Here is a 72089-nt window from a genome sequence, read left to right on the forward strand (position 1 = left end):
GCTTTTATAGGACTTTATATGGATTTATATAGTGGTGTTTGAATCCTGGCATTTCATAATTTGGTTTTGGTTCAGGCTTCGGACATTAAAAGCTCCATGTGTGTTTTTCTCCCCGTTGTGAGTGTACAGTTTGAGCATTCGCTTGGTCTCGTGTGAGCATCTAGTTTTACTTGGGCAGTATACACTGTTTTGTCCATGTGTTTAGGGTGGTTTGTTTAGCATGCGGCTTGTGCTCATCATTAGCCATGGCGTGTACTTTCATGTTTTGTTCTGTGTAGCATGTAACGGTTACCCTGGTACATGGGTGACATTTTTCATCCTGTCCTCTAGAGGGCAACAAATGGAGGAAGTGGTTTTAAGGTTACGAGTAGCATAGAGGAGAGGCATGGCAATGGAGCATGGGTGAAAATGCCTGGAATCACATTGTGTTTGAGAGTTAAGTGAATTGTACATTCTAATGCTTTACAATCTTGTTCAAATGCACATTTTTATGTACCCATAAAAATGTTAATTCATAGTGTTTGGAAGTTTGCAGAGAAGCTCGCAGAGGACTCTGTTATGGGGCTTGAGTGCACTGATACCTACTTCTTACCTGTGTTGGATTGATTGTATATCTTCATTGCCTGCTGGGACTGGGACTTCTACAACACTCATATAAGAGACTTGCATTGCAGACTATATATCCTTTTCCCTCTACGGCATTTTGAATTGTTTGGTACTGTTTTTTGTTTGTGTATCACTAGTATTTTGGGTTTGGAATTGATTTACTGTTTATTTGTTTACTTATAGTGTTGAGCTTTGATATTCACAATGCTGTCTTGAATTTCCATCCATGTGCTAATTGTTACTATGTTATCTCATTCAGTGATAGATATGATTTATTTTCACATTGAGAATCTTACAGTTAGTTTGAAAACAAACTATTGGCAAAAGTGAATTCCCGTTTTTTTTCTGAGGATTTCTTGTTGTATAAAAAACTAAGGCGAGCCAGTTACAAGCATGAAGGGGTTTGTTTGTTTCGGTTGTTTATTTTTGAAGTCTAATAAAAAGCCCATTAACCTCTGCACCCTTGAGTCATTCATCTCTTGCCTCACCTGACAATAAGTAACATTATAAATATTTTATATTTTAAATGTCATTTGTTTTATACATAGTATAGATTTTAAGACTCTACGGCATTTGACAGTGATAATGATTTGTCACATATATAATTTAAACATATATAATATGTGGACTAAATATATATGTCAATATATGGAATTTCTGATGCTGTGCATATATGTGCATTTATGTTTTTACTGTATATGAGCATATTAGGATATTTAATATATGAGACCTATATGTCAAAATATGTATTATACATACATAAACATGTATAATATATGGGATACATTTATATGTCAATATATGGAATTGTTCCAATTTCTAATATGTTTCATATATGTTTTTACTTTATATATCACATATATCGCATTTATTGATATTTCATATATAGACATATATTACATTTCCGTATGGGCTGCCAATTTGAGACTGCCTCTGCAGTGCTTTGCTTGATGCCTCTGCATTACCCCACCATGTTAAGACTGCCGCTGCAGTGCCCCGTCATTTTGATACTGCTGTTGCAGTGCTTTGCTTGATGCTGCTGCAGTGCCCCACCAGTTTGAGAATGCTGCTGCAGTGCCCCGCTCAATGCCAGACTGCTGCTGCACCACCTCACCTGTTTCATAAACTGCCTCGGCAGGTACCTACCTCAATGCTGCTGCAGTGCCATCTTCCATTCAGTCTATTTTACAATTTTGGGGGGGTCTTCTAGAATAATTATGCAGTCTCCTCAAGTAATCATGAGCTGTTCAAATTCCCATAATTCTGGCTTGCAGTCTATTTCTGCATTGTTTTTGGCGGGCAATCGGAGCTCGGTAGAATATCCTCTCCGAGACCCTCTATAGCAGACAGCAAGCCAAATCTGTTTACCACTTTCACTAAGATTATATGGGCACACAAACTCGTAAAGTTAAGTTATTAAACGTAATTTCGGGAGGAGTACGCTCATCTAATCTTTCAATTGATACCAAGGTATAAAACCAGCAGCTTACCTCTTCACCATTTTAGTTCCTGCAGCATCACTCCTCCTCCCCTGCTCCTCCTTTTGTACAATTTTGTACACCACACTGGTGGTGGTGGAGGAGAGATCCCTGACACGAGTGAAAAGTGCTTTGGGTGTACAGTAGTGCATATGAAAGGGCTGTATTAATGACTCATTCATTCATTCATTCAATTTTGCCTGTTATAGGGGGGCAATCGGAGCTCGGCTAGAATATCCTCCCGAGCCCCTCTATAGCAGACCGCAAGCCAAATCTGTTTACCACTTTCACTAAGATTATATGGGCACACAAACTCGTGAAGATATAACTGCAAAGGAAATACATGTATTTTAACAAGCTACTGTAATATAGGAAACCGTTTGGCACGCCCCCTAGCGTTCTGCTCGCCCATTTCTCCAAGCGGCAGCTACCCCTGCCTCACATTTGGCTGCAGACATAGGGCGTAAAAAACATTTGGTTGCAGCAAAGCAAACAAAGCTCATCGAAACCTAGATGTGGGAATCGCGTCAAATATTGATTCAGGCATTTTTTTCAGTATATGGCAATCGTGGGATAAGTGGCAAACCTAAATGCTCGAGCTTGCTTGCTTGTGCGTGTGTGTGTGTGGGCATGTTTTTGTGACATATGAGGACACAAATGTGTATAATGACAGAGGATTAAAACAGTATTACAAGGAGAGGGTGAAATATAAGGACACTGGCCATGTCCCCACTTTTCAAAATGCTTATAAATCATACAGGATGAGTTTTTTTAGTAAGTAAAAATGCAGAATGTTTCATGTGATGGGTAGGTTTAGGGTGAGTGAGTGTGAGAGAAAAAAAGATAGAAAGAAAGAAACCAAAGATGCCAATATCCAAAATCCTTTTTGGGACCTTGCCCCAATAAGAAAGTGAAGCCCTTGTCAGCTCAGGAAGTTAGACTCTTTCTGAAGAAGTTAGACTCTTTGTCCGATTCTCGATCTGAGACCTATAAACCGAGCCCTTCACAAGCATGCGTTCAGGATGACAATGTTGATGCAGTTCCTGGCGCAAATCCACCCCGGAGACTGGTTTCATCTGTGGTCTTAAAGGACATTGACTTCACGTTATAGGCGCCTCCTGAGGTCCGCGTTCGAAGGAGAAGCAGACCAATACGCAGTTCTCTCGCTTAGCTTGGCTTTAACACTCTCAGTCTTGCTGGGGTTAGACCTAGCTTTGCTATGCCGCTGCTGGCAGCAAATGTCGAGGACAGTATACAGCCGTCTTTTTTTCTCGATGCGTGGAGAGCCATTTCTGCACATCGCACTGGTATCTAATTTATTCCAAAAATATTCTCTTCGGTTCAGACGCAGACCATCCCATTTTAATGGTGCGGTCCCGTCACTAACGTTATCCAAAACACCCTGATTCTCAGGAAGTTTAGCATGCTCACTAAAGAAACGATAGAACACATCCTTCTGAGCGAGCAGGAAAGGGGGTTTTACAGTCGCTATTTTGTTGTGCTAAAGAAAGACTCCTGTCCATTTCTCGTTGTCTCTACTGATGCTTCCATCGTGGTAGTGTTGGGTCTGCGTTGGCTCACTGCCATAAGATCTCTCTAGCCCTCTCTAGTCCGCTGGAGCAGCAGCATGTTCTGATTTGCATGCGTACATAAATCGCCAAGGCGGCGTACGTCAGGCTGCACACCTCCTTTTGTGGGGGGATCGACATCTCCCCATCAGGGCGAATTCCATCACTTGCTGTCTAAACTGTGGAGTGGATTTGCTTTCAGGGAACGAATCTCCTCAGGGAGAGTGGAGACTTCACCCCAGATTTGGTAGGGCGGAGGTGGATCTATTTGTGACGAGCAGAACATGCATTGCAGAACATGCATTGCAGAACATGCATTGCCCACATGCATTGCACTGTCATTCTCACTGTCCCACTCCCTGCTGTATGGGGGATGCTCTGACGTCGAGCTGGCTGAGAGTCAAACTCTATGTGTTCCCTCCGTTTACATTTTGCCTATGGTACTATGCAAACTAAGAGAGGAGAGAGCATCTGTGATTCTTGTCGCTCCCAACTAGCCATGGTTTACGGATCCCAGGGAAATGCTGACAGCTTTTCTATGGTAAGTTCCCCTCAGAAGGCACATTCTGTCACAAGCGAACGATGTGAAATGGCACACCAGACCGGAGCTGTGGAAACCTCAAGTGGGGATGCTTTAGGTGCAAGTGCTTTGCCTTAGAATGTCCTCGCTACCCTCACAAAGTCCCGCGCATCAGCCCCCAGGCGCTTTATGCTGTAAAATAGGGAATATTTGAGAAATGGTGCTGTGAGCATGCTATCGACCCATTTAGCTGCTACGTGTTTTACAACTTAGAATGTATAATGACAGTCTGCCTTCCATTTGAAGGTTTATATAGCTGCTATTGCTTCTTTTTGCTCCCCGGTATCCAGGCAGTCGATCAGTAAGTGTGATTTGATGGTCAGATTTCTTAAAGCAACGAGGAGGTTACATCCTCCATGACACCTTCTGTGCTGCCGTGGGACCTGACTTTGATCCTAAAAGCCCTCTCTACCTCCGTTCAACCCTTTAGAATCTATAGCAGTAAAGGGCTTTCTCTTTAACCGCTCTTCTCCTGGCCCTTGCTTCTGCTACGCGTTGGGGATTTACAGGCTTTCCCTGTGAATGGTATTGTATGTGTTTCGGTCCCGGTGATTGTAATGTCACTCTCTGACATGACTAAGTGTCAAAATCACTATCAACACCCCTTTTAAGCACGTCGTCTATGCATCAGTCTTATCACTTAAACCGGCGACCTCGTGTGATGCTTTTCCGCTGAGTGCTGTTTGCCTGGTAGGGTGCTTAAGAGGCTGTCCCACTGGATAGTGAATGCTATCGCATTGGCACATACTGGTCTGGGCCAGGACTGCCCTTAAAAAAAATTGGACACATTCTACAAGAGCCATTGCATCTTTGTGGGCTTGGTCTAAAGGTACATTCATTCAAGAAATATGCTTGGCTGCTAGCTCAGTTGCCAGATTTTACAAGCTGGACATGCCAAATCTGTATCTACACAAATGCTCTCTGTGAGTCAAGTCTTCACGTGTTTTACACTGCACTGTGAGATTCACATGTTTTACACTGCACAGTTATTACCTTTTCTGTTGATGCTGTGTATGCCTGTGCTTGTGTTTTCACTCGCTGTTGTCATTTTTACTGCTCTTATCAGTGCAGCAGGCATTTTTATTCTATCCACTTTCAAGTGTTTGTTTTGAAACACAGTTCGTTACCGCTGTTGACACTGTGTTCACTCATATTATCACTGTATCACTACATTATTGGGCAAGTTCTGTCCTTATCAGTGCAGTCTGCATTTTTCTGTCTCAATATGCAAATTTGAATATGCTTTAGCACATTCTTTGTCTTTCATAGTCTTTCATTTGCCGGTCTTCACCTATCATAAAGGCTTCTGGCAACTCTGGCCCTTGGCAGTTTTATTGTCTTTGTCCCTTGGCAGCATTTTCAATGCAGTGTTGAAGTGACCGCTCTTGAAAGGGAACGTCTCCGGTTACTATCATAACCCCGGTTCCCTGAGAGGCGGGAATGAGACACCATGTTGGTCGCCGCTCTCCCCGCTCTCTCAGTTTCATGTTCAGTCGTGATTCTGAGGTAATTGCCACGCTTCTTGCCTTTTATACTGCTAGGTTACGCCTATAGTATTAGCATGTGATTTGCATGTCACTCGGCAGTTGCCCAGTTTTTCTAACTGGTGTTAAGCCTATAAGATTTCAGGAAATTACAAAAGAGAATAACATATATATACAATGGCAGCCCCTAGTTACGGATGTAGGGTTTATTAAAGTTGTACATTAAAAACCAAATTGTTTATTCAAGTAAGCCAAGGTATTGCTCTAACGTTATTTATCCACAAATGTTATGCATTATCAGCAGCTTTTTTTGTGTTAGCTAGTTTTCAGTCCACTGAGTGCAAGAGTAAATTAATACCAAATACATTTTCAGATATACAATACAAATAATGTAAAATAAAAGGTATAACAGCTTCTCTTGCCTTATGTACTGTTTTTCTCCTCCGTTTCCCCTCAAATAAGCAAGGAGTAATGCTGCCTTTTTGTGCTCTCCGACAAGTTTAACATTGGTAATCATTGCACATGATTGCGTCACATTTTAAAATTTTAATGCAATGAGCACGTAATCACAACTTCAGAAGGGAATTATCAATTCCGAACCTTTGGGATATAAACGTTTGTAAATGAGCATAAGCCCTGTATGGTCCGCAATGCTTTGTTTTCATCTAGCTACAATTCCTTGCAATCAGGCAGTTTGGCGTGACTTCGCCTGGAACGCTACAACGTAGTGAGTCATGGTTTGAAGTCGTAAATTACGGACTCAAAAAACTGCCTGGAACAAAGCATTAGTAGACTAAAAACATGGTATAGAATAACAATGGCCTTATAAGACTTAACAGTATTGCTGTGTGTCAGGACAAACTGGACAATATTGATGTGAACCAAATATAGGCCGACCAACAGTTCAGTTCTGTTAAGGACAGACACAGACATGTGTTTGGCTTCTTCAAATAGCAAGGACTGTAAAAACTTTGACATTGACTACACTGCAAAAAAGCTTTTCTTATTTAGTAGCCTTACCTGACCACCCGAAAACATCAATATCAAGAAAACAACAATATCTTGTGTAAATTTACTTATCTTAAAATCATCTTGATTTAAGAATGTTTAGATATTTGGGCTGGAAACAAGACAAATATTAAGTAAGACATTATTTATTTATTTTTTTGCAGTGTATTGCATTGCACTATATGAATGGAGTAAAGTTAAATCTCTGTTAAACTACTTCCTTGTCTTTATTAGTTATCTGTAACATTACAGAATTCATTTATTAACATATTGTTAAGGTCAATATAAACTAAAAACCTTAAAACATCCTATTCATTTCCTGAATCCTCAGCTTCTGGGGATGTCCCCACCAATATCAAAATCAAACCTTAACGTAGAGGCAAATTAATAGTTATTACACTTTTAATTAATCATTAAACAAAAAACAAAAAAAATACTTGATCTGTGAGTTTAATTACTACTACCAAAGTCCCTAAAATCTTTGTTAGTATTCTTATTAAAGGCATACATCACTGATGTTGTATTATCAAAATAGCCTAATTAAGATTTAAAAATGTGTTGCAGTCTTGAGATCCCCCAAAGCAGAGAGACAGTGAACTTCAATGGTGCTTTAAATAGTTCCTTACAAGCACCAATGGCATCTGTTGATCTCTGCACATGCTTTTTTCCTGTATATGGCTGTGTCAGTCTCAAGTGAGAAAGTAATAAAAAGTAATAAAAAAGCCAGGTATAGCTTAATAGATCAGATCAAAGACAGATATGGCATGACACTGATATCCCTTATCCAATCAAATTTATTGTTGCTAATAAATTGGATGTAATTTAAACTATGTTTCTTTTCTACAAAAATATCCTAAATGTGAAAAAGCCATCTAAAGTATCTGTAATTAAATTTTTTTTATTATTTTAGATGTCAACAATAGAGCCTAACTCATATAGAAATAGCACGGTCAGTCTTTGAGAATATTCTAAGATTCTAACATTTCTAACATTTTTAAATTAACAAAACATTACGGTTGTTTAAACCAATGAGCTTTGTCGTCATGAACTCCTTTACGATAGTAAAGTAAATAGTGGGTGGAGGTGAAGCAGTGACGGAGCGAGGAGGGATGGAGGGTCAGGAGCGGACATTGGAAGGGATTTGAGCCCTGGGTGGAACAGGCTGGTCAGGTGGCTTAGGTGTTGGGCTGACTTGTGCTAACTGCAGAGTGCTGGGTTGGGATACAGTCTTGACCGGAGTCCTCTCTGGGCTCTGTGCAGGGAATGGCACACTCTCTGGGCTCAGTGCAGGGAATGGAGCCCTCTCTGGGCCTGGTGTATGGGCCATAGCCCAGCCCCCGATGCTGGAGCCATCTCTGGACACTGGTCAGTGGCTGGAGCCATCTCTGGATGCTGGTCAGTGGCTGGAGCCATCTCTGGATTTTATTCAGTGGCTGGAGCAATCTCTGGACACTAGTCAGTGGCTGGAGCCATCTCTGGACACTGGTCAGTGGCTGGAGCCATCTCTGGACATTGGTTAGTAGCTGGAGCCATCTCTGGATTCTATCCAGTGGCTGAAGCAATCTCTGGACACCGGTCAGTGACTGGAGCTTTCTCTGGACACTGGTCAGTGGCTGGAGCTGTCACTGGACACTGGTCAGTGGCTGGAGCCATCTCTGGACACTGGTCAGTGGCTGGAGCCATCTCTGGATGCTGGTCAGTGACTGCAGCCACCTCTGGACACTGGTCAGTGGCTGGAGCCATCTCTGGATGCTGGTCAGTGGCTGGAGAAATCTCTGGACACTGTTCAGTGGCTGGAGCTGTCACTGGACACTGGTCATTGGCTAGAGCCATCACTGGACACTGGCCAGTGACTGGAGCCACCTCTGGACACTGGTCAGTGGCTGGAGCCATCTCTGGATGCTGGTCAGTGGCTGGAGCCACCTCTGGACACTGGTCAGTGGCTAGAGCCATCTCCGGACGCTGGCCAGTGGCTGGAGCCATCTCCGGATGCTGGTCAGTGGCTGGAGCAATCTCTGGACACTGGTCAGTAGCTGTAGCTGTCACTGGCTTCTATTCACTGGCTGGAGCAATCTCTGGACACTAGTCAGTGGCTGGATCTGTCACTGAGCTCTGGACAGAGACAGGGGATATTTAATATTCCACTGTCCGGTAAGGGTTCCATAGCAACATGTGCAAAGAGATTGGCTCTGATAATCCCCCCTGAAGGAAGATCATCAGGCATACTTTGTCTATCTTAGTAAATCGAGCCAACCTGATATATTCCCAAACATAGTCAAGGCAAGGCAAGGCAAGGCAAGTTTATTTGTATAGCACATTTCATACCCAATGGCAATTCAAAGTAGCCTGGTTTTACCAGACTCTCGTACATTTCATTTGTACATAGAGTCTGGCCACTCTCCATTGACAAGGGTTTATTTCCGCGAAGGCGGGCACCCTGTTGAGGTTTAAAACTATTGGATCTGCCCTGAGCCACTCTGGATCTGCCATAACCAATCGCTAACGTTTGGTCGTGACGTATGTCATGCGCCCTTCGCCTGTTTCACTCATGCCTGGAAATCCGACAAAATAAAAGTGCACATGTGCAGGCCACCTCAGTAATACAACTATAGGATAAAACCTAAAACTTGTGCATTCGGATTGTGATTTATTCACGTCACGGTGGAGAGGAGAGTTCTGTGACCGGGAACGCGGCGCTCACGCGGTCCGTAACATCATTGTATGCTGTAAATAAAATGTCATATGCTCGGTATGATAATAAATGCTGCTATAAATAACGGACCAATTCAAATGTTTAAGTGCTTTTATTTTAATTTGTTTTAGCAGTGATGAAATATATTGCTCTTCTAAATACTTGCCAGCATTTTAAGGAAATACAAGTCTAGAAATGCATCCTAATAACAGCAAAGCAATCGTATGGTGTTTTGCAGTGGTCAAAAATGATTACAAACAGTGAATTTTGAAGTGATATATTGTTGAAAATTGGATTCAACAATATGGATTCGGACAGCTGTTACATCAACACGACCTTGCGTTTGTCAAAAGCAGTCGGTAACCCGGCCGGGGATTTTTACACGGGTGGTGAGAGACGGACGGCAGTAAAATAACTGACCAGTCCCTGTAACTTAAATGATGGCAATACCGACCCCACGAGAAACAGTTACCGTCCGAATAGCTTCAGCCAACTCCTTCATCACTAACGAAGCGATCTGGAAAATCAAACTTTTCCCGAATTTACCCTGTTGGAGGGCCACAACATCATGGCCACCAACAAACCCCAGCAAAGACTGTTATTGCTCCAGCTTTAACTTCTGGATATTCGACAATGCAATGAATGGTTTAGTTTGCATCTTTCTCTGCCACCATTACTGAACTAAAGTTACATCTCAAACTAGCGCTCGACATCAACGTCATCGTTCTCAGCCACTCCCTCTGTTCGCTGATTGGACCGGTAAAAATTTGTTTGGTGAAAACCTTAAGACTACACAGCTGTCCCAGACGTAGTACTGAAGGAAAATGAAAATTGAGCGGAAGTACGTAGGAGGGCAGAGCCAAGCTAAATTCAAAGTGCTTTACATAGAAATTAATTAAAACAGTGATAACAAATGCATTAGAAAAAAAGAATACCATGTGGATGAATAAAAAATTAAAAGCAAGCATAGTTAAAACAGTTGTATAGATAATAATAATAAAATAAAAAATAAAAATGATAATATAAAAATAAAATAAAATAAAATGGTCAGATCCACAATAATGGTCTGCTATAAAAATAAAAATTCTTCAGTTTACAGCCTACATACATGTACCATCTTTATTAGAACACCTCTCCTTCATTTCTTTCTCAAACACATTCATAACATCCATTTTAATCACTATTCCCTGATTTTTACTCAGGAACCTTCTTGTTAAACCCATTCTCACTCATCATACCCTCCACAGATTTTACACATACTCAAACCTTATTGTCAAACTTACTATTTCCATCAAACCCAGTTTTCACTCATGATATTTAACTCAAATGAACATATAAAATAACAATAACCAAAGATAAGAACAAAGGTAAACTAAAACAATTAGAAAAAGAATAAATAAGATAAGATAGGGTGCAATCAGTCGGTCATACAGTGGCTCAGAGCTCATTCAGTAAATGCACAGCTAAACAGATGTGTTTGAGTCTGGATTTGAATGTGGCTACTGTTGGAGCACATCTGATCTGTTCAGGAAGCTGGTTCCAAATGCGGCTGGCATAATAGCTAAAAGCAGACTCTCCTTGCTTTGAGTGAACTCTTGGTATTTCTAACTGACTTGATCCTGCTGATCTGAGTGATCTTTTGGGTTTGTATTTAATCAGCATATCGGCAATGTATTGAGGTCCTAGTTCATTGAGTGATTTATAAACAAGTAGTAGTACTTTAAAATCGATCCTAGATGTAACTGGAAGCCAGTGTAAAGACCTGAGGACTGGTGTGATATGGTCATATTTTCTGGTTCTGCTCACAATCCTGGCAGCAGCGTTCTGTATGAGCTGCAGCTGTCTAATGGTATTTTTGGGAAGGCCAGTGAAAAGGGGCCATTACAATAGTCCACCCTACTGGTGATGAAAGCATGAACGAGTTTCTCTAAGTCTTGCCTGGAGACAAAACATCTAATTCTTGCAATATTTTTCAGATAATAGTAGGCTGATTTAGTTATTGCTTTGACATGACTACAGAAACTCAGGTCTGACTCCAAAATCACTCCAAGATTCCTGACTTGATTTTTTGTTATCAGGCCTTTAGCCTCAAGATATGCGTTCACCTTGAGAATTTCATCTTTGTTTCCAAATGTAGTGATTTCGGTTATGTCTTTGTTTAACTGAAGATAGTTTTGGCACATCCAGTTGTAAACTTCATCAATGCATTTGCACAGGGAGTCAATGGGGCTGTAGTCATTAGGTGACAGTGCTAAGTAGAGCTGGGTATCGTCAGCATAGCTGTGGTAAGCAATATTGTTCTTTTTCATTATTTGGCTCAGTGGCAGCATATACAGGTTAAACAGGAGTGGTGCAAGAATTGACCCTTGTGGGACTCCGCATGTAATGGATGTCCACTCAGACTTATGGTCTCCTATACTCACATAATAACCTCTCCCTTCTAAGTATGACCTGAACCATTTGAGGACCATCCCAGAAAGCCCAACCCAGTTTTTCAGCCTGTCTAGAAGTATGTTGTGTTCAACAGTGTTCAACAATGCAGCACTGAGGTCCAGTTGTACCAGAATTGATGTTTTGCTTGTATCAGTATTTAAGCGAATATCATTAATATAATCTTAATGAACGCTGTCTCTGTGCTGTGATGCGGACGGAAACCAGATTGAAAATTGTCAAAGTATCCATTCAAGCTTAAGAATTTGTTCAGCTGATTGAAAACAACTTTTTCAATGATTTTGCCTATGAAGGGGAGATTTGATATTGGTCTGTAGTTGCTCAGTATGGAGTTATCCAGATTTCTCTTTTTCAGAAGAGGCTTAACTATTGCAGTTTTAAGGGCGTTTGGAAAAGTCCCATAGATAAGTGAGGAGTTCACCACTTCTAGGAGATCTGCTTTCAAACAGTTAAACACACTTTTGAAAAAAGAAGTGGGGAGTGTGTCAAAGGCACAGGTTGATGTTTTAAGATGCTATACCGTTTCTTCTAAAATTTTGCCGTCAATTGCTTTGAAATCTGACATGGTAATTTTCCGAGGGTTTGGTCTGATCTGACTGACCCCAGAGCAACTAGAGGATGGGCTGATCGCCTTGCTGATATTATTGATTTTCTCTGAGAAGTAGGAAGCAAACTCACTGCATTTACTGTCTGAGAGCATTTCACTAGGAGTGTGACTCAGGGGGTTTGTTAGTCTCTCAACAGTAGCAAAAAGAGTGCGCGTGTTGTTTATGTTTCTGTTTATAATATTTGAGAAGAAGGTCTGTCTAGCTTTGACTAGTTCAACATTGAAAGCATGAAGGTTGTCTTTATAGATGTTATAATGGACTACAAGTTTTATCTTCCGCCACATGCGTTCAGATTTTCTGCATTGTCTTCATTATTTGAATTGCTGTTGAGTTTCTCCAAGGTGCTTTTTGTCCCCCTAATCTCCCTACTGGATCCATAATTGGTCAGTCATTCTATCGGGAAATAGGGAATAACAGGCGGCAGGAAGATATGTTCAAAATCACTTTGGGGAACACATGCGACCAGCATAGTGCATCTGAAGCATGAATGAAATCTGTCACCAATCCTGATTAGTGCTGTGTCATGACATAGCATGTGACGGCATACCCGGAAGCTATAATAGGATGCTGGCACATAGTAAAGACAGCTTTTGCTCTTCAGCAACGTGCTCTGTGTATGAATTGTTTGTCTATTTGGTGTTGTGTGTCCAAAAGTTGAGGCAGTGCGACGAAGTAGATCAGTGGGCTCATAGATGGACTGGTCAGCGGGTCTTGGGAATGCTAAGTGACCTTTTCAGTCCACGTCTAACAGTTCAGATGTTCTGCTTCCCTGCGTGGAAGCCCACACTGTGGCTTCTTGCCCAGGGTGGAGAACCCAATGTTCGAGCCGTCTAATTCAAGGGAATCAGATTAACACAGCATCGAGGTGGGTGACGTTAAAGCCCCAAACACGCTACTTCATTCATAAAATAAGGGTGCTTGGGCAACTCTCGAGGGGGCTGCCTGTAGCAAGCCGATGTTCTCCTTCCCCGTGCGGAAGCCAATGCTGATAACCAGATGCCTGAGCAGTCCGATTCCAAGGAATTAGACGTACCCAGCATCGAGGTAGCGAAGTAAACGAGAGCTTGCCACATCATAATGCAAGGCTTGATCTTGTGTTGCCGAGGCAGCACGTAGACTACGGGTCTGCAATAAGAGTGGACACATGCGATCAGTGTAATTGTGATACTGTTCGGTGCAAGGCATGCAGTCAGCTCCTGAGGGTGCTGGCTGTGTTTATTGAGAAATATCTCGACGTGTACAGGTCTTTTATCTCAAGGGATGAAAGCCACAAAGCAAAAAAACATGTTGGGAGATTTATCACCACGGGTGTTAAAATTATCACTTTCCGGGTGAACATACAGGTCCATCTTTGCTAGTGTTAAAACAACACTGACGAAAGTGTTCGTTATACAAACACTGTGTTAGTGTTTCTTTTTAGTCACTCAAGGTGTTGAGAAATGTATTACTCATAAGTGTACATTTAACACTTTATGGTGATTAATCTCACACACCCAGTGTATTTTATGTTTATTTAATGTAAATACTTAAATACTAAAATGGCACTGTGAATGAAATTTAAAACAATTTATATATATTATTTTATTTTTCCCCCCAAAAAATCAAGTGACTACAAATTTATTTGAATATTTATTGAAATTGTAATATATCAATTCCATTACATTTATGTATTTGGCAGACACTTTTATCCAATGCGATAAAACACTGCATTCAATACCATTTTTAATAAAAAAAAACATTTTTGTCAGTTCTTGCTTTCGCCGGGAATCGCTACAGTAAAGCCATTGTTGTCACACATACAATTGAATAAAACAATTTCTTGTTATACTCCAATGCTATAACATCTTACCATGATAAATCTCTACTGCGTTTCAAACAAGATTAAACAAAGAAACATTCCTCAAGTAATGTTTTAATTGAAAATACAAAAATTCAACATTGTATATATTAAATCAACCTTAATGTTAAAAAAACTGTCTGGTTTGTAATTCATTCTGATAAAAAATACTATTCCTTTATAAATTAATACATTTACATTTGGTAGATGATTTTATCCAAAGCGACTTACATTGCATTCAATGTATGCATTTTTACATTTTGTCAGTTCTTGCTTTCCCAATTCATCGATCCCACGATCTTGGCGTTGATAGCGCTCCTCAAAATGATCCAAACACATATAGTATCGTTCCTGTTAAAGAGACAAATTTGGTTAAAACAAACACATTAAAAAAATCTAAGATATAAAGTTTCAAACATCTTCAATCAACAAGCAGAGATACTTACATAGCCTGTCTTCCTTTCAGGATCGTTTAGGTTTGTAGAGTAAAAATGCCAAAGGCATACATAGATTGTGGCCTTAAGTGGTTTCCTTCTGCAATAATAAACAATATTACATGAAACAAAAATCCTCCAAAGCAGAAAGCAAACTAAAAGACTCAAAATTATCAGGTCACTTTGTGTTTTACTTCAGGTTATTTTTATACCAACACATAGCAAGAAAACGTTATATTCAAAACATAAGCACTACTGTTAGAGATTTACAATGCTACAACTAGAAAAGGCTAGAACTAAGTTGTACAGAAAAAATCGCGCATGGAAGGGCACTAATGCATGTCTGCTCAACTAATACAAAATAAGACGAAAAATGTCAAATAGTACGAGTGCGCAATGTCGTGGAATGTATACGCCAAAACTCATTTCGGCATGCATATGATACGCACTTTATGGCGTATATATGACACGCTCTCTTGGGTAGGTTTAGGGTAGTGGGGTGGGGGGTTCGTATGTATAATACGCCATAAATTGCGTGTCATATGCACGCAAAAAACAGCGTATCATATGCACGCCAAAATGAGTTTTGGCGTATACATTCCACGACATTGCACACTCGTAATCGATCTTGAGATTCTATATATTGACTGAAGCAGTTCATGAAGAAAGGCGTGTCCTACGATGTTTTCGACATTTTGGAGCGCTGTACAGAATGGTCGGCATATGTTATCAAAGTACCACGAGAAGATTGCTAGAACACACAGAGCATTTCACTCGCAAAATGTTGCAGGCCGATCAGTATGCGCAGCGCCGACAATGGACCGTGCTATCCGTGGGTGCTCGGCCAGGGATCGAGCCCCGGCGTCACACAAGAAAAAAAAAATTAAGAGCAATTAATTCATTCGATTAACGTCTGCTTTCTCATTTGAATGACATTTCAAAACACCAGAATTAACTCGTAGTTACGGGGTGAAAGACGTTATGCAAAATGAGAAGAAATAACTATCCAAGTCCAGGGAGTTAAAAAATGACACATAATGTTAATGCTGCTACATTATTACAAAATTAGTACAACGAAATTAAGTCACTTACGTAAATCTCGTCCTCCATTAACGAATTTAGTGTGTTAGTGGGGGTTATTCAGTTATGTTAAACTGAATGGCGGATCAAAAGCGCGCTAAATTTAAACTGAGGTAAAAAAAAAAAAAAAAAAAAAGTTAACAGAGTTAAGTCAACCACATCGGCTACGTTACTAATTATACAAGCTCATTAATAAATCACAAGTTGATAAGATAATAATACTATACTATACCTTGTCCTTGTAACCGTTGTGTGTGCAGGGAAAGCCATAAAGATGGAGAGACCGAAGGATGAGCTGGGAAATTTAAAATGCTCTGCACATGCGCAGATGTTGATTGTTAACACCCAAAGGAAACACTGTGCTTTATCACCCAAAGGAAACACTGTGCTTTATCACTAAACAAGTGATAAAGCATATAATATTTTTAAAGTAACACCAGATTTTATCACTAGATGCCCAACACCAGGTTTTTATCCCTCAGTAATTTGCTGTGCAAATATGTTGTAAACGGATCGAATCTCGCCTTTGCCAAGGCAGCGTGTAGATGACGACTCCATATAAATAAACATTTAAACCATATCGTCTGGTGATTATGGCTGCATTTAATTTTTGAGGAATTAAAATTAAATATTATCTGACTTTGAGGAGTTAGATATGTTTACCCAGCCTATCATTCAGTCCATGTTCACTTAATGGATGATTATGCTGGCATTTAATTCTGAGGAATTAAAGGGGATTTATCTGACTTACAGATATTAGGAGTTAGATATTATCAGCCTATCATTCAAATTGTTTTGACTTGTCCATATTAATTTAAAAGGGATTCACAGTGACCGCTCAAAGTTGTTGTGGTCCTGTCGAGTTAGATGAGGCCCCTGCTGGCCAGCCCCCTCTCTCGGGGAGCGATCAAGGTTTTCTGGATGTCGATGCTGCGATCCGCCATCTACGACGCTTCGGCCACATCGATTTCCAGCGAATGCATGCTGCTCCAGCCGCCTCTAAAAAGACCTGCAGCTGGGCAGTGAACACGTTCGCATACCGAAAATCCTCCCACACTAAGCTTTGCTGGGTGGCCGCTTCAGGGGCTTGGGCAGGAGGCTCGGTGGGTACAGAGAGAGGCTGGTTCCCCTAGAATATCTCGCTGCGTGGTTATGCCTCCTGAATATATCGTACCGTGGGCAAAGGGTACAGACTGCAGTTCAGTGTTCCACCACTGAGGTTCATCAGTGTGGTCTGGACTATGGTGTGCCCAGCCCAGTGGCAGATTATGGAACAGGAAGTGTGCTCCCTGTTGGTAAAGGAGGCCATAAAGCATATCCCTCGCCCAGACAGGGAGTCCGGCGTCCCAGCCCGGGACCTGGCAGTGGTACTTGAAGGATTGGCTGCGGCCCGCTTCGAGCTACTGGAGCAGGGATGGAAATTAGCACCCGCCACCGGCCAAATGCGGGTGATTTTTGAGTTGTGGCGGTTAAACTCGCTTCACCTACCGGCCACCGTGGCGGGTAAATAAAAATAGCATACTGTTTCCCCTCTTTGTAAACTTTGTTCAATGCATGCGAGTGCGGCCGTATGTCCGAATATGACCAGTCGTTTTCGCGGTCATTACCCGGATGTAGTACCAGAAGACGCGAATACGAACTCGCGCACGCTGAAAGAAGATCCGTCACTGCGCCTCATCCAAGAACGCGCACTCGTCTCACAGCTCGCAAATATTGAGTTCTCTTTCAAGTCTTGCTCTTAAATGGACAAACTCACACAAAAAGTATGTCAACATGTCCATCTTGATTAGTATCCAAGCAGACATAGTCTGAATATGCCTCAAGTGAACGTTATACAGTCGAGAAAGAAGAGCATATCCCTGCACTAGGTCTTAAAGGGGCAGTAGCCTTTACTGCTGTCTGTTTAATGTCAAACAAAAGGACATCACTCACTGCTCTTGAATAGCTTTTGTAAGTTTAATAAGGATTAATCTTTAATTTAAACTGTTAAAATATGCAGTTATTTTACATTTGATTACTTTATTGAATTTCTGTACCTTTCTGCAGGCCATTAGGCCTGTACATTAGCTATTATTAAATGTACACATGAGTGAGGTCAAGTTAAACATTTTAGTTTGAATTGTATTTTATACTGTGGATAGTTGCAATGTGCTAAATAAATATTTGCATAATTTGTAATTGATTAATATTTGAAACTTTAATATTAATTTATGAAATCGCAATGCCTTGATTTTTAGTAAAGTTACACAGTCACAGCAGTAGCCATAAATGCAATGGTACTAATAGTTGGCATAATTTCTTTTGGTGTTTCGGTTTCGGCCAAGAATTTTTATTTCTGTGCATCCCTACTGACAATGTTCTGTTCGGTGTGTCGTCAACACGCTTCAGAAGATGCCAAAACTAATAGTTTCATTGTTGGGACTAAAAACCTAAAACTGGAAGCCATAAAAGATCACGAATCATCCAAATGCCACATCCAGGTAAAAAAAAAAGCACACAGAGTACAGAGCCCTACTCATTTAATGAAATGTATATCAGTTCATGGTTTGTGTATGTATAAGAGAGATAGAGAAAATATCAGTATTTCATTGAGACTTGAGATTAAATAAACTGCTTAAGTATTGTAGAGCTTGTAGTATTAATTTTTCACATGCAGTTACACATTGTCGGTTAAAAACAAGAAAGTGGCTGGTAAAAACATGGAGTGGCTGGTAGATTTTGAAATCCACCAGCCACAGTGGCCGGTGGACAAAAAAGTTAATTTCCATCCCTGTACTGGAGTCGGCTGAGGCAAAGAACCTGACCCATCTGAGGAGAGTGGGGGATCTCCAGGCCTTGGCAACCTATCTGGAGTTTGCTCCTGGCGGGGTGAAGGCCATCTTATACCCCAGGCCGGGCTATGTACCCAAGGTGCCATCCAGTGGGGTGCAGTCAGTGATTCTTTAGGCATTTCATCCTCCACCTCATGCAACGGCAGAGGCAGCTAGTCCTCTGTCCAGTCAGGGCATTGAGGATCTATCTGGAAAAGTCTGTGTAATGGAGGAAATCAGACCAGCTGTTGGTGTGTTTTGACTCACACAAGAAAGGGCTGCCTGCTGTTTTTAAGCAGACAATTAGTAATTGGATTGTCCAGGCTATAGCCACGGCTTGTAGTGTGCGCAATTTGCCTTCGCCCATTTTGGTGAGGGCTCACTCTACAAAGGGCACAGCCTCCTCGGTGGCCCTCCTTTCTGGGGCCTCGCTTCAGAAAATCTGCGAGACAGCGGGGTGGGCCACTTCGCACACCTTCATTCAATTTTATAGTCTGGACCTCCCTGTGATGCCTGGCGCTAGGGTGCTCACGTCCTAGGTGTGCCTGGTACCCAGCTTCACACTAGGAACGCAGTGATTTGGTGTGGCCTAGTGGGTATTCATTCCCCTAAAGTGTCCTTAGACACAGTGCGATTTCCCTCGAAAGGGAACGTCTCTGGTTATGATTATAACCCTCGTTCCCTGAAAAGGGAACGAGACACTGCATCTTGCACCACACCTCATCATGTGAGCGCCCAGCTTCATTACAAAGCTGTCTTTACTATGTGCCAGCATCCTATTATAGCTTCTGGGTATGCTGTCACATATTACGTCATGACGCAGCACCAATCAGGATCAGTGACAGATTTCATTCATGCTTCAGACACGCTATGTTGGGGGCATTCCCCTAAAGTGTCTTTAGACACAGTGTCTCGTTTCCTTCTCAGGGAAGAAGGGTTAGTTATAGTCATAACCCAAGACATTCGCTCGAAGGAGTGAATGAAAAGGAGTGAGTGAATTCAGACACTGAGTGTCTGAGAAGCCAGAGAAAGAGAGAATTGAAGCTCAGAGCAAACCATTTGATGCCAAGTATGCCTGCTATGTGATTGATGACAAAGAGTTGTACGTCAAGGGAATGATCAAGAGCAAAGATGGTGGCAAAGTCACTGTTATTGTGAATGACACTAAGGAGGTACATTTTACAAGATGCTCATATTGCACTACATCCTGCATATTTTTTTTGTCTATCTATTATCTGATGGATCATATTTATAGGAGAAAACAGTAAAGGAGGATGATGTCCACCCAATGAATCCTCCCAAGTTTGACAAGATTGAGGACATGGCCATGATGACCCATCTCAATGAAGCCTCTGTGCTGTATAACCTCAAAGAGCATTATGCTGCATGGATGATCTATGTACGTTTTGAAACAATGTAAAGCAACATTGAAATTCATTTAGTCTGTGTTGTTGCAATCTGACCACTTCTCTGCTCATTTCAGACCTACTCTGGACTCTTCTGTGCAACTGTGAACCACTACAAGTGGCTCCCAGTGTATGATGCTGAAGTTGTGTCTGCCTACAGAGGCAAAAAGCGTATGGAGGCCCCACCCCACATCTTCTCTGTCTCTGACAACGCCTATCAATTCATGCTGTGTGGTAAGATCTGATTTATGGGATCTGGATTAAATTTAAGTTGAAATTCACATTCATAGTTTTATAAAAAAAATTGCTTAAACATTATTATGTTTCAATTAGAGAACCAGTCTGTCCTGATTACGTATGTATCAAGTCTTCAACTAGAGATGTTGAGATCATTTATATTTTTCTCTTATGGAACTTCCTCATGTTTATCATCTTCTGTCTTCTAATCATAAATCAGTGGAGAATCTGGTGCTGGAAAGACTGTGAACACCAAACGTGTCATCCAGTACTTTGCCACAGTTGCAGTGGCAGGTGGTGAGAAGAAGAAAGAAAGTTCTGGCAAAATGCAGGTACAGTATGAGACAAATATACAAATATATTACTATGAAAGATATTTAATTAAAAAATATACAACACAAATTTTTGATATGTGAATTTGTAAAATTACATGAAAATAAATTAATGAAAACCCTTCAAACAACACAGGGCTCTCTTGAGGACCAGATCATTGCTGTCAACCCTCTGCTTGAAATGACAACGTCCCCGGTTACGTATGTAACCTTAGTTCCCTGAGAACAGGGAACGAGACGCTGCGTCAGCTGACACTATGGGGAACGCCTTCAGCGTGACAGGTGTCTGAAATCGCTATCAAATCACAATCCTACTGACCGTCGGCAGCTGGTGATGTCATCACCGTGCGACCAGGAAGTATAAAAAGGCACCGTGCCAACATGACAACATCCGCTTCGTCTGAAGGGACTGTGGGCAGGCACACCTTGAAGCATGGCCATGTGACGCAGCGTCTCGTTCCCTGTTCTCAGGGAACTAAGGTTACATACGTAACCGGGGACGTTCCCTTTCGAAAGGGAACTCGCGCTGCGTCAGCTGACGCTATGGGGAACGATATACCCACGCCGCCATGCTGAGGGGAGTGCACGCCCCTTACTGGCAGTGAGAACTGCCTGGACGAGTGTTCGCGGAAAGTCTGAACCACTCCCCCTCTAGCCACACAGGCTGCCAGTGACATCATTCCCCACGGTCATAGCCCAAGCTATATGCCTAAGAGAGAACCTAAACAAGTTTTAACTGAGGTTTCCTACTCTCGGCTTGCTCGAGGGCCTGGGACCTACTACTTTCGAAGGAAGGAGTCCCTTAAGGGAATGTGGCTAGGGGACCCGAGGGCGCCACCAGCCGTCACTAATTCGGGAAAAACCTTCACCGAATGCCACCAGGGAGGCCTCACCTGGCATCACTTCTGTGGGACACCCCGGCTTGGCCAACCCTGTCTGTCAAACAGAGCCTCCGGACATCGCTCTACTTATGAGCATCCAGACTGAGGGACTGCAAAGTGGCAGTGTCCTCCTCAGACCGGAACTCGGAGACGGGAATCCTGGAGAGCAGTACTCAGCTTAGTGCTTCTTACCCTTGCCATCGAGGGGAGTCTCTTCTGCTCGATCCTAGGATCTACTGAGCACATTTATTACAGGGGTGCTCAGGAGGCCTAAAAAAGGCCTATGGACTGATCTACCCGGGAGGCCCCGAGGGGGCCTGCCCGTCTGATCAGACTCAAGCGGCCGTAAGCTCGCAGACGACCCTCAATGAGGGGAGCTCTTAAGCCAGCTTGGTAGGTAACCCATGCTGTAGGCTAGCCAGTCCCTGTCCTGAAGGGACTGCGCAGCAGAAACGGAGTCTCGTTGTGCTAGGGCATAAGCCCGCCCTTGAGTTATACCGGCGCAGGCCGGGACCCACCGGCGGGCAGCCGCTAGCTGTCAGCCCAAAGCCAGTTATAAGTTCCTGTTCCAAGGAACCGTTTCCCCTCCAGGGAGGCCATGAGGCGCCTCCACCCAGCACCGTTAGTGTTAGCTGTTTGCTGTTAAAAGCCGCAGGAAGGTGGCTTTACTGGTTCCTCAGGGGGCTCATGAGGCTATAACGCCAGAAGCCACCCACGCTAATGGCTAGCGTGTCACCGAGACCTTGGTCCGGGAATCCTCTCCCAAAAAGGCCCAAAGAGGCCTGACAGCATACTACACTGGCCTAACGAGCATCCCAGCTCGGGGCTCACCCTCAGGCGGCCTGCAGGCAGGTGGCTTTACTGGTTCCTCAGGGGGCTCGTGAGGCTATAGCGCCAGAATTCACCCATGCTAATAGCTAGCTTGTCACCGAGACCTGGTCCGGGAATCCCTCCCAAAAAGGCCAAAAGAGGCCTGACAGCATAATACACTGGCCTACCGAGCGTCCCAGCTCGGGGGCTCACCCTCAGGCGGCCTAGAGCGGCCTACTTCCTGCCAGCCAACGTGCAAACTATTGGGAGCTGTTGTGTTCCCGGGGCTCGCCTCCAGGGAGGCCTGTTTGATGCCTACGTACAGTCCGGTCTTTTTAGGGCGGCCCGGAGAGGCCTATTGCCGAATGGCAGTTCCCTATTAGATTGGTGACATACGGTGCTTATCCGATGGCAAATCCCACCGGAAACCCCGCAGGGCCGGGAAACGACCATAGGACGGCCTGAAGCGGCCCGTCCCTGATAGCAGACTATGCTAGCCGCCTGGCTAGCACCTGCGCACACTGTTGCAAGACCTGGGAACCGGGGCTCACCCTACAGGCGGCCTCAAGCGGCCTAGATCCTGTCAACCAATGGTCGGAACCCTAGGTCACCCCCTCAGGGGACGCCATGTGAGGCGTGCTGAAACTCAGCGAGCCCTTAAAGTCGGGCTGACAGTGGCTGTCTGCTGGCTGATGAGGACTGGGTATCCAGTCACTACCTGGGGACTCATCCCCAGGGAGGCCGTTAGGGGCCTACTTATGACGAGGTTTCTACTGCAGCCGACATCGTTGGTGGAGAACCCTCCCCGCTCACATGGGCCACGATGTCGGAACTCACCCGCAGGGAGGCCTACTGAGGCCTACCACCTGACCCAGAGTTAACTGCCCGGACTGCCTCGGCTGGCGTCTCCCGCCAGCCAGCCTTCTATAGTCGGTCCGCCCCAGCGGCCCATAGCAGCCTTCTGCGACGGCACAGTCTCTCAGGCAGCGCCTACCAGCGTGGACCTAAAACACAATGCCCACAGCAGTGCACTCAGCATAAAGCGCCTTGAACCCTCTAAAGCGAGGGGAGTACAACTTACGCCACCTGCCTCCAGGGCGGCCGTCTGGTCGTCCAGCGGTCCGCCGTCCGCGCAAGGGCATCAGCTGTGACAGTGTTTCGACTCCAGGGGAGCATCCTACCAACCGATGCTTTCAGATGGTTGCGAAGTACAGCTCGACCCGAGCCTAAAAGGTGAAGCAGAAGACACAGAGCAAAAAGTGAAAGATATTGAACACACACACACATAACCGGCCATTTCCTGCACCAAGCCGGGGGGCCGCCCAGAAGTGGCGGCCGCACCAGCTCTGGGGGGCGGGGCTAGCAAAACCAGTCTAACTGCGCACCGCGAAGAGACGCCTACCCTGTCCCCACGACCACTGGCTGAGTCATGATTCATTCTGCTATACACCTTTTTGCATTAAAAACAACCCCCAAATGCAGAAGGGGGGGTGGGCATTGGACGACCCTACTACGGGGAGGCCGGGTAGGGATACAAAGCTCCTGCGGGGATACCGACAGGAGCCCGGGGCAACCGCCAGGGCGATATGCCACCGCGAGACGCCACCGTCATCCCATCAACAGCCTAGGCCAACTTGATGCACTAGCATCGGTCTGATAATCCCACAACAACGGCCCTAAAAAGGACTGGGACAGACCTTACTGTAGTTCATGCGCTAGCCTAACCTCACAAATTAATCTAGATATTTCACTAGCAGAGGTGCCAACGCTACCCAGAGGTGGCTACAGCTAAAAACGTTCGCCAGGAGAACATATGTCAGTTTATATCGCCGCTACATGCCCGCGGCATGTGCGGTGGCCTCAACTGCTCATATTACACATATCCAGCAGAGAAAACAGCCTTTATAAACTACTGTTGCTACACTAGCAAACATACAGCCTACATAAACACACTGTGTTTATACCAACATCGTTCTAGCCACCTTTACCGGGGAACTACAGGCCCACTTCTCCAACTGTTACACTTTTCTTCATCTTTTGTAGACAAAATATCCCTCAGGGAAGCATAGAGTCCAAACATACGGCATTGAAAAGAAGAATGTTTGCCCTAAAAGGGGACTCACCCGCTGTCTTCAGTGCCTCATCGCTTCATGTAACATGCATGCTTCGGCGCACTAACCTGAGGGCGGGGCGCTTTATTCTCACATGTAAGGCCGAGGAGTCGGCCGCGAAATCCCGCTTTTCCCAGAGACGATGCCCTGTGTGCGGGCAGAGCACACACCGGCCTGGCAGGCCTTCGTCAGAGTCTCACCTCCGCTCATCATCAGCCCGCGCGGCCTGGTGTAAAGCGCGCCCGGGGAGAAAACAGAAAAACAACAGAAAAACAAAGGAGGAGACACAACATCACTTCCGCGCCCTCGGGGGCGGAGACTCACCACCTCCCTTCCGGCGCTGGAAGCGGTTCTTCTCCCCGATGTCCCTCCTTCTGTTGCGGGTGTCCCGCCTCTTCCACGTTCTACTACTCCACGGAGGGGGCGCACGAGAGGCCACGCTACTGCGTTGGCCCATTTTTCTTTTTTTTGTTTTTTTTGTTTTTGATGGGCCAGGGACACCCTCCTGCCTGGGCGCCACCCCAGACCTCAGCGGAATACACGTTCTATACGTCGCTGAGCGCGCCCTCGCCTCTCTGAACCTTCCCACCACCGCCTCGACGGAGGTGCCGAAAAGCTCAGAGGGCGAGACCGGGGCATCGAGGAGAAAAGCCTTTTCTTTCACCCCGATGTCCACCAAGTTTTAGCCACCGAAGCCTCTCCGTGGCGACCATAGCCGCCATCGACCGCCCGATGGCGACTGCTATGTGTTTGGCCGCCCGGAGAGAGAGATCCGTGGTGCGCCACTCAGCCATCGCATCAGGGGGTAGTCCCTCCCCCTGATCGAGGTCCCTCAGCAGGCCAGCTTGATAAGCCTGCAACACAGCCATTATGTGCAAGGCCGCCGCCGCCTGACCCGCCGATGTGTATGCCCTGCCATTAAGACGTGAAGTCGTCTTTAATGGTTTCGATGGCAGGGCTGGAGCTCTTAGTGTCGACGGCCGCCCGGACGCGAGACAGTTCGCGAACGTATCGTCGATGGGCGGCATCGACACATACCCTGCCTCGGCCAATCCCCCGACATCAGCAAAATTAAAGCGCTGATGTCGATGGACTCGCGCCGAGTAGGGTTTCTTCCATGCCCCCACGACCTGCTCGTGAAGGTCGGGGAGGAATGGAAGGCTCCCGGGAGCTGGGCGGCTATGTATCACATCCAGCAGCTCCCCATACATGGGGCAGGATGGCTGGGAGGATTTGGCCTCAGCCTCATTTTCCTCCTCATCCACAGCCATCCTCTGATCGACTGGAAAAGCACGGGCTGACGAAGAGGAGGAGTCTCCATCCGACTCCTCCTCCGTCCGCCTGCTCTCGCGACCTGGCTGATCGTCCGCGAGCACTGTGTTCTCCAGACGATGAGCCAGATCCATATGGGAGCCCCAGGACAAACGGCGGCGTTCAGCCTCGGCATGAGCGGGACCGCTCCCAGATGCTGGCTCTTCTTCCCTCGAGAAGAAGACCAAGCGAGAGCGGAGCGTCCTCAGTCGGAAAACGCTCGCAGTTTGCGCAGGAAGCCCCCTCGAGAACCTCCCGCGCGTGCTCTTCCCCCAGGCAGAGCACACAAAGGGTGTGCGTGTCCCCAGGCGTGAGAAACCTGGGACACGGATCAGCGCACTTTCCTGTACGCTCCCTTAGATTTACGTGTGCACTTCATTTTAGAAAGACTTTCTAGCGAACCAGACAAAACAGTCCCTGAAGACGAAAGGATGTTGTCATGTTGGCACGGTGCCTTTTTATACTTCCTGGTCGCACGGTGATGACATCACCAGCTGCCGACGGTCAGTAGGATTGTGATTTGATAGCGATTTCAGACACCTGTCACGCTGAAGGCGTTCCCCATAGCGTCAGCTGACGCAGCGCGAGTTCCCTTTCAAAAGGGAACTCCTCTCGTTTTGTAAGTTCACCACTTTTTATTTACACTAAAGTTGGTCAGGTTTTTTAAAATTTTATTGGTAACACTTTACTTGAAGGGGTGTGCATAAGACTGACATGACACCTTCATAATCATGACATGACACGTGTCATGAATATGAAGGAGTTTTTATGCATGTTTATGACAACTGTCATTAAGTGTCATTCGCTTAATTATGTCATTTTTTATGCAATGATGACATTTCAGAGTTGTCTTTGTTATGACAACTTGACATAAACCAATACATCATAACCTGTCAGTGTCTTTGTCATGACAACTTGACATTACCAAGACAACATAACCTTTCATAAACATAACATAACAGATTATCAAATTTAAGAAACTTACTTAGCTTATAGGGTTAACCTTAAACTGTTATGTGGTTGGTTTTGATGTTGACTGAGGCCATTATAATGTCATACATTTTTTTCAGTGGCAAAAGTTTAATTTGTCAGTAAAATGTAATTAGGTGTTAATACGCTGTCAAATTATTTTTTAATAACAGCATCATTAATATTTTTCAGTTCACAATGTTTTATTTTATTTTTTAAGTTTCCTCCACCAGCTTCAACAGAAGGTTAGATAATAGACAATTTCAAATGTCTTAAAAATATGAAAAGGAGTTCGAGAAATAAAATCAATCATTTAATTTTTAAGACCTGCCCTCTCACAGAACTGACTCTTAAAAACACAAGGCATGAATTTATACACAGGTGACCAGCACCAATTAACGCAAAAAGGGGAAAACACGTACACAAATAATGGCCATTACACAAAATAAACATATATATATCAACATCATATACACACATAAACAAACACAGAAAAATAACAATTTGTCAAATGACTTCCCTTTATAAATTATCTTCCGATGTATAAAAATAAGAGAAATAGTCTTTAGAGCCCCTCCCCGGGCTGAACAAGGAATGTTTGCGGCTAGAGCCTAGGCCGGAACATTATATATAGGGCCAACGTTTCCGCCCGAACCCCTTTTGACGGTGCACCAGCACACGGGACTCCACCATAACAAACGGAATGGTGAGAATAAACTCAAACTATTCATTAAAGAGTGAGCGAAAGTTTAAATAAAGTATATTAAACCCAAAATAACGTTGTTGTGAATTGTTTTTACTTGACATTAAACTAAATTGACATTAAACACCTAAACAAACTAACCTGACTGAGGCTCTGTCAACAACTGTTACAGCGTACACATTACCAGTGGTGCCACCATAGACATCATAGGTTTATATGTCTATGCCACGCTATCATTTTGAGTTATATTAATAGTTTTTAATGACTCTGTACGATTTCCTCTATGATGCCATATTTCAGGTCAAGCTAAATATTCATGACACTGTTATAAAATAGTTTGACAGAGTATTGACACTTAATGACATGTTAATGACAAATTCAACTTGTACCACTGTAGTTTAGGTCAAGAAATATATTCATGACAATGTTATGAAATAATTTGACACAGTATTGACACTTAATGACATGTTAATGACAAATTCAACTTGTACCACTGTAGTTTAGGTCAAGAAATATATTCATGACAATGTTATAAAATATTTTGACAGAGTATTGACACTTAATGACATGTAAATGACAAATTAAATTTATAAAAAAATCATGACATTATAATAGCCTAATGACAGCCAACGTCAAAACAAACCACATGACAGTTTATTAATAATAATAATAATAATAATAATAATAATAATAGATTTTATTTATAACGCACATTTCATTCCGAAGAATCTCAAAGTGCAACAAAGGGAAAAAATAACAATACATGAATAACAAGTAAAAATTACATCTCAACATCATGCCGGACGCTGATGACGCTAGCATGGAGCAAACTTCAGCCACCATGCAGTTCAAGCCCGAGGGAGACCACCAGTGAGCAGCCGACACCCAGAAGAGAGAGCAGCCGCAGCGAGCAACATCAAATGTCCTTCAAACCAAAACCAACCACAAATTCAAACAAAAACAGAAGAGAAGCGGTGAAAAAAACGGCAAACAACGTCCTCTCAGTGGCTGCAACCAATCAGCAACAGTCCCAATAGTAGCTCTGTTAGACTAGTCACAAACATAAGAAAATAAAATAACATCTAAATTTAATAGTAAAGTTAACATGATTTGTGGGTGGAGAAGCGGCGAACAGACAACGCCAGCATCCTCTCCCCCACGTTGCCTAGCAACTAATGTAATGTAAACCCAAAAAGCTAAGTAGTTTCTTAAATTTAATAATTAATCTGCTATGTAGTTGTTGTGAATTGTTTTTTCTTGACATTAAACTAAATTGACATTAAACACCTAAACAAACTAACCTGACTGAGGCTCTGTCAACAACTGTTACAGCGTACACATTACCAGTGGTGTCATGTCTGTTTATGACAGGTTATGTTGTCTTGGTAATGTCAAGTTGTCATGACAAAGACACTGACAGGTTATGATGTATTGGTTTATGTCAAGTTGTCATAACAAAGACAACTCTGAAATGTCATCATTGCATTAAAAATGACATAATTAAGCGAATGACACTTAATGACAGTTGTCATAAACATGCATAAAAACTCCTTCATATTCATGACACGTGTCATGTCATGATTATGAAGGTGTCATGTCAGTCTTATGCACACCCCTTCAAGTAAAGTGTTACCGAATAATTATTATCTCCTTTTATTGTAAATTTAACCATATGCAGAAGTCAGTAAATGTTTCTGTTATTTTTTCTCTCCATCAGTTCAACAGCATGGAGCAGCTGTGCATTAACTTCACCAATGAGAAACTGCAACAGTTTTTCAACCATCACATGTTTGTGCTGGAACAAGAGGAATACAAGAAGGAGGGCATTATTTGGGAGTTCATTGACTTCGCATGGACTTGCCTGCTTGCATTGAGCTCATTGAGAAGGTTCTTTACTGATTTTGTAAGTATTCATTTTCATGGTCTATTCTTAAAATCTTACTTTTTTTGTTTGTAATTAAACAACAATCCTTTCTAAACAGCCCATGGGTATCTTCTCCATCCTTGAAGAGGAGTGCATGTTCCCGAAGGCTACAGACACTACCTTCAAGAACAAGCTGTATGATCAGCATCTTGGCAAGTGCAATGCTTTCCAGAAACCAAAGCCTGCCAAAGGCAAGGCTGAAGCCCACTTCTCCCTGGTTCACTACGCTGGAACTGTGGACTACAATGTTGCTGGCTGGTTGGACAAGAACAAGGATCCACTGAATGAGTCTGTTTTGCTGCTGTACCAGAAGTCTTCTGTCAAACTGCTGGCTACTCTCTACCCGACTGTTGTTGAGGGTAATAAAATGAAGTGTGAACTGTGAACATGATTATATCCGTATTATATAAAAATGAATCAAACATTGATTCAGTTTTACACTCTGTTCTTGTTTAAATTATATGCATAACTTTGTCTCTTCATCTGAATAGAAACTGGTGGTGGCAAGAAGGGAGGCAAGAAGAAGGGTGGCTCCATGCAGACTGTTTCTTCTCAGTTCAGAGTATGTCTTTGCTAGATACCAAATATGAATAATGATGCAGTTGAAAGCAGTGACTGTACATGAGCTTGTTTCACTCTAGGTCATAGAGAATTAAAATAAAATCTGTGAGAAATCTAATTATTTTCCCTATTAAACAGGAGAACTTGTGACAAACTCATGACTAACTTGAGGAGCACTCACTGTGCATTGTCTTATTCCCAATGAGTCCAAGACTCCTGGTAAAGTAATAAAGACAATATTTAATATTAATGTGTATATAATAATGCTATGTTTTATTTGACCAAGTTCATGATGTAAGTTGTTTCTCATAGGTCTCATGGAGAACCACTTGGTTATCCACCAGCTGAGGTGTAACGGTGTACTTGAAGGTATCAGAATCTGCAGAAAGGGTTTCCCCAGCAGAATCCTCTATGGTGACTTCAAACTGAGGTAAATGGGACCATATGAAAAAAACAAAAACAAACTGTTTAGAAGATAAAAAGACAAAAAGAAGATAATATTAGAAGATAAAAAGAATTTAGATAAATCTTCCAATCTTCCATAGATACAAGGTGCTGAATGCCAGTGTTATCCCCGAAGGACAGTTTATGGATAACAAAAAGGCCTGTGAGAAACTCCTGGGATCCATCGACATTGATCATGACCAGTACAGATTTGGACACACAAAGGTTCATATTCAGTTTTAAAACTTTTAAATATACAGTGATATTTGTATCCCATACAGGTTATGCATAATGTTTTATTTAATGTATATAATTTCAGGTGTTCTTCAAAGCTGGCCTCCTGGGTACTCTTGAGGAGATGCGTGATGAGAAACTGGCTGCTCTGGTCACAATGACTCAGGCTCTGTGCCGTGGCTATGTGATGAGGAGGGAATTTGTGGAGATGATGGAAAGGAGGTGATAATTGCATGAATACATTGCCATCAATATTAACTGTACAAATGGTAAACAATGATAATGGTTATGTAATTTAATGATGAATTATTCACAGGGAGTCCATTTACATCATCCAATACAACATCCGCTCATTCATGAATGTCAAACACTGGCCATGGATGAAGGTTTACTACAAGATTAAGCCTCTGCTGAAGAGTGCCGAGACCGAGAAGGAGCTGGCAACTATGAAAGAGGACTTTACAAAATGCAAAGAAGATCTTGCCAAGGCTGAAGCAAAAAAGAAGGAGCTTGAAGAGAAGATGGTAGCACTGCTGCCAGAGAAAAAATGATCTCCAGCTGCAAGTAGCAGCTGTGAGTATTATTGAATTAAATTAATTGAAATTAGGATCCATTAAAATATGCAATGCTGTTTCCAAAATTATAGCAACCTTTTTTTTTAAACAGAAATCTGAGAATCTCTCAGATGCCGAGGAGAGGTGTGAGGGTCTGATCAAAAGCAAAATCCAGCTTAAAGAGACAACTGAAAGACTGGAGGATGAGGAAGAAATCAATGCTGAGCTGACAGCTAAGAAGAGGAAACTGGAGGATGAGTGCTCTGAGCTGAAGAAAGACATTGATGAACTGGAGCTCACCTTGGCTAAAGTGGAGAAGGAGAAACATGCCACTGAAAATAAGGTTTAAGAATGAGTTGGTTTAAAATTGGACTTGATCTCTGTCTGACATATAAAATATAAATAGCAAAATATAAGCTTATTTGGAAAATATAAAAATAAAAAATTCACACAGGTCAAGAACTTGACTGAGGAAATGGCAGCTCAGGATGAGAGCATTGCCAAGCTTACGAAGGAGAAGAAAGCCCTCCAAGAGGCACATCAGCAGACACTGGATGATCTTCAGGCCGAGGAGGACAAAGTCAACACCCTGACCAAATCCAAGACAAAGCTTGAGCAGCAAGATTTTGAAACAAAAAAAAAAGACTTTGAAACAAGTCAGCTGCTCAGCAAGATAGAAGATGAACAATCTCTGGGTGCTCAATTGCAGAAGAAGATCAAGGAGCTCCATGTATTTTTAGATTTTTTCAAACATTATGATCATTATGATCAAATACAGAATAAATACAAATCATCTAATTAACTATACTTTTCACCATAGGCTCGCATTGAGGAACTGGAGGAAGAGATTGAGGCTGAGCGCGCTGCTCGTGCCAAGGTTGAGAAGCAAAGAGCTGATCTCTCCAGGGAACTTGAGGAGATCAGTGAGAGGCTTGAGGAGGCTGGAGGAGCCACTGCTGCTCAGATCGAGATGAATAAGAAGAGAGAAGCTGAATTCCAGAAGCTGCGTCGTGATCTTGAAGAGTCCACCCTCCAGCATGAAGCTACTGCTGCTGCCCTCCGCAAGAAGCAGGCAGACAGTGTGGCTGAGCTGGGAGAGCAAATCGACAACCTGCAGCGTGTCAAGCAGAAGCTTGAGAAAGAGAAGAGTGAATACAAAATGGAGATTGATGATCTTTCCAGCAACATGGAGGCTGTTGCCAAAGCAAAGGTTTAAGAATGGTTTCTAAAATATTTCACGAAAATATAACACATGTGGTTAAGATTTTTAAAAAGTCAATAATATTGGTGTTTACAGGCTAATCTTGAGAAGAATTGCCGCACACTTGAGGACCAACTTAGTGAAATTAAGTCCAAGAATGATGAAAACCTTCGCCGAATAAATGACCTCAGTGCTCAGAGAGTAAGATTTCAAACTGAAAATGGTAAATAATGGCACAATATCTAAAAAATATCAAACCAAATGATGCAGCTGAGCATTTTATATCAATCACTAAAATATGAAGATAATCAATTATGAGTAAATTAGCATCCTTGCAACATATTTACATGATCCTTTGACTTCATTCTCAATGCTCATTTATTATATATTGATTGAATGTACGATGATGTAATATATTTCCCCAGCCTAATTGTGTAAGAAATACTTTTCTCATTATATTATTAAATGGTTTATTTTGAATTGAACTGACTTAGTAAACATCTGAACAGGTGAGTTTGGGCGTCAGCTGGAGGAGAAAGAGGCTCTGGTTTCTCAGCTCACCAGAGGCAAACAAGCTTTCACTCAGCAAATTGAGGAGCTGAAGAGACATATTGAAGATGAGGTTAAGGTAATACATCAATACATGCATATACTTGTCAATTTCTTTACTGTAGATACAAGCTAATATTATGTGACTTTGTCTCCTAGGCTAAGAACACATTGGCCCATGCTGTGCAATCAGCCCGTCATGACTGTGACCTGCTCCGTGAGCAGTTTGAGGAAGAGCAGGAGGCAAAGGCTGAGCTGCAGCGGGGAATGTCCAAGGCCAACAGTGAGGTTGTTCAGTGGAGAACCAAATATGAAACAGATGCCATCCAGCGCACTAAGGAGCTTGAAGAGTCCGAGTATGTATATTTGTGTATAATAGTCCCAATTACAGCTGTAATTATAGAATTTAATTCAAAATAATGTGTATTACATAACAGGAAGAAGCTGGCTCAGCGTCTGCAAGAGGCAGAGGAACAAATTGAGGAAGTGAACTCCAAATGTGCATCTCTGGAGAAGACCAAACAGAGACTCCAGGGTGAGGTGGAGGACCTCATGATTGATGTGGAGAGAGTCAATGCTTTGGCTGCTAACCTTGACAAGAAACAGAGAAACTTTGACAAGGTAAAATGTATTCATTATATGATACTATCTTTGTAAAGTATTGCTGGATTGGGCTTTGTTAAACATGTTCTAAATGAACCAATCCTAAAATATTTCCACCAAAGGTCTTGGCAGAATGGAAGCAGAAATATGAGGAAGGTCAGGCAGAGCTGGAAGGTGCCCAAAAAGAGGCTCGTTCACTCAGCACTGAACTGTTCAAGATGAAGAACTCCTATGAGGAGACTCTGCATCAGCTGGAGACCCTTAAGAGAGAGAACAAGATATATATCTGCAGCGTAAGAGTTAAAGGTGAACTATGTAGTATTTTTGCAGTAAAATATCCAAAAACCACTAGGCCAGTGTTTTATATTTTGTTCAGTTGAGTACCTACAATATCCCAGATGTTTCCAACTATTTGTAAATTGTGTGAAAATTGCTATTTTAACTAAGGACAGGGACGTTGCAGCATTGCATTTGAGGGAGTCGCCTGTCAATCGCGTCATATCTGCGTTACCCTCGATTTCGGCTTTTATTTGGCAGGAGCGCTTTACTCTTAGCAGTGTGAACAACTGAACGCACGGAGTAACGTCATAACATCGTTTTAAACACACTTAAATGTATCTAATATGATAAACAGAGCTCCATTACCTCAAAATCATAACCGGAAGAGCGGATCAGTGCAGACGACCGGCGAATGTGTCCCGTCCCGTCATAATAAAAGTCCCGGTATTCGCAAGGCGGGTATTTGTTTAACAATCGCTCCAGCAGCTTTGCTCAGGTCCATAACACTCGGTCCTGCTCTGCTTTAGACTACAGTAACGTTAATAACCGCATGCATGAACGTGATTTCTGCCCGAGTCCTATTTTTCACCGGCTGTGATGAGAAGACCACATCTCCCAAGATGCTGCGCTCACACTTTGCGTCATCAAACTACGCATTTGTTTTGCATAGGCGCCCTCCAGTGGACAAAAGCTGCATAGTGCACCTTTAAACAGTTATATTAGAAAATACTTCAATGTTCTAATTCTAAATTATCTTAAAAAAGTAAACACATTATGATAACAGATAATACAATTTTTCTTTCTATAGAGGAGATTTCAGATCTGACAGAGCAGTTAGGTGAGACTGGTAAGAGCATCCATGAGCTGGAAAAGGCCAAGAAGACAGTGGAGACTGAGAAGGCAGAGATTCAGACCGTCCTAGAGGAGGCTGAAGTAAATACCTGGAGATCAATATGGAATTATTGCTAAACCCACATTATGTGTTGTTAATGCATAATGTTCATTTTCATTCTGATATTTTAATGTTGTCTTATTTATTATAGGGTACCCTGGAGCACGAGGAGTCCAAGATTCTTTGTGTCCAGCTTGAGCTAAACCAGATCAAGGGAGAGATTGACAGGAAGCTTGCAGAGAAGGATGAGGAGATGGAACAGATCAAGAGGAACAGCCAGAGAGTCATTGAATCCATGCAGGGCACTCTGGACTCTGAAGTCAGAAGCAGGAATGATGCCCTGAGAATCAAGAAGAAGATGGAGGGAGACCTTAATGAGATGGAGATTCAGCTTAGCCATGCCAATCGCCAGGCTGCTGAGGCCCAGAAACAGCTCAGGAATGTTCAGGGACAACTCAAGGTATATGAATTCTGTTTGACTTTTGGATGTATTAATATGTTTGTATAATCTAACTTTTGTTAAGGTCAACAGAAAGCAGACTGAAAGCTTATTCTAAAGATATTATTTTCAGGATGCCCAACTGCACCTTGGTGATGCCCAGAGAGGACAGGAAGACATGAAGGAGCAGGTGACCATGGTGGAGCGCAGAAACACTCTGATGCAGTCTGAGATTGAGGAGCTGAGAGCTGCTCTAGAGCAGACAGAGAAGCCGCAAAGTGGCTGAACAAGAGCTGGTGGATGCCAGTGAGCGTGTTGGGCTCCTGCACTCTCAGGTGAGGGCATTTTGTTTAAGGAAATTGAGAGCATCATTCAAAATGTTCAAACTGTTGCTTTCATTTTTGTAGAACACAAGTCTCCTGAATACCAAGAAGAAGCTTGAGGCTGACCTTGTTCAGATCCAGAGTGAAGTTGATGACACTGTACAGGAAGCCAGAAATGCAGAGGAGAAGGCCAGGAAGGCCATCACTGATGTGAGTAACAGTAGCTGCCAAATGTTTTAAAAGACACTTGTGTACTTAGAACATCTGAATCTAATGACTTGTTGTATTAATGCAAAAGGCTGCAATGATGGCAGAAGAGCTCAAGAAAGAGCAGGACACCAGTTCTCATCTTGAGAGAATGAAGAAGAAGAATCTGGAGGTCACAGTGAAGGACCTTCAGCACCGTCTGGATGAGGCTGAGAATCGGGCCATGAAGGGAGGAATGAAACAACTCCAGAAGTTGGAATCCAGAGTAAGATTGTTTTTATTTTGATGTTCGCCTGTATTCTGAGTCTTGATGTGGACAGTGTGAAGTGTCTAAACATCTCTAAATATTTTCCTGAGTGAAATGATTTGAATAATATCTCCCACTAACTTTAGGTCCGTGAGCTTGAGGCTGAAGTTGAAGCAGAGCAGAGACGTGGAGCTGATGCTGTTAAAGGAGTCCGCAAATATGAGAGGAGAGTCAAAGAGCTCACCTACCAGGTACATAAAATGTGTAGTAAAATTCCGGTCACATTAATTTGACTATGCTCTAATCTTATCCATGTTCATTATCTGCAGACTGAGGAGGATAAGAAGAACCTCAACAGACTGCAGGATCTGGTTGACAAGCTTCAGCTGAAGGTCAAGGCTTACAAGAGACAGGGTGAAGAATCTGTGAGTACCTCAATTGAGAACTATAAACAGTTTCAGAATATATGTTCCTGATATAATCGTATATGACTTTGCAGGAGGAGCAAGCAAACACTCACCTGTCCAAGTTGAGGAAGGTGCAGCATGAGCTGGAAGAGGCTGAGGAGTGTGCTGACATTGCTGAGTCTCAGGTCAACAAGCTCAAAGCCAAGAGCCGTGATGCTAGAAAGGTATTTTTTCTCAGTGTTTTTTTACATATTTGCAAACATACTTGTATTTTAAAGGTTCTATTTTACCATAAATTGTTCCATATCATATGTGTACAGATTTTTTATTTGTGTACTTTTTTTTCCAGAGCAAAGAGGCAGCTGAGTAAAAACCTTCACATTCACTGTCACCTGCTCCCATTTGACTCTGAAAATGTGCTCAATAAAACATTATATTCATCTTTTTACAGAAACATTATATTCATCAGAAACATTATATTCATCTCTTTTATTTCAATTGCTCTTCTCCATATAGTGTTAGTGGTGGATTGTTTCATGTCTGATACATTTATTTTCATATACAGCAAATGAGACAAAAAAACTGAACAAAATGTTTAGTCAGTTTAACTTAGAAAATGTACTTATGCAGTAACATCTACAATAACTGGTTTTGTTGAAATTAAATACATAATGTAAGATTACTAATAACTGGAAGGTTAAAAAAGTCAAAAAAAGAAACTGAAGAATACTGTAGATATATATTGATTTCTCCATATAGGTAAAATGGCTTAAGTTTGATATAATTTGTTGTTTCATATGATGTAAATACACACACAAACATTTTATTACCTTTACTTATTTTAATGAAGGACGTTTTACACTCAACTTAACTTAGATTATGCAAAATAAATCAGATCAGTTGGGTCAGCAATATTGTTCATCATTATGGACAATGTATGTCATTAACCACTAATAAAAAAATGGTGTCAGCATTGACATTGACATAGAACATCGAATGCCCACATCCTAAGCACTTCAGCACAATGGTTACAGCACAATTCAGTAACAGAAACTACTCTAAATGTCCAACATAAATGAACATTAAACATTAACACAAACAACCAACTTCTTTCCCTTTACTGAAAAAACACATAACACTTTATCAGAAATGTATTCTTCTAATGCATTTCCTTGCATAGCATGCTAGGAAATGTAGCACTGGGCAGTGAATCTGTAGTTCCCTGCATGTGGGGTTTGCAGATTGAGGGTGCTGTCTTTCAAGGCTTCTGCCAATGGCTTATCTCGTACCTGGGCTGTTGCCATAGTGACAGTTCTGCACTGGTCCTGTACTTGCTTTGTACATCTGCTCTCATTGTTCAGCAGCTATCTGAGTCATTTAAAGTCTTTTGATTCTGTTATGAGCCTAGTTGTTCTGTGAGGCTTTAAGCATGTGTCAACTCCTTGCTTGTCTATGTGATCTGTTGTGTGAGGTTGTTTTACTTTCTGTTTCAGATCCATGAGCTTGGAGCTAAGGAGGTGATACCCTTGGTCAAGTGTGGCTGCAACTCTGGCTTGGGTCATGTATTGTTAGTCCTCTTCTCCCATTGACCAGTTGTGTTGGTTATGGTGCTGTAGGCTTTCAGCAACCCTGGTGGGACCAGTGATCCTCATAATGGCCAGTCAGTCCTTTAGGTCTCCCGTCTGGGAAGATTGGCATGCTTGTTGTTGAGAGGAAGGATGAGAGACCAATGCATGACTAAACAGTTCACAGATAAAGGCTTAATGGGTCAGCTAGGAATAAAGCATACAGCTTGATGTTTTCAGCATAGCTCGCTATTGAAATGTGTCTGCTATGATTACTATCTCAGCTGTGGATGCTAGGATGATAAGATTTGAGTGGTTCTGAGGAATGTTCAATGTTGGTGAGTGTATAAGGAAGAGGACAAGAAGTTTGCTGACTGGGAACAGGTATTTATTGTCTCTTTAACTCAGGTCATAAACAAGGTGCACATCACACCAAAACAAACAAACTTCACTTCTCAATGTCCTCAGAGGTTTCACTAAGCAGTTCCTCTCTGGAAACCGTTGTATCAGTAGAAACCCTGGAGTATATTCAAGTAAATGTGCTTTCCCCCCTCATATCCCCATGAGAAAAGAGATTCATGCTTTTTATTTCTGGAAAAATTCCTCCTATGATGCAAATTGACAATATTTGCATCATAGGAGGAATGTTTGGCCAAAGGCTAAAGACTACAGCAAGCAGAGGGAGCCATTTCCGTTTTGAACCGGTGCATGGGGGATGGGAGATTACACTCAGAGCTCAGTTGGCAGCTACAGGCACTCATTTAAACAGAGCTATGGTGAGCAATGTAAGTCTTTTAACTTCTCAAATTAATTTCTATGAAAGTTAAGCTTGCAAAGGCATGAACTGAAACGGGCCAGACTGAACTTGCGTTGTGAATGTATCCCGCGAGTGTAGTCGCGATTACCTCAGCTCTCATCAAGAGAGCTCAGCTCATTTATCTCACTCCTGCAGTTAGTGCTCAGTGCTGTGATACTCGCGCGGTGACTCACTCATTATATTTATAACAGACACGTTCAGTTTTTAATTGTAGTGTCTTCTCCAACTCAGTCACAGTAATCAAGTTGGTGGCTTTGGGAATGGCCTCACAGGGCAGCGAAGTATTCTGGGAATTGTAGTCTTTCATCCCCATGAAACAAAAATACATTTTCTGTCTTTTCTCAGTCTAGAAGGCACCAAATAAAAATAAAAAAATCACATTTCTACTACATTGATGAACCAGTTTAAATACAGATTCATCTTCCCAGCGCTGAAGTACCCTTTTAAGGTCTTTGCACACTGAGTCCGATATTTTTGCATGCTTTTTTTCGTATTCGTGATCCGAAAAATTCATCACGCACAGAGACCTTGCACACTGAGTCCGATGCGTATTAATGAATGCCGCATGGAAAAAAAAAAACGCAAAACAAGACAAAGTGACGTCTAGTGAGGATGATTTGTTTGTCCTGAGGAGATTGTGTTCATCCACTCCTGCGATCAGGTAGAGAGGAGAGTTTCCCCTCCTATCAAGCTCAGTTTGATGCTTTGCTAGCGATACTGGAGACACATATTAAAAAGAAGACCACTAATTTCCATGAATCAACTGATCCCGGCAGTATGTCTATGGATCCGATCACACACGCGCACACACACAACTTTACAGAGACTTGATGTGCTATAATTATAGCTGTGATATAATAATATTTGTGGTATTTTTGCTAGATTTTTTTGCTAGAATAATATGTATGGTGGCTCTGAGTTGTCAAAACGTCTCTCAAAATGCGTTTTTACGGATACGAAAACGCAGAAAATTGAAACTGTTCCGATTTTTTTTTTGACGGACGAAAGTTTCAGAGGAAATGTGCAAGCGTGATTGACATAACATGAGGTCGAATTTATTTTTTGACGTGCGTAAATTTCGCATGCGAATTACAGACTCAGTGTGGACATGTAGCTCCCTCCACTTGGAAAAGCTGCTTCGATTTTTTACTTTATTTTGGGCTCTATCTAATTCTTTTTTTTAAAAAAATTTTTATCATCGTCATCTGTCTTTTTCCGTTTATCTGTCTTTATTTCATGAGCAGGTGCCACTTTAGGAAATGGCAGTTTGGATTGTTTGTCCGCTAATCTTGAATTTGAATGCCTGTATACGTGCTTTGCATGAGAGGGGTGTAATCAGCACGCACACAAGCTTGATTGACACTGCTAACACACTCTTCCTGGCTCTTATTGGTTGTTTCTTACCGAGAGTGGTGTATTTCTGCAAATGGCAATAGGACCACTGGGAGGGGCTTGATTTTTTTGCAGATTATCTGTCTCATATTCTGTCAGGACATAATGACAGGTCTAACAAATATGTAAAATAATTTTACTTACACACTGAAGCTGCTTTGAAACAATTGGCATTGTAAAAATGCCTCCTGAAAACCAACGTTCCCTATCTCGAGGGAACTTCGAGCTGCGTCGAAACGCTAGGGGACGCCTCTGCGTGCCATGTCATGAAGCAGTTGTGTAATCAGTCCAATAGCGGGACGATACGTCACGGGCGGGTGACGTCATCGACCAGGAAGCTATAAAGCATGCCCGGACCAAACAGTCACTAGCTTCTGTGTCTTCACAAGCGCTCTGTGTGAATTGTATGTCCATTTATTGTGTGTGTGTTCAAAAAAAAAAAAAAAAAAAGACATATAGGTGTTGTGTTCCTCCCTGCCCATGTTACATCACAGGTTGGGATACACACGTCCTAATGTGTGATGTGTTTGGGGCTCGAGCATGCCCAGTCAGCTCTCGAGGGGGTCGGCTGCGAGCATTGCGAGAGACTCCCAATGCGCATATTAAGATCACGCCGGGCACTCTTCGAGGAGAGTGCTTTGGCTCGCGGTCCTCAGGGCTCGGGTCCCGCTGTTGCCGAGGCGCAGCGAAGGCTCGCGTCCTGGGGATCGCAGTTGGATCTAGTGGCGGGGTTAGAGACGGGTGATCCCCTATCTCTGCCTTTAACGTTACCCGCTGGATCTCATGCCTCAGTTAGCGAGCTGGAAGCACGCTCTGCGGTTTTCTTCCGCTCGCGCTGAGGCACAAACGCAGCGCAGCACTCCAGCTCCGAGGAACTGGATGTTGTTAGCGCTGATGATGATCTGCCAAAAGAAAACGACACACACACACTCATAAAAAGAGGTGCTATTGGTGTAACGTTAACTCGCGCTGTGTCCAGGTTAAGTTTAGACTGGCCGGCCGAGTGTCAAGAAGTTCGCCAAAAAATAAATAAATATATAAATAAAATAAGAAAGAGAAAGAACAATATAATGGCGAGCAGACAGCATGTTTGAGATTACGAGGGGCTGAATCTAGTGGCTCGGATCTCGCGTTTGCCGAGGCAGCGTGTAGATCACGGGTCTACAATATAGATTCTATGACTCGATCGCGGATCTCGCGCTTGCCGAGGCAGCGTGTAGATTACGGGGTTGAGTTTAGTGGCTCAGATCGCGTGTTTGCCGAGGCATCGCGTAGATTATGGGTCTGCATCTATCATTCAGAAAGGGCGACGATGTCTCGCGGGGAAGAGACGCTTGCGAGCTATCTCTCCCCCGAGTCCACATCGTCACACAGCCCCACAGCTGCCCACAACAAGCCGGTAAAAAAAAAAAAAAAGTCGGCTTTGGGGGTAGGGCATATTCGGCAGCAGATCAGGCGGCCGCCGGTTTGTATACGGCGGTTGCCCTGCAAGCATATAAAACAAGCAGACCTGCTGGGGGATATTGATATGTGAAATATAAAAATATATTTATATAATAAATAAATAAATAAATCAAAATGTCCCTCTGGGGCTGTCGGGCGGGGCAGCCTCAGCCGAGTACATCCTTTCTCAAACCTACACCGAGCAAAACAAAGAGAGAGCGTGGCCGCTCGGGGCCCCCCCCGCAGAGAGATCGGGGGTCCGGGCGACGCGCTCAGCCGGGACCTTCCCGTGGTAGGGCGGATCTGAGGGCCGTCCTTACTGCTAGGAAGGCCTCGGCTAAGAAGTCCTGACGTCAGAGGCGCAGGACTTCCGATGGCAGTCCCCTCCGGGAGAGTGCGGCTCGCCGAGGCGCTCGCTCGTTCCCGGTGCCATCGGGGGGGGGGCCGGTCTGCCAACCCTGCCACCGTTGGTGCTTCAGGGCGCGGCGGTCCCCGGCGAACATATATCTCCTTGTCCGCCCGGAAACGTAGCGGCTTGGGGATGTTTGCGCCCTCTCGTGAGGGCCCCGGGGCGGTCAGTTCGGTTGCTACCTGCCGGTTATCCGTTACAGGACACCGGGCTGACCACCCAGGAAAATCCAGAGACCAGCCTCGAGAGGCTGGTTCCCTTAGTAGATTTTCTGGCAGCGTGGAAACTTCTGCCGAATATCTCAGAATGGGTCCTGCTCACATTATAAAAAGGGTTCGGGTCACACCCACCCGTGTTCAGCAGGGTTACTCCTACGGTAGTAACCCCCGAGCAGCCTCTGGTCATGGAACGAGAGGTACAGACTCTTCTGCGAAAAGAGGCTATACACGGGTCCCTCCCCTCTGCAGAGAGTCGGGCTTTTACAGCCGGTACTTCATAGTTCCAAAGAAGGATGGAGGGTTAAGGCCTATTTTTAGATCTGCATCAGCTAAACAAAATGCTCACGATAAAACAGATCGTGTGTCACATCAGGTCCGAGGACTGGTGTGTCACAATAGACCTAAAAAATGTATACTTCCACATCTCCATCCTTCCGCAGCACAGACAGGTCTTCAGGTTTGCTTTCGGGGGCGAAGCTTACCAGTATTGAGTGCTGCCATTCGGCCTAGCTTAATCACCCCACACTTTCACCAAGTGCGTGAATGCAGCTCTGGCTCAGGTGCGACTCCAGGGCATTCGCGTGCTCAACTATATCGACGATTGGAACTGGTGTTAGCATAGTCGAAACAGTGGGCGTTCAGCATCGAGATGCTGTTCTCGCCCATATGAGAGTGTTGGGGCTAAGGTTGAACGGAAAGAAATGTGTGCTGGCACCTATAAGCTGCAGAGCACTACTTTTCTGGCGGTAGTCTGGGACACGAAAATAATGTCGGCTCGGCTATCCCCTCCCAGGATAAAAACGATCCTGGATACCGTGAACCAGATAAAGCTAGGTCAGTCACTCACTGTGAAACACTTTCAGAGAGTGTTAGGGCTGATGACAGCAGCGTCCAACGGGGTACCTTTTGGCCTGCGGTACATGAGACCCTTACAGTGGTGGCTCAGGACCAAGGGGTTCTCCCTGAGGGGAAACCCTTTTTCGCTTGATCAAGGTCACGCGGCGCTGCCTACGTGCCTTAGTGAAGTGAAAAGATCCTTGGTTCCTGTCCCAAGGTCCAGTTCTGGGGGCTCCTTGTCGTCGCGTAACGCTAACGACGGATGCCTCCCTAACTGGCTGGGGAGCGGTCATGAGTGGCCGCTCGGCCCAAGGTCTGAGCGGCCGTCAGCTCTCCTGCCACATAAACCAGCTGGAGCTGATGGCTGTTTCAATCATATAAGATCAAACACTTCCTCTCAGACCTGCGGGGCCGCCATGTGTTAGTTCGGTCAGACAACACTTCGGTGGTCTCGTATATAAATCACCAGGGGGGGTTGAGATCGCGTCGGGTGTGGAAGCTGACGCATCATATGCTAACATGGGCCCAAGGCAAGATGCTCTCGCTCAGGGCGATGTACATCCCGGGGGTCCTGAATGTAGCGGCAGACTCCCTGTCGAGGCAGGGAGTGATGCCGGGAGAATGGAGACTCCACCCGAGGTGGTGGAGGAGCTGTGGATCCGCTTTGGGCGAGCCCAGGTGTATCTGTTTGCGTCTCGCGAGACGACACACTGTCCAGCATATTTCTCCCTCACGCATCCAGCCCTGCTGGGGCTGGACGCAATGGTACAGACGTGGCCGAGGCTGCGTCTGTACGCCTTCCCCCCTCTGGCATTGCTCCCAGGAGTGCTGGAGAGCGTCCGCCGGGACGGGGTTCAGCTTTTATTGGTAGCCCCGCTCTGGCCGGGCCAAGTATGGCTCGCCGACATTATGTCTCTCCTAGAAGGTCCTCCCTGGGAAATCCCAGTCAGGAGAGATCTTCTTTCGCAGGCCGGGGGGGTCAGTACTGCACCCACGCCCGGAACTGTGGAAACGGTGGGCTTGGCCCCTGAGGGGGCCCAGTTCATAAACACGGGTCTATCTACTGAGGTGATAGAGACCATGTTGCACTCCAGAGCACCATCCACAAGGAGACTTTACGCACTCAAATGGAGAGTTTTTGTCGCCAAATGGAGAGTTTTGTTTTTGTTTTTGTAGAGTGGTGTACGCACCAGGCTTTGGACCCTGTTAACTGCCCGTTCGGTTCAGTTCTTGAGTTCCTACAAGAAAAATTCTCTGCAGGGTTATCTCCGTCAACACTGAAAGTATATGTGTCGGCGATATCTGCTTATCATATTCCATTAGATAATGCATCATTGGGGAAACACCCTTGGGTCATGCGTTTCCTTCGTGGTACTTTGAGGCGCAGACCTGCGGCACGCTCGAGGGTGCCTACTTAGGCAGTGGCACCCTCTTGTCTGGAGTTTGCACCAGGAATGGTAAAAGCATTTCTCTTCCCGAGGGAAGGATATGCTCCCAAGGTCCCGACTAATGTGCCGGGACCAGTAATGCTGCAGGCTTTCTGTCTGCCTCCGTTCACTAGTCAAGACCAAGAGAAGCTAAATCTGCTATGTCCGGTCAGGGCCCTAGATGCATATGTCCACAGGGCTGCCCTGTGGCCAAACTCAGAACAGTTGTTTGTGTGTTTTTGGGTCCCCGAGCAAGGGAAAACCGGCTTCAAAGCAGATGCTTAGCAAGTGGATAGTCGAGGCTATTTCGCTCGCTTATGAGTCGGCCGGACATCCTTCACCAATGAGGGTCCGCGCCCACTCCACTAGGAGTATGGCTGCCTCTATGGCTCTTATTTTGGGAGTTTCATTGTCAGAGGTATGTGATGCGGCTGGGTGGTCCTCTCCGCATACATTTGTGAGGTTTTACAATCTAGATGTAGCCTCTACACCGGGGTCCCGGGTGTTTCTGGGTTGATTCACACATACAGACATTTGGGACTCTGGCGGCATGGGTATTGAGGTCCCCTAGCGTTTCGACGCAGCTCGAAGTTCCCTCGAGATAGGGAACGTCTCAGGTTACGTATGTAACCATGGTTCCCTGAGAGGGAACGAGACGCTGCGTCGAGATGCCATACTCCCAGCATGCCTGTGATCGATTTGTTCGACTTTTCCAGAAGCTAGTGACTGTTTGGTCCGGGCATGCTTTATAGCTTCCTGGTCGATGACGTCACCCACCCGTGATGTATCGTCCCGCTATTGGACTGATTACACAAGTGCTTCATGACATGGCACGCAGAGGCGTCCCCTAGCGTTTCGACGCAGCGTCTCGTTCCCTCTCAGGGAACCATGGTTACATACGTAACCTGAGACGATCTCCTTCGCCTGTTCCCTTCTGTCAGCATCCTTGAACCTGTGCTGTGCTTTCACAGGCTGAGTGGGAGTTAGGTCTTTGTGGAACTCTGTGACTTACAGCATCAGTTTGTTTACCTCCCTTTGAATCCTGTGGGAGTGTGATTAAGGAGACAATGATGCTGGTCAATTCTTCGTACCTCAGGCTGGGATTCTGGTGTCTACTTGTGTTGCAGTTTCACTGTTCCTTTCTCTGCAGTTGCAGGTTGTTGGCTGAAGGATGTCCATCACATGGCTCCTTTGGGTCTCAAGGGGGTCCTGGTGGGTGGCAGGGCTGTATGTCGGAGGCATACTGGCACTCTTGTGTGAAAATGAGAGAGAGATGGCGAAGGGAAATGCAAGTTTGTACTGAGGTGGTAAGCTACCTGTGTGGGAGACCCGCTATGTGGGCCACATAAATGGCTACGTGGACCACCTAAAGCATGAACAGCTGATGTGAGGCAGCTAGTAAGGCAGGGTGTTATGATTTTGTGTTGGTAAACACAAATAATAAATTTGACGGGCTGTAAGCAGTCAGCTAATGACTGAAATGTGCACCTGTGAACAAACTATTACTCAAAATACTAATGGTTCTCATCACAGGTTGTCTACAAGAGTAACAAATAAAACAAAACTGAAATAACACAATAAGATGAGGTCAGAAAGGGAAAGGAAGTAAGGAGTGTTTTACCTTGAAGATATGGCTAAGTAGGTGTTATTTGTGGGTGATGCGGCACGCCACCTGTAGCTCCTGTGTTTCCGGTCTCTCCTGCACTGCCTGTATCTCTAGCCTCCCTCTCCCACCTCCTCAGTCCGCCAATTCCTCAGCAATAACCTGCATAGTGTCATAGTGCCACAAACTCCACTCAGCACAGAGGATCCCCTGTCTTCACCTCCAGCCTCTGTGCCCATCGCTCAACTTCGGCCTGTCAACACATCGGCTCTACCCTCCCTCCCTCAGCTCTTGAAGCACTGCCAAGCTAATGAAGGAGAAGAAAGCACTCCAAGAGGCAAATCAGCAGACACTGGATGATCTTCAGGTCGAGGAAGACAAAGTCAGCACCCTGACCAAATCCAAAACAAAGTTTGAGCAGTAAGTTGATGATGTGAGTTGATTATGTAAATTAATTCTAATTATTTATATAGTTAACAGTTTTCTGCTGTTAATATATTTTATTTATCATTGTCCTATGAGGGTTCCCTTGAACAAGAGAAGAAGCTCCGCATGGATCTTGAGAGAGCCAAGTGAAATTAGCCCAGGAGTCCATCATGGACCTGGAGAATGACAAGCAGCAAAACAAAAAAGTCGTTAAGGCATGAAAAATAACTGAAAAACGGGTTGTTTTTTGTTTTGTTTTTGTTTTTCAAACTGGTTTGTTGAACACCCATAGGAAAGACTTTGAAACAAGCCCCCTGTTCAGCAATATACAATCTTTTTTTTATACATGGGCGTCGGAACCATTGTGTGTGGATGGGACAAGACCCACCCACTTTTTAAGACCAATGATATTGGACCCACTCACTTTTATCGTCTCTAATTCAGCACATGTCTGCTTACCTTGACTACCCCTTAACCGAGAAACTTATTAAGAAACTTATTTTTTAAACACATGTTAAACACTTTATTTCCCCTTTTCTGATATTTGCTCTTTTTTTATTGAAAATTAATACCTTTCCGATCTGATACGTGATGGGGAAAGGGAGTAGAGCGAGGGTGGCAAAAGGCGGATTCGAACATATGCTCAATTTGCATCAAAACTTGATGCCATGCGTCTTACCCCTACTCTCTAGCCACGGTGAATAATTCAGTGATTTCTGAAATTATGTCAGGCCCAATCAATCGTTTAGTAAACAGCTTTTTTTTCTGTCTGGACACGGAGCATAAAAAACATGCAACTTGTTCATTATCATTATCTGTGAAACTGTTGATTTCTATGGCAGTTAAATGAATATAGCCTTTTTATTAGACTATTGGTATTGACTGGTTTGAGGTCTTTTTTGGAAAGGGATATGGCCTCAAACGCACCATAATGCAGGAAATCACATCTATGAAATCCTTTTTTGGGGGGGAATAGAACCCCCAAACCCCCCCGCAAAACAATTTCCCCACCTATCATATTTTGCCTTAGCCACTACTGACCCACCCACTTTTAATTTGCTTCCGACGCCCATGTTTTTATATATATTGTACATGAACCTTATAAATTGTTCACAAACATACATGCAAAACAAAGGTTACCTGGTTGCCATTTTAAAGGTATTTTCTGTATTAAACTTACCTGGTCTTTGCTACTTGTGACCCTTCATAGGACAAGGGGTTTAGAATATGGATGAATGGATGGATGGATGGATGGATAAATGTAATGGACTGGTCTCTTCTGGTCTGTCTCTATTTGTCAGCATTATTTCTGTTAGCACTATTTATGATTTGTGTACTGCAGCAAATTAGCTACATAATTCATATTTATGGTAAGAGCTAAATGTATATCAGCCAGGCAGTGTTCTTGTTTGCTGATAAGCAGTTAGAGAGTGAATATTTATTAACTATTAAATATGTCAGACTGTCCGCTGCAAGGTGAACACTAATATTTTCTTCTTCAATTGTGTCCGATATAAGCTGTAAATCAATTTGGGTTGACAGTATCTTACAAATCTATACAGAAGATACTTTTTAATTCATTTTGGGTAGTATTAACTCTTAATTCTATTTACCCAACCCTATAGATTATTTGATCTGATAGTATTAATATTGTGTGCTGTTCAGCTATGAATTGAAAGAAATCGGAGGTCCAAAGGAATTTGCTGAATGAATGTTTATTTTGTGATATTTTTACATTTTTAAAGACATCAACATAAGTGGGATGAAGAATTTCACTCTGCCTCCTTGGCCTGAAACATAAAAAACATGATAGAGCACATGATAGAATTAGCACAAATTGAAAGTAAATAACTGATTCTGTGGTTTATTAAATTAATTGGATTCCTTTAGAATAATATCATATAAATTACCTTTCCAGCATCACGGCTCTTGGCTCTGAGCTTGTTGACCTGAGACTCAGCAATGTCAGCACGCTCCTCAGCCTCTTCCAGCTCATGCTGCACCTTTCTCAACTTGGACAGGTGAGTGTTTGCTTGCTCCTCCTGCAAAGTCACATAGGATTATATAAGGAACATATATTCTCAAACTGTTTATAGTTCTCAATTGAAGTACTCACAGATTCTTCAGCCTGTCTCTTGTAAGCCTTGACCTTCAGCTGAAGCTTGTCAACCAGATCCTGCAGTCTGTTGAGGTTCTTCTTATCCTCCTCAGTCTGCAGATAGTGAACATGGATCAGACTAGAACATAATCAAATTAATATGACCTGAATTTTGCTATACATTTTTTTCTACCTGGTAGGTGAGCTCCTTGACTCTCCTCTCATATTTGCGGACTCCTTTAACAGCATCAGCTCCACGTCTCTGCTCTGCTTCAACTTCAGCCTCAAGCTCACGCACCTAAAGTTAGTAGGAGAAATTATTAAAATAATTTCAGTCAATGGAAATATGTTTAGGCTATACAAAATATATCAGAAAGCAATTTATACCTTTCAGATCATAACTAACATCAGTTTCATTAGTCAGTCTAATTAGTTAATCGTAAACAATCCTGGCTTGCTGTACTAGAACTTGAGGCTCGATTTGCACAGCGAGCTAAAAACCCTATAACAGTACTGTGCAGAGTAAAATAAGAGAAATGAAGATGACGAGGAGGAATGCCGGAAGAATTGTCTCTGAGATAGTGAGGTGACTGCTGTCTAAATTTGATAGTAATGATAATTGATAGGACTGAATGTTTAGGCTCCTCCTGAACCTACATTTGGAACTTCATATGAAGGCAATCTTACCCTGGACTCCAGTTTCTGGAGCTGTTTCTTTCCTCCCTTCATGGCCAGATTCTCAGCCTCATCCAGACGGTGCTGCAAGTCCTTCACTGTGACCTCCAGATTCTTCTTCATCCTCTCAAGGTGAGCACTGGTGTCCTGCTCCTTCTTCAGCTCTTCTGCCATCATTGCAGCCTTTTGCATTAATACAGAAAGTCATTAGAGCCACATTTTAAGTGACTTTTGAAACATTTGGCAGCTACTGTTTCTCACATCAGTGATGGCCTTCTTTGCTTTCTCCTCTGCATTTCTGGCTTCCTGTACAGTGTCATCAACTTCACTCTGGACCTGAACAAGGTCAGCCTCAAGCTTCTTCTTGGTATTCAGGAGACTTGTGTTCTTCATGAAGGAAAGCAACAGTATGGATTTTTAAATGATGCTCTCAAATTCGTTAATTTCATTGTAAAACCAATATGCCCTTACCTGAGAGTGCAGCAGCCCAACACGCTCACTGGCGTCCACCAGCTCTTGTTCAGCCACTTTGCGGCCTCTCTCTGTCTGCTCCAGAGCAGCTCTCAGCTCCTCAATCTCAGACTGCATCAGAGTATTTCTGCGCTCCACCATGGCCACCTGCTCCTTCATGTCTTCCTGTCCTCTCTGGGCATCATCAAGGTGCAGTTGGGCATCCTGAACAAAACAATAGATTTACAATAAGCTTTTGATGCATTTTCTGTTGGCATTTTACTAACACGTCTCCATGTGAGATTATACAAACATATTAATACACCCCAAAGTCGAACAGAAGTCATGTACCTTTTAGAGGTGTTAGTGAGGCCAGCAGGGGGTGCTAATAATCCCCATATAATGATTGGCATAATCACTATGTCTCCTCTCCACCAATCAGCTGGTGTGTGGTGAGCGTTCTGGCGCAATATGGCTGCCGTCGCATCATCCAGGTGGATGCTGCACATTGGTGGTTGCTAAGGAAATTCCCCCCTTCTATATGTAAAGCGCTTTGGGTGTCTAGAAAAAGCGCTATATAAATGTAATGAATTATTATTATTATTACCTTGAGTTGTCCCTGAACATTCCTGAGCTGTTTCTGGGCCTCAGCAGCCTGGCGATTTGCATGGCTCAGCTGAATCTCCATCTCATTAAGGTCTCCCTCCATCTTCTTCTTGATTCTCAGGGCATCATTCCTGCTCCTGACTTCAGAGTCCAGAGTGCCCTGCATGGATTCAATGACTCTCTGGCTGTTTCTCTTGATCTGCTCCATCTCCTCATCCTTTTCTGCAAGCTTCCTGTCAATCTCACTTTTGACCTGGTTTAGCTCAAGCTGGACACGAAGAATCTTGGACTCCTCATGCTCCAGGGTGCCCTTTGAAATATAAACACTACATTTAAATATCAGAATGACAATATGCATTAAGACCACAGTATAATGGTTCTATTAAGCACCATACCACACAGCATGAACCAGTTCCATATTAATCTCCAGATACTCACTTCAGCCTCCTCCAGGGCGGTCTGAATCTCTGCCTTCTCAGTCTCCACTGTCTTCTTGGCCTTTTCCAGCTCATGGATGCTCTTACCAGTCTCGCCAATCTGCTCTGTCAGATCTGAAATCTCCTCTATAGAAAGAAAAAATAAATAACCTTTATTATAATGAATATTCACACATTAATCAGGTGTGTTTCCTATTTAATTACTCATTTATAATTGGCACAGTAATGTTATTTTCATTCTTACGCTGAAGATTCTTGTTCTCTCTCTTGAGGGTCTCCAGCTGATCCAGAGTCTCCTCATAGGAGTTCTTCATCTTGAACAGTTCAGTGCTGAGTGAACGAGCCTCTTTCTGGGCACCTTCTAGCTCTGCCTGACCTTCCTCATATTTCTGCTTCCATTCTGCCAAGACCTTTGTTGGAGATATATCAGGATCAGTTTCATTGAACTTGTAGCATGTCGAACAAGCCCAGACTACTTTTAGAAGATAACATCATATTATAGAGAGACTCCTTTATTGTTTTACCTTGTCAAAGTTCCTCTGCTTCTTGTCAAGGTTAGCAGCCAAAGCATTGGCTCTCTCCACATCAATCATGAGGTCCTCCACCTCACCCTGGAGTCTCTGTTTGGTCTTCTCCAGAGATGCACATTTGGAATTCACTGCCTCAATTTGTTCCTCTGCCTCTTGCAGACGCTGAGCCAGCTTCTTTCTGTTATGTAATACAAATTATTTTGAATTCCAGTCTATAAATTTGCTGTGAGAATTGGGACGGTAATACACTAATATACATACTTGGACTCTTCAAGCTCCTCGGTGCGCTGGATGGCATCTGTTTCATATTTGGTTCTCCACTGAGCAACCTCACTGTTGGCCTTTGACATTCCCCGCTGCAGCTCAGCCTTTGCCTCCTGCTCTTCCTCAAACTGCTCACGGAGCAGGTCACAGTCATGACGGGCTGATTGCACAGCATGGGCCAATGCATTCTTAGCCTAGGAGACAGTCACATAATATTATCTTGTAACTGAAAAGTAATTGAAAAGTAATTTAAAAGTATGTGTATGTATTGTTTATGCTGTTTTACCTTAACCTCCTCTTCATTCTGTCTCTTAAGCTCCTCAATTTGCTGAGTGAAAGCTTGTTTGCCTCTGGTGAGCTGAGAAACCAGAGCCTCCTTCTCCTCCAGCTGCCGTCCAAACTCACCTGTATAGATTTAGATTCACTGTGTCAGATTGTGCCTCTATCAGATAATTTCAGTAACTCTATAGAACTTTAAACATTAAAATTAGTTTTTTCTCTAGTCTATGTCAGTATATGTCAGAAATTCAGTTCTGAATGAATACACCACACTCAAATATTTTTTTATGTTATTATTGTCTTCATCATTGTCTTTATTTACCATTTTCAGTTTGAAGTCTTGCTCTTTGAGCACTAAGGTCATTTATCTGGCGAATGCTCTCATCATTCTTGGACTTTATTTCACTAAGTTGGTCCTCAAGTGTGCGGCACATCTTCTCAAGATTAGCCTGTAAACACCAATATCTTTGAATTCTTACGAATTTTAACCATATTTGTTACGTAATTTCTTATAAAACAAAAACAAAAAAAACAACAACTCTCAAACCTTTGCTTTGGCAACAGCCTCCATGTTGCTGGAAAGATCATCAATCTCCATTTTGTATTCGCTCTTCTCTTTCTCAAGCTTCTGCTTGACACGCTGCAGGTTGTCAATTTGCTCTCCAAGCTCAGCCACACTGTCTGCCTGCTTCTTGCGGAGGGCAGCAGCAGTAGCTTCATGCTGGAGGGTGGATTCTTCAAGATCACGACGCAGCTTCTGGAATTCAGCTTCTCTCTTCTTATTCATCTCGATCTGAGCAGCAGTGGCTCCTCCAGCCTCCTCAAGCCTCTCACTGATCTCCTCAAGTTCCCTGGAGAGATCAGCTCTTTGCTTCTCAACCTTGGCACGAGCAGCGCGCTCAGCCTCAATCTCTTCCTCCAGTTCCTCAATGCGTGCCTATGGTACAAAAAAAGTAGTTAATTCAATTTCTAGTGTTTCGTATTTGATTATAATGTAAACGTAATATTGAAAAGAAAAAAAAACTCAAAATACCTGAAGCTCCTTGATCTTCTTTTGGAGTTGAGCACCCAGAGATTGTTCATCTTCTATCTTGCTAAGCAGCTGGCTTGTTTCAAAGTCTTTCCTGTGGGTGTTCAACAATAAGTGGTTTGTAAAACATTAACACAACTTAACAATAATGTTTTAAAAGATTTCATGCTATAATTACTTTTTTATTTTCTCCTCAGATTGCTGCTTGTCATTCTCCAGGTCCATGATGGACTCTTGGGCTAATTTCAGGTCTCCTTCAAGCTTTCTCTTGGCTCTCTCAAGATCCATGCGGAGCTTCTTCTCTTGTTCAAGGGAACCCTCAAGCTACAGGACAATGATATATAAAATATTTTAACAGCAGAAAAGAGCAAAAAAGCAAAAAATTATTTATTCAATAAATAATTAGAATTAATTTACATAATCAACTCACATCATCAACTTGCTGCTCAAGCTTTGTCTTGGATTTGGTCAGGGTGTTGACTTTGTCCTCCTCGGCCTGAAGATCATCCAGTGTCTGCTGATGTGCCTCTTGGAGGGCTTTCTTTTCCTTTGTAAGCTTGGCAATGCTCTCATCCTGAGCTGCCATTTCCTCAGTCAAGTTCTTGACCTGTGTGATTTTTGTTTTATTTCAAATAAGCTTATTTTTTACAATTTCTATTTTTTTAAGAACATGTAAGACAGAGATAAAGTCTAATCTTAAACCAACTCAATCTCCAACCTTATTCTCAGTGGCATGTTTCTCCTTCTCCACTTTAGCCAAGGTGAGCTCGAGGTCATCAATGTCTTTCTTCAGCTCAGAGCACTCATCCTCCAGTTTCCTCTTCTTGGCTGTCAGCTCAGCATTGATTTCTTCCTCATCCTCCAGTCTCTCAGTTGTCTCTTTGAGTTTAGCTTCAAGCTGGATTTTGCTTTTGATCAGACCCTCACACCTCTCCTCAGCATCAGAGAGATTCTCAGATTCCTGTTAAGAAAAAATATGTTGCTATAGCCTCGGAAACAGCATTGCTTATTTGAATGGAGCCTAAATTCAATTAATTTAATTCAAGAATACTCACAGCTGCTACTTGCAGCTGGAGATCGTTTTTCTCTTGCAGCAGTGCTACCATCTTCTCTTCAAGCTCCTTCTTTTTGGCTTCAGCCTTGGCAAGATCTTCTTTGCATTTTACAAAGTCCTCTTTCATAGTTGCCAGCTCCTTTTCAGTCTCGGCACTCTTCAGCAGAGGCTTAATCTTGTAGTAAACCTTCATCCATGGCCAGTGTTTGACATTCATGAATGAGCGGATGTTGTATTGGATGGTGTAAATGGACTCCCTGTGAATAACACATTAAATACCCTAATCATCGTTATTTGCTCTTTGCAGTTATTATTGATGTCATCATTACATATGACAATCCTCACCTCCTTTCCATCATCTTCACAAACTCCCTCCTCATCAGATAGCCACGGCACAGAGCCTGAGTCATTGTGACCAGAGCAGCCAGTTTCTCATCACGCATCTCTTCAAGAGTACCCAGAAGACCAGCTTTGAAGAACACCTAAATTTATGTTAAACATTAAAAAAAAAACATTGGTTTATCTGTATTGGCTAAATGATCATAATCACAGAAACTTTAATAGTTGTAAAGCTAAATATTAACCTTTGTGTGTCCAAATTTGTACTCATCATGATTAACGTCGATGGATCCCAGGAGTTTCTCACTGGCCTTCTTGTTATCCATAAACTGTCCCTCTGGGATAACACTGGCATTCAGTACCTTGTATCTGTGGAGGATTGATTAAAATGCTTCATATCTTCCAAAAAAAAGAGCGTCCTACAGGAAATTGTATCTTCATGTGGTCCTAGTTACCTCTGCTTGAAGTCACCATAGAGGATTCTGCTGGGGAAACCCTTTCTGCAGATTCTGATACCCTCCAGTACACCGTTACACCTCAGCTGGTGGATAACCAGGAAGTTCTCCATGAGACCTATAACGAAGAGTTTACATCATGTCATGAGCTTGGTAAATTAACATTAGCATTATTAAATACATTAACATGATTAAGTTTTTTTTATTTATTATACCTTACCTGGAGTCTTGGACTCATTGGGAATCAGACAACGCACAAAGTGAGGGTGAGTGCTCCTCAAGTTGGTCATGAGTTTACCCAAGTTCTCCTGTTTAATCATGAAAAGATTCCACATTCTTACTCACATTTGCTCAGTTGTTGATTTCTCTGATATAAACTCAAGCAAGGTGATGTACAGTCTGTATCCTTTCTGCTGCATTATTATTCACATTTTGTCTAAAAGACATACTCTGAACTGAGAAGACACAGTCTGCATGGAGCCACCCTTCTTCTTGCCTCCCTTCTTGCCGCCACCAGTCTCTATTCAGATAAAATACAAAGGAACATATAATGCAATAACAAGAAAACTAAAAGTATGTTTGGATAAATTTAAAGGCAACTTTTTGTTCAGAATGTATATGATGAGCAAGTACATCATGAATTCATATTCCAAACCGTGTTTGTGTTTTATCCCGAAGCACTACAGTACACCTATAATAAGTGTTTATACGTGGACTTTTGTAGACAGAGTCGAGTACATTTTAATATACATAATCATGTACATATATGTATACATAATTAACACTTCAGTTTATTACCCTCAACAACAGGTGGGTAGAGAGTAGCCAGCAGTTTGACAGAAGACTTCTGGTACAGCTGCACAACAGACTCGTTCAGTGGATCCTTGTTCTTGTCCAACCAGCCAGAAATGTTGTAGTCCACAGTTCCAGCGTAGTGAACCAGGGAGAAGTGGGCTTCAGCCTTGCCTTTGGCAGGCTTTGGTTTCTGGAAGGCATTATTCTTGCCAAGATGTTGATCATACAGCTTGTTCTTGAAGGAAGTGTCTGTAGCCTTGGGGAACATGCACTCCTCTTCAAGGATGGAGAAGATACCCATGGGCTGTTTATAAAATTATGTTGTTAAATTAGTTAAAATGTGAGTTTTTGAAAATGGATCATGGAAATGAATAAATTCAAAAACTGGTAAAAACCTTCTCAATGAGCTCAATGCAAGCGGCCAAGTCCATGCCAAAGTCAATGAACTCCCAAATAATGCCTTCCTTCTTGTACTCCTCTTGTTCCAGCACAAACATATGGTGGTTGAAAAACTGTTGAAGTTTCTCATTGGTGAAGTTAATGCACAGCTGCTCCATGCTGTTGAACTGGTTGAAAAAAAATAACAGAAACATTTACCGACTTGCATATGGTTAAATTTACCATAAAAGAGATAATAATTATTCTTACATCAAAGATCTCAAATCCAGCAATATCCAGCACACCAATGAAGAAATTTCTTTGTTGTTTTGTGTCCAACATCTGGTTGATACGAATGACCATCCACAAGAACATCCTCTCATAGATAGATTTGGCCAAGGCACTCACAGAGTTATACACCTGAAAGAAGAATAGAGTGGATATATTATTTAGAACAGATGCACTCTTGAATTTCAGGTTGACATGCTGGAAATATGTCAGTATATACCTGTGGGACAGTCTGGCCTTTAGTCACAAACTCATTTCCGACCTTGACTCTGGGGTAGCACAAAGCCTTCAGCATATCAGCAGAGTTCAAACCCAGAAGGTAAGCAATTTTGTCAGCCTCTGCAATTTAAAAAGTATTAACAATCATTCATTTCTGGCCTTGGAAAAAACAACAACCTTTGTTTACAGAAAATAAACAAATCTCTCTCAATTCAAAGCACTGCATTTTATGACACACATTAGTACTGTTTAGTCTCACCTTCTGTGCCATCAGGCTCAGCCTGCTCCTCACGCTGCTTCTGCTTGAACTTCATGTTGCCATGATGAAGCACAGCTCCAGTGAACTTGTAGATGCCCATTTTCTCCTCATTACTAAAGCCCAGAATGTCAATAGCACTCTAAACAATTACAGAGAAGAATGAGCTCTAGGATCTGCCATAGTTAAACAGAATATGCCACTATTCAAACAGCAATGACTCACATCAGTAGCATCCAGCTCCACTTTATCATCAATGCTGGCTACTGTGATCTGACCCTGACTGCACATGGGGAAGTCATAGGGGTTGGTGGTGATGAGCGTCATTTCTGTAAAAATGCACAGCATTTATGTGTCTTACAATATTATCTTTAAATTTAAACATTGAATGAAAAATGTGTGCCTACCAATCAGCTCAGGCTTATGGTTGGTCATCATCTGGTAGAAGATGTGGTAGCCTCTCTCATCTGGAAGCTGGAATGACACTCTAGACTTCTCCAGTAGATCTGTTGAAAGAATGTACTTGAGTCACAATCATCTGAAGAGTGACAGACAAAGACAAATGTGCAGGATGGATCAATAAAATCATGTCCACCTACATGTCTCAATGTCAGCACTAGCCAGTTTTCCAGATGTACCGAAGTGAATTCTGATGAATTTACCCTGTTTAAAACAAAATAGCATTATAAAAAATAATAATATAAAAAAAATCACTTTATAGAAAATGTAAACAGAACTGACCAACTTTACTGTGGCATAAAAAGTGGTGAACTTACAAAACGAGAGGAGTTGTCATTTCTCACAGTCTTGGCATTACCATAAGCCTCTAGCAGAGGGTTGGCAGCAATGATCTGGTCCTCAAGAGAGCCCTGTGTTGTTTGAAAAATGTATATGTCATGTCTGAACACCGTTTTGAAGGCATTACACAAATGTACATACCCTATAGTTTGTAAGACTATCACTATCTTTCAAAATAATATATATCTCATACCTGCATTTTGCCGGGAGTCTGCTCTTTCTTCTTATCACCCTGAACTGCAACTGTTGCAAAGTACTGGATGACACGTTTGGTGTTCACAGTCTTTCCAGCACCAGATTCTCCACTGGTTTATGAGAGATTAGAAGACAGAAGATGATAAGACATGAGAACGTTACACAAGAGGAAAATGTAAATGATCAACATTATAGTTGAAGAGTTGATACATACGTAATCAGGACAGACTGGTTCTCTCTGTCTGTTAATTGAAAGGTAATAATGTTTAAGCAACTGCTTTTTAAAACTTTGAATATAAATTTCAACTTATATTTACTTCAGAACTTATAAATCAGATCTTACCAGTCAACATGAATTGATAGGCATTGTCAGAGACAGAGAAGATGTGGGGTGGGGCCTCCATACGCTTTTTGCCTCTGTAGGCAGCCACAACTTCAGCATCATACACTGGGAGCCACTTGTAGGGGTTCACAGTTGCACAGAAGAGTCCAGAGTAGGTCTGAAATGAACAGAGAATTGGTCAGATTGCAACAGCACAAAAAGAATTTAGATTACTTTTTTATTGTTGTTTGAGAACTTACGTAGATCATCCATGCAGCATAACGCTCTTTGAGGTTATACAGCACAGAGGCTTCATTGAGATGGGTCATCATGGCCATGTCCTCAATCTTGTCATACTTGGGAGGATTCATTGGGTAGACATCATCTTCCTTAGCAACTCTTTCCTATATGACCCAGTTGATATTAGATTTATCAAGACCATATAATGATTAATTTAAGTTGAGCATCCGGGTAATGAAATGTAGAAATGTACCTCCTTAGTGTCAAGCAAAACAACTGTGACTTTGCCACCATCTTTGCTCTTGATCGTTCCCTTGAGGTACAACTCTTTAGCATCAGCCACAAAGCAGGCAGTCTTGGCATCAAATGGTTTGTTCTGAGCCTCGATTCTCTCCTTCTCAGGCTTACGAAGGTAAATGGCAGCTTTGCCATAAACGGCCATCTCTGCGTCCGTACTCATGGTGGCGGCTTACTGAAAATTGGAAAGGGAAATTGCAGTGTTTTAATTAATACAGGTTATATTTGCCCCAAATGATAAAACAATTTTACACTAATTCTCCCAAAACTCTTGCCAGCAAATGTTACAACAACAGCGTTTTGTTTCTCACAATACTAGACTTATAGCATTATCAATTTGATATGGCATTCATCTAAAAGATGTTCAGTCCCTCTATGTAATACCCCAACAATAATATAAATCTATTCACACAGGGAAACACATTTACAAATACTTTTAAATCCTTGTGTTGTCTTGTGAAATTTCTATTTTAAATGATACAAAGCTCTTAACCAAGAAACTTTAATGGGCAAATAAAAATTAAATCTAACTGATCAAAACAACACATGTAAGGAAAATCCATCTACCTTCCCTTGCTTGAGACCAGATGAAATTACTGCAAAAACAGTCCCCTGCAAAACAATTCATTTTATAAACATCAGATAATTTAAATTAATGAGGTTTTATTACAAACTAAAGATGAACCTACAAATGATCTGCTTCCATTTCAGGTTTGAAGTGAATTTAATAACAATTTTAGTATGCTCAAATATAAATTGTAAAGCAACTTACCACCAACTGGAACTCCTCCAGTCTCCTATAGGGCTGATTATGCTCTCCCCCACACTTATATTGAGTTGAACTTGCACACTAAGCAGGCACTAAATATGGCCAGGCATTTGAGTTTAATTACTTTATATAGAAGCTGTCCATCCACAGTAGGGAAGCATATAACAGCCTTATGATAAATCAGTTCCAAGAAACAAAACACAATATTAGCAAAAAAAGAAAAGAAAACAATTATTTTCTTATATATATATATATATATATATATATATATATATATATATATATATATATATATATATATATATATATATATATATATATATATATATATATATAATATTTACACAGATATTTTATATAATCTTGATAAGGGTATATTAGGGATTCAATTTGAATCAGTTATTATTCTCAAGTTGACCTGGTATAATATAACATAAAAATGTACATAACAAAAGTACATAATTCCCCTTATATTTATGATATGTCCAAATGTATCATATATGTCTTGTGTTAAATGAATGACATGCTCAAAGACATATATATCATATTTGCTTTATAGCATTTCTATTTATGTAAAGAGCAAGCTGTTGCTTAATGTTATATGATAGCCAGATGGAGAGGAACTAACTAACGCTTGTCCTGAGGTAATCATTTATATTTACTGTTTAGGGTGAACATTAAGCTTGTTCTCATATGTGTAATGTCTAATAGCTAAGAAAGGCTAATGATATCAGTAATCTTGCATGCTTTGCTAGGGCGGTGTGTGTGTGTGTGTGTGTGGGGGGGGGGGGGGGGGGGGGCACTTCGCTAGGGCAGTGTGTATGTAAAATGACATAATTTATCTTCTTGTTTTCTAGAAAATAAAATATTTTACTTTTTTCTTAAAACGTATGGGGTTAGACAATTAATTGTGTTTCTGTTTGAAATCTTCATTTCAAATCTTATTTCTTATTTCTATCCCAAACTGATTATTTTTCTTACCACACTGGCAGATAATTTAGTTTGTTTTAAGCAAAAACACTTAATTTTTATTTCCACCCCTCATTGTAATTTTATTTATCTAGTAAAATCATCTTAATTAAGGATATTCAGATATTTGAACTGGAAACAAGACAAAATGATTAAGCAAAGTTGTTCTGGGTGAATTGGATGAACTGGGTGAACTTTAGGTACACAAAACTTGCTTTGACATGCTGGACATCACTGGCCCGAGGAGGTCAATGGAAAAAATATCCATAGAACCCATACAATAGATAACATCGGCGTCGCTAGGCCCTTTTTAAAAAATATGCGCTTAACCTTTAAAACATATGAAACTGGCGGCAGGCTTAGGCTTCGTCCCGTCTTTTACAGTCTGTCTGTGTGTTGAGTTCTTCAATTCGCTGCCGCAGCCGCGCCGACCAGATGCGCACGTCAGAAGCGTGTGTGTGTGTGTGTGTGTGTGTGTGTGTGTGTGTGTGTGTGTGTGTAAATCTGAGCTTCATTGGTCTGTCACCGCACATCAATGTCAAAATATTTGAGAAAACCAATCAAATCAGAGTAGGCGGGCTTTATGTTCACACAGAAACTGCTGAGGCCATGAGCGCGAATTTTAGCAGCGCAACTCGACGTAAAGTGAGAGAAATGTAAGCAGTTGAAATAAACATTTATGTTTGACAGCTGCTGCTTTAAGTTAGAAATGTTAAACAATAGACAAAAATATTAAGGCAAATAAATAATAATTTGTCTAATTTCGTCATTTTGAGTTAAAAATATGCCTCTGTGATTCATAATGTAGCCTATAGCCTGCCTAATTCACGAACAAGAAATATTAATAAAGCCATTTTCATCAGATTAGGCATATTGATAATGAATGTGTATGCCTATATATTGTAAATTAATATAATTCCATTTGTAACCTACAGTAAATTAAAAAAAATCATATTGGGCATATAGTAGAATGTGTTTATATAGTAGTGAATTAATTTAATAATTTTTATTTAACTTTAAATAATTAATTTAACTTTTTAATAAACAGTAAATTAACATGTCTTAGAAAATTATTCATAAAACATATATAAATAAATATATAAATAAATATCAGTATGTTAACCATATTTTTACTTTCTTCACTGACGAAAATGGAAAAAACTAGTCTATATCAGTCAAAGCTCAGCGTTATGAGGGGAAGAGACAGGGCAAGATAAAAACTGAGAAAAAGTTCGATGTGGAGATAAGAAAGACAAAATCTACTGCTCAGTGAAGTGCACAGATGCTTCCAACAAATACTGCAATATTTAATCCAAAAATAAGTGTCAATTTAGATTTCATGGTGACTACTAGGGGTAGGCATGTGAACAAATACAAAACATATCCCACCACAGTCTGAGAATGCTGGCCTGTTGCGCAATCCTGAATCTGCTGTGATATTTGGCGCTGCAGATCCTGATTTGGATACTATGCATTTCTTTACAAAAGAAAACAACAGGTTGTCCAGTTATACAGTAGGTGGCGCCAATACTGTATATCTCACGTTTAAAATCAGCAAGTCATTTCAGGCCAGAGCCGAACTGGCCTGAACGCAAGGCCTGAACGCATACGCTCACTACGCAAGCTGCGTAGGGCCCTGCAAATTATTCAAGGCCCCGCCTCCCCCTCGTGTCAAAGGGCATCAATCAATGTTGTAAACAATGATGATAAAATTAAGCGGAATTATACTTCTGGCCATGAAAAGAGGGGAAAAACACCATGAGAGTGAATTGCGGGAACAGCAATCAGCCAAACTTGTGTTCTCTCCTCTCTAAGTTTGATGTCAGCATAACAGTTAAAGTTAAGTTGATGTGCATCTCTCTTCTGTTGTCTTGCTAAGATGGACAGGCAGGCTATGCATCTCTTGTTCTGTCTTGCTAGCTAATGCCAGCCGCTTTCAGGGCTGTGTTCTGTGTCTTTGTGCCTGAGAAATACAATTATTTATGTTTTTTGTTTTGTTTTTGTTTTTTTAATTTTTGGGGCAACGATATTTTTTTTTACTGCAGCTCGGAAAAGATCCGCGTCGCACATGAACATGTTCGTATGCGCGTGCACGAAATGAAATGTGCATTACCTAGCAGAAATATCTGTGTGGATACCAGACCGACAGAACAGTATATAGGCGTGATGGTCCTCCTCCTCATACGTGCACATAAGGCAGTGAAAGCATATCTATTGATTTATAGGCTATATTTAATTTAAAACGTTGATATCAATTTGCTGGACATACTGGTCAATATGGATGCACATTCCTCAGTAAATAATAACCATAAATCAAATATTGCTTTAACATGCATAATATAAAACACAGTAGCATGCTATGGCAAGCCATTTTAGCTTTTATTCATTCACAATTTATGCATTTTTAATATCAATAATTAAATGTTCACTATTTACAATGTGAATTCTTAATATTAGGTATGGAATTTTTTCTAGTAACAATGTCTTTTTGATATCAGGGATTACATGTTCACTTGATATCAACAATGATCTCATAATTCACAGAGATTCTTGATATCTGATTACTAGTTCACTAACATTACAAGAGCCAAGCCATAGTATTTTATATTTGAAAATGTATAAAAGGAAATCTGGGGGAGCCAGTTTGAATGGGTCTGATGCAGCTTATAAAATTTGTGATCTATAATTTGCAGGTGCTATGCTTAAATTTGTAAGTAGAGGAGATGCTGGATCATCTGCCAGTACAAGCACAGACCCAGTGCAGCCAGATTCACCAACAGTAAAGCCAACTTCAGCAAGTACTATATTTAAGATTTATTGAAGAGAATTTTCTATAGAATCTTGTTTGTTTGAACCTCATTCTTTGACTGTTTTGTTCAAAGGAGGGAGGATTTTTTTGGGGAGCACTAAGGTCTCAGGTATAACTGCATGGCGATGGCAAATGGTTTACATAGCTCACAGGTCAGGAGGGCCCCTTAGCAGAATTTTGCTTTGGGCCCCAGGAAGGTCAGGATCAGCTCTGTTTCAGGCAGATACTTATGTGAAATAACTAGGGCTGGGCGATAAAGAGATTTTATGGATTAATTCGAGTTTTTAGTTTACGACGATTTTTGTGAATGAAAATCGGTTTTCTCTTTTAAATCCGCCGACGCTCCCCTCTGGCCTCCCGTAATGGCTCAGCACTCCCCGCGCGCATTTGCCACAGAGATACACAAACAACAAAGATAGCGTCTAACAACATACAGTGTCATTCATAATTGGTTCAGTTTTTCACAGAACAATTAACAATACCCCGCTGCAAAGTGTGTTTGAAGTCTGAACGGAACCGCGCTAGGCACTACTCATTTAAAGCTGCGCTGACACGAACGCAGCGCGAGCTCACACACGGGCCAATCTCGTGACAGACACGATACACAGCGCTGGTGATCCAGTGAGAGACTGTTTAAATTCACCACAGAATTCATACCATCGCTACTGTGATCTAGTGGAAGCGTTCGGGGCAGAATTCTGTTAAACCACAGATATCAGATCAAACAGAGCTGAGCGAAGGTCAGGGGTTTCAGTCACAAATCACCAATATTCACCATGATTTACTGTAGTAAAACCACATGGATTTAATGTTGTTGTTGTTGTTGTTGTCATTATTTATCTCAGGATTCGTACAACCTTTTGAGATTGAAATTCAAGCACTTTCCAATGGTTTTCAAGAGCTTCACACTTATTTCCAGCACTTCAAAGCTCTAAATAAACGATTGTAATGTTATTTTTAATGTGATGGTTTGTAAAACTAAAAGTTTAAAGAGGTCTTGTGAAAGAAATAGTGGAATGTTTTTTTTTTAGTTTATTTTTTAAAAATGTGTAATCCATTTTGTAGCATTTTTATTTAAAAAAAGATATTAAATGCCCACCACTATAACCAGCAGAAGAGCACTTATTGATTAATTAGCGATTTCCACTCCCTAATGTATGGAGAAAAGTACGAAGTCACAAAGTCTCAGGAAAAACTAAATGTTTCTTCAAATTGTGACTAAATTACACAGAAAAAAAGTAAAGAGCTCCTTTAATAATCACTGAAGCTGTCGGTCAGTTCAGTGTGAGACTAAAACAATGCTAATCTATATTTAATAAGAGCATAACATTTAAATTTTCCCTATACTTCTTTTGCACATTACTGTTGTTAATAAAAGTTATCTGCATATCAATTCATAAACCTTTGATATGTATATTGTATATTTCAAAAGATATGGTGCCCATTTATACTGTGGAATAGTCGGGGGTTATTCACACTCTACCAAGCCGCAGATGTTTAATTTTACCTAAACAAAATAAAATTAAAACTTGTTTTGAACAATTTCTTTGTTATCTGCAGATTGATTTTAAGTAGGAGGGGGAAAAAAAATTCGTTTTAAATCGTAAATCGAATTTTTGGTGAAAAAATCAGGGATTTTTTTTTTGGGCCATATCGCCCAGCCCTAGAAACAACCTGAAAAATGGTGCACTAACTCAAATTTCATTGCATAGATTTACCGAGATAGATAGATGTGTGATATACGGCTTCACAATAACATAACTGCAATCATTTAGGCCTAGATAACCCCTAATCCTATTTGACTGTTGTCAGTCTATGACAAGCCAAATTAGCTTTTATTGCTCACATGGTTACTAGTTGTAATAACTAGTTACTACTAGTTTATTTTCACAAGTCCTGTCTCCATTGACTTAATTAGAGAGCTCTATAATTCAATTATTGCTAGTAACATTTCAATTAGAGAGCTCTTTAATTCAGTTCTTACTAGTGTAGTGATTTTACTTAACCAAGGACGCCGAGTTAGCATTGGCAGCATTTACATTCCACGTGGTTGAGTAAGCAGTCTGATGGCAGTGACTTCCACTGGTTGTGCTGTGTGACAATGCAGTGGGAAAAGGAGCTGGAATCCATTTCAGCAGCCTTGAACACAAAGATCTGTGGGATTGTCACAAGCACACCAGGCTCCACCCAGCATGAGCACCCTTCCAGGAATTGGTTGATGCCCTCCGACACTTGCTCACCACCATTCCTCCCGCACCAGCACCATCACCAGCGAGCACATCCGCCCCGGACACCGCATCTCCTTCACCTCCGACAACTGCCAGTCCCATGGCCCGACCGGCACCCTTCTTTGGTGTTGCGGAGGATTGCAATGGATTTCTTCTTCAATGCTCACTGGTCCTGGAGATGCAACCACACCTATACCCAACTGAGCGATCCAAAGTGGCATTCATCATTTCTCAATTGACGGACAAAGCCCTCCCACGGGCAGAACTGATGTGGTAACAAAATAATCCACTCACCAACTCGCTTGCCAGTTTCACTGCCCATTTCCAAGAGGTAAAACCGTCGGAAAACCTTTGTGGTATTCAGCTGTGGGTGAGCAACTTTACAAGTTTTGCACATTAGCTGTTTCAAGTGGGTGGAACGAATGATCGCTTCTGACCATTTATCGTCAAGGGCTGGATCCTCGGGTGCGGTTGCACCATCGGCCTGGAGTGATTCATCCAACTGACCATCTGCTTTGCCACTCGTCAGTCGTGTATGGAAGAACACCAGGGCCAGCCATTTATTCGCCTCGCACCTCTGCTGGCCAGAGTCTGTCAGCCCTCCAGAACCAGCCTCAGAACCCATGCAACTGAAGAATTCTAGACTGTCTGTGACTGAACGGTAGAGGCGGCTGACCCACAATCTCTGTCTATACTGTGGAACACCAGGGCATTACATCACTGAATGCCCAGTCCGCCCTCCTCGTCCAGTGGTAAGTGCTATCATCCCATCCACAAACCAGAAAAAACCTCTTAATACCACTGTAATCCTTACTGCTTCTGGTGTGTCTCTAACAGTTGCCATCCTTTTTGAACTTCATCTCGGGCACCCTCGGGCACCAGCTCAATCTCAAAACGACAGCCACATCGTCAGTCAACCAAATCCAGTCAGTAACTGGGTGCCCGCTCAGTCGCTGTCACGTGTGCTCATCTGTGGGTCCTCTAAAGCTCAGAGTCTGACTTTTTTCATGAAGAGGAACAACATTTGCTGGTTCTAGAGGAATCCTGACATCATGCTAGGGCGCTGGTTGGAGCAAAACAATCCCGTCATCACCTGGAGGGGGGCGAGGGCTGCTTCTCAACCTGTTTTCCTGCACTTCTGTGTCACCACATCCAGTCAGCCTGCCTGTTTGTTCCACGTCGATCAAGAGCCCGGAAGAAAAGCGCTCTGTGGATATCCCAGCCTGTTACGCCCCCTTCAGCAACATCATCTGCCCCACACATGCCTCTAAGCTGCCTCCACACCAGCCATGGGACTGTGCCATTGATCTGCTGCCAGTTGAGCCAGTACCCCACGAGACAATGTATCCACTCTCACGCCCGGAGGAGAAGGCCATGGTGGAGTAAATTCAGGAGGCGCTCAACCATTCGTTCTTCCAATTCCCCTGCTGCTTCAAGTTTCTTCTTCATGGCTAAGAAGGACGGAGGCTTGCAGCCATGCATTGAATACAGAGACCTCAATAACATCACCCTCAAGTTCCAGTACCCACTTCTTCTAGTCCCCTCTGCCCTGGAAAATCTCCGTGGTGCCACTGTGTTCACAAAGCTGGACCTCCGCATTTCATCCATGAGGTGCTCTGGGAGTTTCTCCATAAATTTGTTCTGGTCTACATTGATGACATCTTGGCCTACATTGATGAGCCTGGCCGAACGTCGCCATCATGTTGCGGATGTCCTTCGATCCCTGAGGAGCTGCCCTCTCTTCCTCAAGGCCGAGAAGTGCTCGTTCCATCAGCCCTCAGTGCAGTTTCTCGGGTAGATAATTGATAACAGTGGCATCTGGATGGACGAGAGGAAGGTGGAAGCCATCCGGTCCTGGCCCATTCCCACATTTCCTAGGATTTGCAAACTTCTACCGTCACTTCATCCAGAACTACAGCTCCATCGCCAGGCCTCTCACTCATCTCCTCCGTAACCAGCCCAAGACTCTGTCCTGGACCCCCGCAGCCACGCAAGCCTCTCGAAGCCATCAAAACTGCCTTCACCACTGCTCCCCTCCTAGTTCATCCTGACCCAGAGCTCCCTTTTGTTGTGGAGGTTGATGCATCCACCACCAGAGTGGAAGCGGTGTTATTACAGCAGCAGGGGAATCCGAGCAAACTCCACCCATGTGCCTTCTTCTCCCGCAAGTTCAGCCGGTAGAGGTCAACTACGACATCGGGAACTGGGAGCTTCTTGCCATCAAGCTTGCCCTAGAAGTGTAGAGGCTTTGGTTGGAAGGTGTTCAACATCCGTTCGACCACAAGAACCTGGGTTATCTCCGAGATGCAAAAAGGTTGAACCCATGCCAAGCACGATGGTCACTCTTCTTCACCAGATTCCATTTCACCATCTCGTATAGTCCAGGATCAAAAAAAATGTTAAGACAGATGCCCTGTCTCGCATTCACAGTCCAAAGGAGAAGGTAGAGGATCCTGAGCCAATCCTTCCTGACCAGCTCTTCGTTAACCCCATCGTCTGGTCTGCAGAGACCCAGCCCTCATCCAATGCCTCCACCAACACCCCGCCAGGCTGTCCACCGGCTTGCAGTATGTTACTCACACTCGTATGTCACCTTCCCTCATTCACTCCTCGCATTCTTCACTGGGCACTGGCCACCCTCTCGCTGCTTAAACAGCGCTACTGGTGGCCCTGCATGGCATCCGACGTCAGAAGGTATGTGCGGGGATGCAGAGACTGCGCAATGTCCAAAAGCCCCTGCCATCTTCCCTCAGGTAAACTCCATCCTCTGCCCATTCCTAACCGACCTTGGTCACACCTGGGAGTAGACTTCATCACAGATCTTTCTCCCTCTGAGAACAACAGATGCATCCTGGTAGTGGTTGAAGTTTCTGTAAGTCCTGCTGTCTCGGACTGGGGTCTCCAGTTCGTGTCCAGGATCTGGAAGGCCTTCCACCAACTCCTGGGTGTGACTGTCAGCATGTCCTCGGGATACCATCCTCAGTCGAACAGAGAGGAAGATCCAGGAGATTGCCCGCTACCTCCATACCTCCTGTCACAGCCACCAGAACTCCTGGAACCAGTTCCTCGGGTGGGCTGAGTACACACAAAACCTCCCCTTTTTCTCTGGTCTGGGGAACCCTCTGATGTCCCAGCAGTCGATTACTGGTTCCGGGAGAGTGAGAGGCTCTGGGACTCAGCCCACCACCAACTGCAACATGCCCTTTGGAGACGTAGGATGACAGCCGACCTCTGCTGCTTCAAGACCCCTTCCTTCCGAATTTGTAGTGTCACAAGCACGCCAGGCTCCACCCATCACTGCCTGCAATTAACTCACACGCTCACTCTCAGTCACTGTCCGGTCTCGTTTGTATCACGCTCAGTATACTCACCTCAAGGAATCTCCCGATCTACCTACCTGCTCTTCCACTCTCAGTGTGTTCCCTTGTCTTTGTCTCCTGTCTCCAGCATCTCCTGTCTCCATCATCTCCCTGGCTCCAGCGTTCAGCTTTCCTGGTTCTCCTGCAAAGACAATGAGTATTATCTGTTTGGCTATCTGCATGACCCTGCCATTCTGCTACTTCACTTCCTACATGATTCACTCCGCACACTGGCATTCAATAAACAGTCTTATTACCATCATCTGCTATCTGTGTATTGGTCTCGTAACAGGAATGCTTATCTACTGGAGCACCAAAAGGGTCCTAGAATCTGGAACACGCAGATGATGCCCTGAAGTAAGTGCAGAAAGTCCTTAATCGGGAACACGTAGACTAAGATACCTTGAAGTGAAGGTTTGCTCTCCTGAGATCCTGATCTTTTGTTGTCGGTCTGGATTAACCAGAGGCTCAAAATTTTATGGCGTATCTATTATGTCTCATCCTTGCAGGACAGACTCAGAACTTGATGAACTGTTTCTCGTTTCTCTCTCTCATCAAAATGTACAAACCTTTTGTCCTCTGTTATGGGCAGAGAGGGGTCCAGCCATAAACAGGGCCCTGGAATGTGCTGTCCACTACACTAGTAAGAATTTCAATTTTGGAGCTCTACAATTGTCTTCTTGTTTTGTCTCCTTTTCCTTAACAGCCTGCGGAAGGTCTTCAGCAAATCTGAGGCCCTTTTTCATGCAGAAAATGTTTGTTCTTCACTGCAGCCCAGACTGCATCCCAATATGTTCTCGACAGTGGTGTAAATTAACAAATTACAAATACTCTTGTTACTGTAATTGAGTAGTTTTTCTCAGGAATTGTACTTTTTTAAGTAGTTTAAAAACAGTGTACTTTTACTTTGGTACATTTTAAGTGCTGTATCGGTACTTTTACTGAGCTATTTTACCTAAACCTGCCATCGCTACGCTAAATTATGTTTATTTATTTTCCTGTCAACGTGATTGGCTAAGATGAATAATCAGTCCTGCGTCTCCATGCGTCACACGTGTGACTCCCATCAAATTAACCATAGCGACCAGCCTAGAGTGAGAGGCACGCACGCGCTTTATGAAAGAGGGTAAGTGCTAGCTACTGCATGATGACTGAAATTGTCAACTCACCTTAAACAATTACTACAAATGGACCGCAGAATATTACATTTTCTAATACATGCAGAGAACAATTTACCATTGTTTCAAATCATTCTAGGGTACCTTTAATCAAATAGCTTTTCAGAAGCGAAGCTCTTTTGTTGATCAAGTAGTGCGGTAGCATCCACACAAGCTTACGTTACATTTTCCCAAGCATTTCTGAAGATCAAGCTCAAATTGGAAACACAACTGCTAAGTCTCAGATTTACTTCACTTTCTGCATTACTTTCTGCCTCACGCAGACATGCACAGATGCGCGCACAAGCCTTTCAGAGTACTCCTTTGGCAGTGAGCAAGGAATGACGGGTTCGGCGTGTGATCTAGTTGACGTTTGTTTCCGAGCGCTTGTAGCAGTTTTACTCTGGTTGTGTATGTGGTTATTCTCAATGAAGATAATGCGTATGGAAGAGGTCTCAGGATGATTTATTCTGCAGAAATACATAGAGCACAATCAAGTTTTTGGAATACACGTCTCTCCCCTTCACTCTGCTCGTACAGCATGGAAAAGCAGCACACTTGTTAGAAGAGCGAGAGAGAGCACATTTGACCCAGTCTGCAACAATGTGCGTCTAAAGATCTTAATTTACTCAAATTAAAGTTGCAAAACATAAAATAATATGAAAAATTTATTAAAACCACAAAATATAATAAGCCATGAAATAGAGTTCACCATTATATGGCCAATTAAATAGTAGGGCTGGACAATAATTCAATATCAATATATATCGCGATATAATTTTTTTCAATAACGGTGATATGATTTTTAAACACATTTCCGATATTTCGATATGACTGACGTTCAGGGCGCAGGCCATCAGAAAGAGCAGAACACGATTGGCTTCTTGCGTGATGACGTACACCACGGACACGCAGCCAGTGCTCAGCAGTAGTAGGCTGATAGATCCAACGCGGCACGTTTTAGCTACAAAAAGAGTTTGCCTGACCGCAACACAAATGTGACTGAACGAGCTTCCACAAGTAAGGAGAAATAAATAGTTGATAAGAGAAGAAAGACTAACTTTCTTTAGTGGCGTGGAAGTGGTTCGTCTATCTAAAGCACTATTCGCACGGGATTAGTATTATCTAGGGACCTCTGTGATTTAGAAATGACTCCCCCAGATCTGAGTTTTGCGTGGCGCATTCGCACGGGATAAGCAAAGCCTGTGATTTTACTCGAGTTTACTGACTTCTCCCGGATATGATGTCAAGTCTTCGTTATAGATAGCTGTATGAAATCATAAACAGGCATCGATATCGTTTTGATTATTTTACAGTAGCCTAATAAATAAATATAATTTCGTTCAGTCGGCAGGAATCAGATTTAATTTATCACGAGTGAGAAGCTTACAATATACGGCGGAAGATTCAGTTTCAAAACTAAATGTAAAAGTGCCTACTTATACAAGATTGTCATTGTACTATACTGTTCTGTTATGTTTTTCATTAAGAACAGTGTTGATGTTAATGTTAAACACACCATTCAATCAGATTACTCTCAAATTGATACTCATTCTAAAGTGAAAGTATAATCCGTGTGGGCGCGGCTGCACGGGAATGACTGAACGGTGCGCATTATGAATGCAGACTTTATTCTTCGTGAAAGATAAAGATATAAATGCTCACAGGAAGAAAAAAAGCTTGCAAAAAGTATATACAATCCGCCTAATCCTGGCCAAATCACAGAGATGTCGATTCGCACGGGACTAATGTTATCATAGGACCTCGGTGTTCGGCGAAATATGGTAGGGAGGCTAATTTGCGGGGGAGTTTTTACTTTACAAATTACAGACATGGCCGATTCGCACGGGATTAAGATCACAGACATTCTCTGCAATTATTACAAATCACCAGAGGTCCCCAGATAATACGAATCCCGTGCGAATGGGGCTGATATTAAACTTCAGGTTTCAGTGTGCTGCAAAATGTGCCGGAGAGGTGCCGACTAGTGTAACAATCGACATAGATGCATCAATCTAATGTCTAACAATACGATGCCAAGCGTTAAAAATAATCCATGTAGACTATTTATGTAAGAGGCAAGTGGCACATTTGTTTTAATACTTTCCACATTGGCACACAATGACATGTATTAACACCAACGCGTTCATTCTTGTTTAAATTACCTTTCAAAGCTTGTGAAAGACGGTCAGACATGGCTTCACGAAAATCGTATCATTTGCTCCTGTTAAAGCCTTGCAAAAAGCAGCGTGCACTCATCTCAAACAGAGCACAAATAGGCCACTGAATTGAGTCTTCTTTTATTTATTTTGTGTGCATCAGTAGATAAAGGTATAATTTTGCATAAAAGGAGAATATAGCGCTATGAATCGTTCTTCACTGAAATTTAAAACTTA

At 42.7% G+C, this 72089-nt stretch overlaps 2 protein-coding genes and 1 pseudogene across 2 annotated transcripts; 2 read left to right on the top strand and 1 right to left on the bottom strand.

The window, feature by feature from the left end:
• Positions 1-4121: 4121 nt before the first annotated feature.
• Positions 4122-20815, top strand: LOC137071049 (myosin-1-like). Its single transcript, XM_067438708.1, has 5 exons — positions 4122-4193; positions 19892-20035; positions 20120-20276; positions 20500-20611; positions 20748-20815. The coding sequence occupies exons 1-4, from the start codon at positions 4152-4154 to the stop codon at positions 20526-20528; spliced, it is 372 nt and encodes a 123-aa protein (XP_067294809.1). The 5' UTR covers positions 4122-4151; the 3' UTR covers positions 20529-20611; positions 20748-20815.
• An 8642-nt stretch (positions 20816-29457) lies between these two features.
• Positions 29458-36725, top strand: LOC137071048 (myosin heavy chain, fast skeletal muscle-like; annotated as a pseudogene).
• An 11374-nt stretch (positions 36726-48099) lies between these two features.
• Positions 48100-59020, bottom strand: LOC137071053 (myosin heavy chain, fast skeletal muscle-like). Its single transcript, XM_067438710.1, has 40 exons — positions 58970-59020; positions 58359-58577; positions 58126-58269; positions 57887-58043; positions 57758-57785; positions 57542-57653; positions 57327-57419; positions 57150-57213; positions 56958-57056; positions 56776-56879; positions 56554-56692; positions 56296-56414; positions 56058-56207; positions 55805-55975; positions 55413-55713; positions 55064-55134; positions 54835-54922; positions 54615-54732; positions 54405-54528; positions 54166-54302; positions 53822-54077; positions 53485-53727; positions 53197-53373; positions 52945-53090; positions 52770-52860; positions 52284-52673; positions 52059-52185; positions 51744-51862; positions 51455-51651; positions 51188-51371; positions 50908-51073; positions 50665-50789; positions 50228-50536; positions 49642-49845; positions 49432-49557; positions 49183-49353; positions 48689-48793; positions 48514-48609; positions 48308-48439; positions 48100-48187 (listed from the first exon to the last, which is right to left on the bottom strand). The coding sequence occupies exons 2-40, from the start codon at positions 58563-58565 to the stop codon at positions 48170-48172; spliced, it is 5808 nt and encodes a 1935-aa protein (XP_067294811.1). The 5' UTR covers positions 58566-58577; positions 58970-59020; the 3' UTR covers positions 48100-48169.
• Positions 59021-72089: the final 13069 nt, after the last annotated feature.

The sequence above is a fragment of the Pseudorasbora parva genome, chromosome 3, assembly GCF_024679245.1.
Source record: "Pseudorasbora parva isolate DD20220531a chromosome 3, ASM2467924v1, whole genome shotgun sequence".
NCBI classification, from domain to species: Eukaryota; Metazoa; Chordata; class Actinopteri; order Cypriniformes; family Gobionidae; genus Pseudorasbora; species Pseudorasbora parva.

What these genes read in the sequence shown, in the direction of transcription:
- LOC137071049 (XM_067438708.1), top strand. Translation starts at nt 4,152, where the DNA reads ATGGTTTACGGATCCCAGGGAAATGCTGACAGCTTTTCTATG. An exon ending in ATGCTGACAGCTTTTCTATG is followed by an intron (nt 4,194 to 19,891) that starts GTAAGTTCCCCT and finishes TCATATTTATAG; the next exon opens with GAGAAAACAGTAAAGGAGGA. An exon ending in CTATCAATTCATGCTGTGTG is followed by an intron (nt 20,277 to 20,499) that starts GTAAGATCTGAT and finishes ATCATAAATCAG; the next exon opens with TGGAGAATCTGGTGCTGGAA.
- LOC137071053 (XM_067438710.1), bottom strand. Translation starts at nt 58,565, where the DNA reads ATGAGTACGGACGCAGAGATGGCCGTTTATGGCAAAGCTGCCATTTAC. An exon ending in AGACTCCCGGCAAAATGCAG is followed by an intron (nt 57,420 to 57,541) that starts GTATGAGATATA and finishes CAAACAACACAG; the next exon opens with GGCTCTCTTGAGGACCAGAT. An exon ending in AGAGAACAAGAATCTTCAGC is followed by an intron (nt 50,790 to 50,907) that starts GTAAGAATGAAA and finishes TTCTTTCTATAG; the next exon opens with AGGAGATTTCAGATCTGACA.